A 60,948-nucleotide genomic window follows, 5' to 3' on the forward strand; every position below is an offset into this window, starting at 1 on the left:
GATTTCACTGCCCTATCAGTCTGTAGAGTTGGTTTTCTGCGGCTCGCTATGAGAAGCTACTCACTTTAAATATTAGCCAGTATCCCCACTGGTTTAAAGGGGGGAGAAGATAAATCTACTTTTCATCCTGTTTTTAACCCAGGGGATTTGTAGAATTTGGAAAAGCAAGTTGGGTCATTGAGTCTGTTTTCTGCACCCCTCTGCTCTTTCTTCGAAGCCTTCATGTTTCTGGGCTTTTAATGCCTACAGATGCATTGCTGCTCCTGCTGTTTTCTCCAGCTCAGTGATGGGTGAATGTCACTAGGCTCTAACAAGGAGCCTGATGCGGCACTTTGAAGTTAGAGGAAAATAAGGAAAAATCCTCTTAATGGCATCTATCCCAGGAAGTGGCTTTGCTTAGCTTACAGTAAATATGTGGTACCTCAAACAATTCATTACCTAGAGTCTTGTAACTTTTTGCTTGCCCTACAAGGCTGACCCAGCCATGGCAGTGTAGTACAGTGGCTGAGAGGGCTGGCAGATTTAGTCTTCATTTTGACCTTGAAAAAGTCACTTAATAGAGCTTTTCCTTTCCTGTCCACTGTGCAGGGCAAGGTTTATCTGAGCAAAAAGTGCTTGCTAAGCGTCAGTAAAGCAGTGACTGTGCCAGACCCTGGGCTTTATCTCTCAAGCCTGATCAAATAAAAGCTATTAAGTTGGTCTTCTGAAGAAATAGATCTATGAAAGAATCCTGTAGGGTTGGGTTTTTGACTGGCACGAAGTGCTGGAGTTCTTCTGAGGGATTTGGCAAGCTGTTCGCGTTCAGTTTTCCTTCTGTCATCAAGGATATAGTCTGTTGACTTTGCTGATTCTCCCCCCCGTTCCTGTGTTCAGTTCCGATCTGGCAGCGGGAGCTGGAAGGCTCACATCCTCGTGCATTAAACAGGATGCAGTGCCTAATTATTATCTTGATTAAATTTTGTGATTAAGTGGTCTGTAATTGTCTGTAGGCTCAGACTTCCCAAGATATTACTCAGAGCCACTTTGACTGATCATCTGGTCAGGGTTGAGGTGGCACTGCGCTGATTAAATCTTACTTTAAGGGGAAATGGCACACATCTCTGCATGCACTTAAGCTCTGTGGAATTTCATTGCATTTCTCTAGGCTGAGCATTATATAAAAGTCCGTCAAGTGCAGGCTAGATAGGTGATAAATGTTGAGCATATCTCTCTAGAGAGATGTATGTGTAAAATATATTAATGACTCCTTGTTAAATTTCAGACAACTGGAAATTTGTCAGGAATCTGGCATTTTTCTAAGTCTGTACAAAACCCAGAGAAAATAAATATATGATAGGTTCATAACCTCCCTGTGATGACTAAAGCTGTGGCATTTTTAAAGCTAAGGAGGACGCAATTTTAGGGGTGATTAAATTGGAATCTCAGTCTTTCTCTGTCCTCTCAGAAAAAAGCATCCATGTGTTTTAAATTTTACTCCTTTAATATGCTGTGGCATATTGATAACTAAAAATACTAATAAGGAAGCAATTCTCCCTGTAACAAAGAAAGGGCAGGCAGGTAGTCAGATGATGTTTTTCAAGCTCGGTGCAACTTGGACTTAAAGACCTGAATATCACCCAGCAATAATAGTGTGGAGATGAAATCCACTTGGATAAAAAGTACAGGGCAATGTGACTTGACAGGCTGAGTCCTAAAGGACAGCAGTCTTGGATCCAATAGTCTCTCTCATTTTGAATAATTGCTGTGCAACACAGAATCAAATATTTATTGCTGAGTACAGGCAGATTTGCTTTCCCTGGTGACCCTCTTATAAGCAAATGTGCAATACGATTTTATTACCTGGAGTGCATTTCACACAAGCTGTTTGCTTTACAGAATTAAATAAACCCGGACAATGGACAGTCAATACTATTGTTTTTCCTTCTTGCACTTAAATGCTGTCTCCTAGACAGCTCAATAGCAAGTCAAAAGAGAGAACAGCCCTGTCTAAATGATTCACGCAGAGAAATCTGCCTTTGAGGAAAAGCTTGCTAGGGCACCAAAATCATGGGATTGCTTCTATGTAGACAAAGCATGAAGAGTGCTGCCTTCATGTGAGCAGACCATTGTGATTGACTAGTGGGAATTAGGTTGATTGGAGGAATCTTAGCCAAAAATACTGTTTCCAAACTGGAACGTCTGGGCAGTGGTGAAGCTTTGACTTTGCTGCCAGTGCAGCATCTGAAGGGTGAAACCGTATTTGTAGCTGGAAGAGCTTCTGGGAGACATTTGAACCCACACCATAAATTGATGAGGTAGCAGTGTTTTTCAGAGCACAGGAAAAGGACATCTGGGAGCAGCCCTTGCCTTGGGAAGGGCTGTGATCACTCTTGCCTTTGGGCAAGGCCTTCGATGAGCCCAGTATCTCTTCAGTGAATGAGAAATAAAGGCATGTGGTGCCTGGCTTGTCGTGCTGACAGCATATTGCACCGTTGTGAAGAGATCTTAGGAGCCACTTGAAGTGCCAACTAGTGCCTTATTTGTTGTGCTAATGTATTCATGCAGTGTTGACTCTCCCTTGCTAGGAGAAAACTAGACTAAGCAGAGTCACAAAGGTTAATGTGTTTGGTCTTCTTCTTTCTATCAGCTTTATGACACTAGTGGCTAAGGCATCACAAGGCGAGAAGCAGGGGCTTTGTTGTCTTCATAAAAGCTCGACAACTCCACTCAGAGATACAGATCCAGCACAGCCCCCTAAACTCAGTTGTAGTTGTTCATATTCAGATACACACTGGTGGTGTTCTCAACTATGCTTTGTACAGTGTTAAGGTTAAGTCGAAAGGAAGCACTGTAAAATATATATTGGATGTGATTGATAGTACTGCATGGAAGCAAGGGTAAATTCTGAAATGCTGATTTATCATTCCAACACCAGCAGTTGGGTGTTTTATGAGACTTGAACTAAGGATTATAAACACTGGATGACAAGCACAGTGGGACTGGCTGTTCAGACTATGCCAACAGTCTATCTAGTTATTGACAATCAGCACGGAACAGCAGAGAGAAGCCATCCAAACGCTGCAAGAAGTCCTCAGTGTTACAGATCTGTTGGTGGTGGAGGGATGAAATGGATGCCAAGCCCATTCAGGGTATTCTGGAGGGGTTCTACCTCTTCATGGTCTGGGATCAAGCTTCCAGCTCCATGAAGCAGCACAGGGCACAGAGTCATAGCTGTAGTGGACCATTTTCTGAGAGTCTTAAGCCCAGGTTTGGAGCAACAGGTTTTGTCTTTGACAGGTTGGAGGAGATGTGCCATCTCAGCACTCTGAGTGTGTGATCTGGCAGAGGAATCCTCTCTACTAAAATGTTCTTTGTAATCATTTGTGGGATAAATAAACTGCAAGCATCACACGCAGCCAAATGGAATAGAAGCTACAGTGAAGGGGACTGTAACAAGGGGGCTTTTTCCTTCAAAACGTTGTGTTATTGGGGACGCAGCCTTCTGAGATGAAACTTTTGGCAAAAGAGTTTGATCTGAAGGACTTTCCTTATTCACTCAGAAGCTCCTGCTCTTGCCAACTCAGTAATGTGCTGTTGAGACAGGTAGACAGGGCTGCTTGCCAAAAATAAGCAGGTATTATGCAATAAGCTTAGTTATGTTAATAATTAAAAGGTGGACGTACCATTTATTATCTGCTTTCAAATCCAAGTCAGCAATTATACTGATGATTACAGGTTTGGGTTTTTTTCTCTCATAAAGGGAAATGTGGTGAAGGGCAGAACTCAAAATTTAGTGTTCTGCCTTTGATTCCTCTTTGCAGCTTGGTAATTGATGAAAGATGCTGGCACACGTTGTTAGAAGCTTTTCTGTTGGCTTTGTGCTTTGAACCAGGTCTGACAAGGCACATCAAGAGTCCTTCACAGGGCCCTTGCTCTAGCTAGAGCAAGATCCTTCTTGCAGGACCTGCTTCTGGAGTTCTCATTGAGGGGAATGGAGTAGATCTAGAGAGAAAGTGCCTGTCCCCATTATGCTGCTTTGTATTTATTTGTCCCTGTTCTGTTGTATATAGGAGCTGACCTGCACTTAATGTTCCCTGGTATAAACAGAGGCAATCTTTAAATTAATCCTGAATTTTTCAGACAGGGACTTTAGAGAAAAGCAGCTGGTGGAAATCATTTGGAAGGCTCAGCTGGCTTCATGTGAACTTGCAGCAGGCTCAAAATACACTGACAGGTCCAGCAGTGAAAAAAATCTCTGTGGTTGTTGTCACCTAATGCATTCTTCCCCTGCACTCTGGGTTATTCAGCTTGCCTCTCCTTAGGGGCTTCATTTTCGTGTCCACATTAGGAGCCCAGTAAATGAGAAGGCGAGCATATCGATGCCAGAAGCATCCCCCGTGTCTGATAGTACCAACACCAGCCAGCTCCAGGATGGATCCATTGCTGGCTGAGGCTAAGCCCATCAGTGATGGTGGTAGTCCCTCTGGGATAAAGTATTTAAGTGGGAAGGCTGCACTGGGGCAGGCTCCTGGCAGGACCTGTGGCCCCATGGAGAGTGGAGCCTGTGCTGGAGCAGTCTGTTCCTGAAGTACAGCAGCATGGGGAAGGACTCACATTGGAGCAGTTCATGGAGGACTGTCTCCTAAGGGAGGGACCCATGCTGGAGCAGGGGAAGAGTGTGAGGAGACCTCCCTGAGGAGGAAGGAGAGACAGAAATGCATGGGGTGAACTGACCACAACCCCCATTCCCTGTCCCCCTGTGCTGCTGGAAAGAGGTATAGGAAATGAGGAGTGGAGCTTGGAAGAAGGGAGGGGTGAGGTTAGGGTTTAGTTTTTATTACTCATTGCCCTACTCTGATTTGACTGGCAATAAATTAAAGTGATTTCCCCATGTCAAGTCTGTTTTGCCTGTGACAGTAACTGGTACATGATCTCTCCCTGTCCTTATCTCAACCCATGAACCTTTCACTATATTTTCTTTCCCCTGTTGAGCTGAGGGCAATGACAGAGCAGCTTTGGTGGGCACCTGGTGTCCAGCCAGGGTCAAACCACTGCAGCAAGGCTCCCCACATTGCCAACGGAGGGAGCAGGCCCCATGGTTGCTCAGTGGATGAATTTAACTTTGAAATTACAAGTATGAGTTGAAAGGGTGGGATGGAGGTGTGTGTCCTAGCTCTTGTCCCAGCCATTTGTGGGGAGCAACCCAAGAGCTTACCACCTCCGTTCACCTGCTCCATCATCCCTAGGTAACTTGTATTGCCCTCTGCAGGAACGCCACTATCTGCCTAAGGAACCTATGGGTAATGTCATACATACTAAGCACCTTATTTACATCCCTGCAACCTCAGTGACCATGGCATTGTTCAAATCTGAGGAGTAGATGCATTTACTGTGAGGGAGGTGAGGCATTGGCACAGGTTGCTCAGAGAGGTGTTGAATGCTCCATCCCTGCCAGTGTTCAAGGCTACCAGGTTGGACAGAGCCTTGGGTGACATGGTCTAGTGTGAGGAGTCCCTGCACATGGCAGGAGGGTTGGAACTGGATGATCTTAAGGTCCTTTCCAACCCAAACTATTCTATTTTTCTATGTGGCTTCTCTGCCCTAGAGCAAGGCAGTATGTGAAATCTGGGCTTGTATGCCCACATGGACAGGCATAGCTAGAAAACAAACAAATAAAAACCTTGAATTGATAACATGTACCCCTGTCACACTCAAAAAATGATGCTGAATAGGATAGGTGACAATAACAATATGGGTGACAACAGCACAGTGTCTCCAAGGTGCAGGTAGAAGCAGCAGGTAACTGTGGTGTCTGGTGCCAGGCAAACCAGCACTGCTGCTGCCGGGGGGCCCTGCAGCCCTTTGCAGGCACTGGCACAGCTGGTAGTGCTCGCTGTCTGTGGTTTACTGTATCTCATAAAGAGTTCAACATGCGTTTCCCCCTCCTCTCTCCCTCCTCCCCTTTAAACAGATGGCACTGAAGGACTTTGCCTTTTTTTCCCCCAGTCTGTTTTAGGCTCTCGCTGCCTCTTGTCATGTCACAGGCGATGTCCCTGACAGCTGACCGCTGCGCCAGCAAGCTCTTCCCTTGTCCAGGACCCAATCTGTTACAAGGCTGCCTAATAACCCCCTCCTCCTGCTGCAGGCACAAAGCACCCACCCCAAACGGCTGCTCGAGCATCAGGGAAGGAGCACATGGAGACTTGGCAGAGGTCTATGGGAACAGCAGCCAGCTCCATCTTAAACTAATTCTTACCCCTGCCAGGGACAGCTGCCTAACAACTGCTTGGAGGCTGAAACACAGCCCTGAAAAAGAAGTGTGAAGGGGGCTGCAAAGGGCAAAGTAACATTTCTGTTATTGTCCCAGGTTGAATGATTTACCTTTGAAATGCTGAATGCGGTGGGAAAGGCAAGGAGTGGAGTCAGGAGCAGGGGATGGATGTTGCATCTCTGCCTCAAGCTCTGTAAGGGTGGTAAAGATGGATGGCCGCAGGCTCGGTTACCCCTTCTCCAAGTATAAAGCAGAGCTGGCAGCTGTGTGTCTTGTGCACAGTGGTATTTGGAGGGATTACAGTAAAAAAGGCTTGTGGTAAAGAGTTGTCCTGGAGCTTGAACTGGTTCCTTATGTGCCACCTTCTCCTCTTGGTTTGGTCCCAGGTTAATCATCCCGCAGCAAACCAGCCTCAGTGGGTCAGGAGGTGACAGCAGAGGTGATGATAAGTTCTATTCAATGCGCTTCAAAAGTGATACTGAAGCCCTGTCTTTGGGGGTGTGTGATGTCTCTGTATGAGTGTGACAAAAGATACTGGCAGCCAAAGCTGGATGTTGCTGAAAACAGGGGTAAATTGGGGGTTTCTCACTTTGAGGAACAGCAGTCCTGAGGGATTTTGCTCTGGCTTCATGGGGGTGATGGGTGGCTAAAACTGTGGAAACCAGTAAGGGGTGGATGCTCAGTATCTGTGGGAACTTAGAGTCCAAATGAAAGCACTGTGTGCTTTGTTTGTCACCGTGCAGCCTCAAACGCCACCCTAATTTTGTCACGTCAAGTCTGGCATTGCCAGGGATTTATTGTGTTTTTCTTAATTTTGTTTTAATTCTTGACTGTCTGGGACTGTTGGTGTCTTTCATTTCTTTTGCTTGCTCATAAGGAAGACAGTTCCATCTTCATTTCTTAATTAGCTTGGTATTTCTACAGTCATTTAAAGATGTCTGGCCAATTTGAAGCAAGGTGCAATACCTGTCAAGCCAACTTTACACATCAGGGCTAGATAGCCTGGGGACAGGAGGACGTTGCATGCCATGTGCACTCTCACAAAGCCATGTCTTCTGGGCTTGGGGCAAGTATTGCCTGCAGGAATTTCACCTGTATATGAGGGAATATTGCTGACAGGCAGCTGGGCAGCAAAGGGGTTTTATTCCTCCCCAGGAGCACTGGTGGGGCTGCAGAAACTTCTTCATTCCCTTTGTCTGCTGTGACGATGCTATGGAGCCTGGCCACTAAATGTGGAGCTCACTCCCATTGTTTATGTGAAGCTGGTTTTATCCTGCCTGTGTTGAGAGACTTGAGCTAAAAATCACATTTTGCCCCATCAATGCTATACAGCTCCAGCCCTTCGCAAAGGATGAGTTGAAGAGAGCACCAGTAATACCCTAGGGCCTGTAGTGATAGGTCAAGGAGTAATGGTTTTAAACTCTAAGAGGTTAGATTCACACTAGATATAAGGAAGCAATTCTTCACTGTGAGGGTGGTGAAACACTGGAACAGGTTGGTAGATGCCCTATCCCTGGAAACATTCAAGGCCAGGCTGGACAGGGCTCTGTGCAACCTCATCTACTTGGAGATTGTCCCCGCTCATTGCAAGGGAGTTGGACTAAATGAGCTTTGAAGGTCCCTTCCAACACAAACTATTCTGTGATTCTAATACAAGCCGTGGGGAGGAAGAGGAGCAATATCCCTCTCACGTATTTCAGCTCCTGCTGTAGAAAAGGGTTTTATCACAGTGGGAGGTTGGGTTGGTTCAGACCAGCAGAATTTTGAGCAGTGTATAGGTCCTTGCATGCGCCCTACCTCCTTGCACACAGCAACATGACCTGTATAAGGGTAAGCCCTGTCAGCAGGGCACTAAACCTGTTCCCACACCCTTCCTGCTCCCAGCTAATCCAGGCAAATCCTCTTTCCTAGTACCTTCTCCCCTTTCTTCCTCTACCTTGGGGTGAAAAGGTGAGGGCAAAGGAAAGTTACAGAAATGCTTTAACCATTTCGGTATGTGCAAAAGAGCAAAATCAGTCTCCTTAGGTGTAGTCCCTGCTGTCCCTATGGGCTCCGTGTATGTGGCTGTGTGCAGTCTGCCCAGCCTATGTCCTCCTCCCTACTTGGCCCAATACAGCCCAGGACTTCCCCTATCATTCCCAGCATAGCATCATGGCCTGTTGTCGTGGTTTAAACTCAGTCAGCCACACAGTCTCTCTCTCACTCCTCCCCCTTCCTCCCCCCTGCTCCTGGAGGGATGGAGAGGAGAATTGAAAGAATGTAACTCCCATGGGTTGAGATAAGAACGCTCCAGTAACTAAGGTATAACACAAATCACTGCTGCTACCACCAATGAGGGAAATAACAAGGGAAGAGAATACAACCGCTCACCACCCGCCAACCGATACCCAGCCCGACCGAGCAGTGATCTAGCCCTTCTGGGTAACTGCCCCCAGTTTATATACTGGGCATGACGTGCTGTGGTATGGAATACCTCTTTGGTCAGTTTGGGTCAGGTGTCCTGTCTCTGCTTCCTCCAGGCTTCCCCTCCTCCCTGGCAGAGCATGAGACCCACAAAGTCCTTGGTCAGAGTAAACATTACTGAGCAGCCACTAAAAACATCGGTGTTATCAGCGCTGTTCCCAGGCTGAAAGTCAAAAACACAGCACTGCACCAGCTACTAAGAAGGAGAAAAATGACTGCTACTGCTGAACCCAGGACACCTGTAAATGAGGGATGGGATCACAGGCTGAAGCTGTTTCCCAGGCCATGTGTATCTGGAAGTTGGGGGATATTATTTCTCAGGTTGTTCACTCTGGAGAAGGCTCGGGGAGCTTTATTGCTGTCTACAACTACCTGAAAGGAGGTTGCAGTGAGGTGGGGTTGGTCTCTTCTCCCAGGTAACAAGCAATAAGATGCAGGAAATGGCCTCAAGTTGCCCAGGGTAGCTTTAGATTGGATATTAGGAACAACTTCTTCCTTGAAGGGGTTGTCAAACATTGGAACAGGCTGCCCAGGGAAGTGGTTGAGTCACCTGGAGTTATTTAAAAGATGTATAGATGCGGCACTTAGGGACATGGTTTAGTGGTTGACTTGGCCGTGTTAGGTTAATGGTTGGACTCAATGATCTTAAAGGTCTTTTCCAACCTAAATGATTCCATATTGCATGATTCTGTGATTCTTGTGCCCCTACATGACTGTGCAAGCCAGGGTGCAGCTTCGGCACACGTGGATGCTCACAGACGCTACAAGGCGATGCTCTGAGGTGTTTCCAGAGAGTCTGGTTTTGATTCAGGGATGAAAGGTTCACAGCATAGGGTTATATCTGAATGCTGGTCTTGCTTCAGTTTCTTTCTTTAACGCTGTTAATTATAAGAGAGTTTGGGGAAGGGCTTTTTTTAGCTGTTTTCTAAGCAAGGGATGGTTTTAAATCACTCAGCGAGGCAGAATTTCCTTTACAGGCTGTTTTCAGACAGAGTTAGACAAACATATTAAAACAGTCACATGTAACTGGTTGATGCCTTCTTTGCATGTGAGGAAACCTCTCAGCACCTCAGCTAGCTATGAACGAATGTCCAGAACTAAAGCCAAACCACCTCAGTTTCGGGTGTCAGGCAGGAGCTGCCCCTCACTGGATGGCTGCCTGAGAAGTAAGCACTTCTCTCCTTGGCTGCCTTTCTGGCTGACAGTAGCTCTGTGAACAGAGATGACTGTATGTATTTGTAAATCTCAAAGTCTTTTTCCTTCTCTATGCCATTTGCTGTCACTGTGAGCCCTGTTGCCGTCTCTCTCCCACACTTCCCTCACTGTTTCTTATACAAATCAGTGATGCACCAAATCTGCCATGCACATAAATCAGAGCAGGGTCAATGAAATTCAGAAGTGAGAAATACAGGAGGCTGTAAAATGAGAACCATTTACATCAGCTGCAAGTTTGGAAACATCTCTGCAGCAGCGATGCCAGTCACAGGGAACTTGATCTTCTAAACAAAGACCTAGGAGTGATCCATCAGTCTGTTGAGGCACAGGATGCCCTGGTTTCCACCATCTTTTCCTAAGGATGTGAGCACCCCAGCAGCAACAACTACTGTGTTCTGTTCAACATTCCTCTTTTAGAGCATCTTAAAAACAGCGATCCCCTTCGGCTGACGTGACAGCTCCTCCGTAAGAAGTCATAGGTTAGTTCTCCTCTGGGAATGTTTAAGCTGTATTTGTAATGACTTCCCCTTGGATGCAGTCGTTATTTTTCAGCATTCACTTTATGTGGTTTTTTTTTTAGGAAAGAGGGATGTAATAAAAGCCATTACAAACTCATCTTACCCGGTTTAAAGCCAAGGGCAACAGTGTATTTTAAAGAGTCTCTTGGTGTATGGTTCCTGGCAAATCCTTGAGAGATTTTAATTAAAGGTGAAATGACCTAATAAAGTCAAAACACAAATAAAAACCCTGTAGCTTCCACTTACAAAGCAAACTGTTTGACACAAATTGGTGGCTCATTTCAAAGAAAACCCAAAACCCCAGGGCTCTGCTGCCTGCAGTCAGTGGGGACTGTTAGCCTTTAACACTGTGCCCATTAAAACTTGCCAGGAGCTTTATTGCTAGAGTAAGTGGTGATATTTGTGTAAGCCCTGTTTTAAAAGTTATCATGAAACTTGTCATTGGAGTGGGAACAGGATCCTGCATTCGCTGCAATACTAGTAAGCACAAAAGCTTGCAACAGAAAGAAGAAGCTTCCCTGTCCCACCAAAACTGGAGGGATGTTTCAGATAGAGAAAGGCTATTGCAATGAATGTGGGATTCCATTCTCAGTGTTTGAAAGGGAGAGGTGATCTTGAACCAGAAAACAGAATTTAGCTTTAGATATTGCTGCTCTGTGGGGTTTGTGCTGCCACGATGCTGTTATGGTCACTTAAGGATAGTGACCCCGAGGCTGAAGATGTGGTTTGTGACCAGCACCAAACAGCCCATGTAGGACTGGTGTTAATCTGTCATTGATGCAGGATTAAAAGTTCTTAGTTTCTAATGTACCACCAACTGGGCCAACATTGGGAATTATTGTTGTGAAAAGTAAGCAGCACAGGCTTTCCCGTCCTGGTTTGATAATCAGAGCCTAAGAACAGTGATCTTCGCTGTTCCACTCTTCGTCATATGTAGAAAAGTAAATCCAGACCAGTGTTTCCAGCATCTGGGCTGCAGTGGCCTGGTATCCTAGGTAGGATGTGGTTGGCAGCACTGCAGAGTGCAAGACCAAAGTAATATCGAATTGATCACCGCTTGCTTTTGTTGAAACTCCTGATTTTACAAAATCGGTGGTTGATAGTATTGATGACTTTTTAGAATTGAAAATTTTAGCACTAAATAAATTACACCATTCCTCTGGTATTTATTCCTGTATGGATGAGTGATAGTATGAATTTCTCTTTGAACCAGAAAGCCTTTAAATATTCAAGGATTGCTGGCTACCTTAGCAGTCTCTCTTTTCATGTTTGAACAATCTAAGTAAGACAAGTGGAAAACGTACCATAGTTTTGGGCATGTCTGCATGTGTTTCTCCAGCTTTCAATTATCAGCATCCACATAACTCAGTATTAACATTTTTAATGTACTTCAGGATGCCCAGTCCAGCAGCTGTATGTGCAGCTCTGATGTATGCAAATCCATTTTGCACGCGGCTCTTGACATATTTTCATATTCAGGATTATGGGAAGACTTTTCTGTGCCCTCTGATGTGTGCTAATCTGTTTCTCCAAAACCATTTTGAAAGACCAGGCAAAAAGACATCTTCCTCACTGAAACGCTGTGTTTTTTTTCTGTACCCAGGGTACCACATAGTGTAAAGCAAAACTCCCACTGATAGGGTTCCAAAGGGCCATGCTCGTATTGCCTGCTCTGGGCAGCTGCTTCTGTCCTCTGGGTATTAAAGATCTGATAGTCTTCTGGATAAAAGGCAATCTGAATCATTCATTTCTTTCTCGACTGCCAACATCTTTGTAGATGCAGGACAAAAGCTGGAATGGGAACATCACCATATGCACGGAGGCAGGGTGACACCTGGGCTGGGAGCAAGAGCACGCAGTGCGTTTGGATCCAAATAGGTCAAGTACTCCTATTAGTGATGTATAAGTGATCAATCAAAGTAGGTGCCTTGTGGCATTGTAATTCTGGCTTGTAGCACAGTATATTAATTATCAAATGTGTTACTTGTATCTGTGATATATTATTAATGTGTTATTGATATTATAAACTTACTGTGGCTGCCAAACTCTCACAAGTGTGAACAATAAATGGAAAACACTAAGTATTATTTTTCCTTGCCATAGCTTGCCCCAGCTGCCGGGTCCAGACTATGCACAGATGCTAAAATACCTCTGAATTTAATTGTGGGCAGTTTGACACCTTTGTAGCACCAGAAAGACTAAACATAAATCCCAGGTAAATGAAGGAGAAAATCCCTGTGGTGTCATTAAACCTTCTCCAGAGTGGATTCAATCTGTCTGATGAATAAATGTTTAATGCAGAGCCGTATCAGTCGGTGTCATCGATTGTAAGAGAAACGCTGTTGGTTTAATGAGGAGCCCATCAGTGTGAACTCCAGTTAACAACCTCACATTGCCAACAGCTGCTTGGTATTGCTTCAGGGCAGGAATCCCAGCAAAGAGAGTCGGAGATGCTCACATGGGGACAGAAATATGTTCCCAAGATTTTAGAGATTATTGACATTGCCATCAATATTGTCATTATCATCTAATCTTTCTCTGCATTTAGGATTATAATGCCATGAGGGTCCCTGCAGTGCGCTAATCACTCTCTTAATATCAGAAATCACAGCTCCTTACAACATATTCTTTGAAGTCTGTTCCATGTGAACTACTGTATTTATAGTCATATGTTTCCCTGCAGTTTTAACCAAGAAATCAGTGAATGTTTTTGAGCTGCATACTCACAGACAGTCTAGAAAAGTGCCTGCTGTCAATGTGATTGAGTTCCGTCCTGTTAGGTTTGCGTGGCAACGTTCTGGTAGCAGGTGGAAGGCTTCTGTGAGAAGCTGATAGAAGCTTCCCCTATGTATGATAGGCCCAGTGCCAGTTAACTCCAAGATGGACTCAGCACTAGCCAAGTGTGGTTTAACCCTGCAGGCAGCCAAACACCACACAGCCTTTCACTCACTTTCCCCCCAGGGAAAGGACACAGGGGAGAGAATTAGAATAAAGGTAAAACTTGTGGGTTGAGTTAAAGACAGTTTAATATGACAGAAAAGGAAGGAAAGCTAATAATGATAAAGGGATATACAGAACCAGTGATACTCAATGCATTTGCTTACCACTTGCTGACCAGTGCCCATCAGTCCCCAAGCAGTGGGCCACCCCTGCCCAGCCAACTCCCTCAGTTTCACTGTTCAGCATAGCAGCATATAGTGTGGGATATCCATTTGTCCAGTGTGGATCACTGTACTGGCTGTGTCCCCTCCCAGCTTCTTGTGCCCTTCTGTCCTCCTTGCCGGCAGGGCATGAGAAGCTGAAAAGTCCTTGACTTAGTGTGAGCACTGCTCAGCAACAACTGAAACATCAGTGTGTTACCGACATTAAGCTCCTAAATTCAAAGCACAGCACTGTGCCAGACACTAGGAAGAAAATTAACTCTGTCCCAGCTGAAACCAGCATACCATGGCCAAGCCAGTCAACAACAGTGGGAGTGCGCAGAGAAAGGGACCCACATTGGAGCAGTCTATTCCTGAAGGATGCGCTCCATGGAAGGGACCCACACTGGAGCAGCCTGTTCCTGAAGGGCTGACCCTGTGGAAGGGCCCCACGCTGGAGCAGGGGAAGAGTGTGAGGAGTCCTTCCTATGAGGAGGAAGGAGCAGCAGAGACTATGTGTGATGCACTGACAGCAACCCCCATTCCCCATCTCCCTATGCCACTGGAGGGGAGGATGTAGAGAAAATCATGAGAGAAGTTAAACCCATGAAGAAGGGAAAGGTGTTTTAGGATTAAGTTTTTATTTCCCATTATCCAGTCTGATTTGATTTGTAATAAATTAAACTAATTTCCCCAAGTCACATCTGTTTTGCTCATGATGGTAATTGCTGAATGATCACTCCCTGTCCTTACCTTGATCCATGAGCCTATCAACCTATTTTCTTTCCCTTGCTGAGTTGAGGAGGGCAGTGGCAGGGCAGCTTTGGTGGGTACCCAGTGTTCAGCCAGGGTCAAAACACCTCCCACCTTTCATTCCAAGTGTTCTATAATCTCATATAATCCTGCATCCTTGCCTGTAATCCCATAAAACTGAAACTAATGCACACACAGGAGTTCGCTTCTACAATACTTAGAGCTTGCGTCTATTTCTACTACTGCTGTTGCCATCCTTTGTCTTTCTATATTTGGATTACCTGAAAGTAGCATTCTTATTGTCTCTGGGGAATTGGCAAGACTTTAAAAGAAACATAGCCCAGTATGAAGGCAGAGCCTAAAAGAAGTGATAATTTTTTTCACGTTTCTCCTAGCAGGAGTGAAAATAGAGCTCTTTACAATTGTAGCTTAGTTTGAACTGCTCAGTGTCTTGATTTCTTGTAATTACCATAAATAGCCATTTTCTAGGAGGTTGTTTTTCAAAATGAAAACTAGAATTTTGCATTTAAAATGTCAGAGATGCTTCTTATTTGAAAATTGCTTGAAACAGAAAAAGTAGAAAATAATTGTATCTACTGATTCAATTTGACAATCTGATCACAAAACCCGCATAAAGTAAACTGTGCTTGAAAACCCCCTTGCCAACTCTACAACTGCCTTATCATGAACTGTTTAAAAACTGAGCTAGGTGCAAACACACGTAGGTGTCCTGGAAACCCCTTTGATGGCTCTTTTTTCCCAAGGACAGGGTAGCAGAGCTTTGATCCCAACCTGCAAATAACCTAAGGGCACGGGAAGGTCGAGAGATTACAAGGGCACTCTGTTCACCGTGGACTCTGTGCCATCAAGGGTTGTCAACAGGAATCAAACAGCAGTTTTTATGTGTCCAGTTTCTGCTTCATGTTTTTAAGCAACTCTTCAAAGTAGAGCTATTCACAGAGATAAGAGTGAATGAATCTTAGTGAGTGCATTTTAGCTTCGGATTTTCACCATAGTTATTGTTTCTATTGCCCCAGCTTTAGACTCTCAGTGTTCCAGCCTAGATGTAAAGACAACACAAAAAGTCCTATCCTGACCCATTTATGGATATTGACCTACCACAGAAAAGCTCCCATAGTTGCCCAGCAGGTTAAACCTGCGTGTCTGTCCAGCATTGCAGACTACAGGATGAAGAAGGAAAGGAATATTTTTTTAAGAGCTTGTAGGGATATATTTGCTGTTTAAAACAACAATGTGTTTGTGGGGAAGGGGGGTTGGAATATATGAATGAAATTGAAGTACCACCAGAGAAGTAGAGGTGCCATTTCTTGACAATAGACTGTGTGCAAAGAGGTAGAGCACCTCCAAAATCACTTGGCAAGAGAGAGGCTGTGGAAGATGTTACTACCAGCAGCTTAGTTTCCTGCTGCTGGTTTTCAGCACATCCCTGGTAAAACCTGGCAGCCTCCACCGTCTCAGCTGTAATCACTGCTATTCATGGCTTGGATGGACATCGCTCTCGTTCTGGGGCTCCTATTTTGTCCTGAAAATACTTGGTCTGAGAGTTGAGCCAAAGGAATGGACCACAAACAGGTCAGCAGTGGAGCTGCCCGTTAAGTTTGAATTCACCGTCCTTTTCACTGGCCTCTCCCAGTTTATCCCAGGAAGAAGACACCAACGAACCAGTTTGCAAAGGGTGGTTGCTTCACGGTCTGCAGATGTGCCTGAGCACTCCTTTGGTACCGTAATGACCAGGAGGAGTTCAGACTGGCACGTTTTGGTACATTATCAGCAGGACTTTTCAACGAGTCTGACAGGATACCAGGCCTGGCCACAGTAATGAAGAGTTATTGCATAAACTGTGACTTATTTACATTATAGCCCCCGTTGGAAAGAATTTGACCCTGAGTTTATCTCTATAGCCAGTCATCCGTGTGTTTCCCAGTGATAGGTGAATGTCAGAGTTGCATAGCTGCTGTCACCAAGAGAGGGAGCTGGGCCCCCCTGCAGCCTTGTCTTTCACCCCAAGCCTACTTTTGCTTTTCTTGAAGCTGAAGATCAGGTCCTCTATGACGATATGGTAGTAGAGAGCACAGCGTTTATGAAAGAGGTGGCAGTTTGATTGGGATCCTGGAATGAATTTGCAGCATCGGCATTTTTTATTCATAAAATCATAGACTCACAGAATGGTTTGGATTGGAAAGGACCTTAGAGCTCATCCAGGTCCAATCCCCTGCCATAGCCAAGGACACCTTCCACTAGAGCAGGTTGCTCCCAGCCCCTGTGTCCAACCTGGCCTTGAACAGTGCCAGGGATGGGGCAGGCACAGCTTCTGTGGGAACCCTGTGCCAGGGCCTCAGCAACCCCACAGGGAATTTTTCCCTACTGTCTAATCTCAGTCTCCCCTCTGTCAGTTTAAACCCATTTCCCCTTGCCCTGTCACTACATGCCCTTGTAAAAGGTCCCTCTCCAGATTTCATATAGGTCTCCTTTAGGTATTGGAAGACTGTTATAAGGTCTCCCTTGAGTCTTCTCTTCTCCAGGCTGAGCGACCCCAGCTCTCTCAAACTGTCTTCATAGGAGAGGTGCTCCAGCCCTCTGATCATAGGATCATAAATAGTTTGTGTTGGAAGAGACCTTTACGGGTCATATAGTCCAACCCCACTGCAAGAAACAGGGATATCTTCAACTAGATGAGTTTGCTGAGAGCCCCATCCTACCTGGCCTTGAATATTTCCAGGGGTGGAACATCTTCCACCTGTCTGAGCAACCTGTTCCAGTGTTTTGCCACCCTCACAGTAAAGAATTTCTTCTCTATATCTAGTCTGAATGTAACTTCTTTTAGTTTAAAACCCGTACCCCTTGTCCTCTCACTACAGGCCCTAGGGTATTACTGGTACCCTCCCCAAATCATCCTCTGCAAAGCAGGGCTGGAGCTGCATAAGACTGATGGTTTAAAATGTGATTTAGAGCTCAAGTTGCTCAACACAGGCAGGATAAAAACAATATTTGCTCTAGGCCAAACACCCCTTACAGGAGCTGACTCTTGGAATGTGAGGGAGGAGGAAGCAGTGAAGGACAAAACATCTTCATCTCGGTGGAAGGAGGCAGGGATGGCAGCTCGAGGATACGGGCAGGCTCATGACCCTTTCTGAGCCAGAAAACCCTTTCCTCAAGCCCTGTAAGGGAGTTTTCACTTCCAGACCGCTCAGCAACATGCTTGTTAATGTCTGCCAAGATAAAGATTTATTTTGAGGCAGCAGAATGCAAATTCCCCACCCAACATTCTGTTAATCTTACACACATCTTATATAAAAAGCTGTTTGCTTACCCTGGCTGCACAGACCTGTTACGCATGTGGGCAGGGCAAGCTGTGTTAAGAGTACCAGGGAGAACTCCTGTATACCTGGCCAGCCCGAGCCTGCTCACTGGTAAGACACAAGTAGGTACTGATTTCATTTCAGATGCTGGCACCTAGAACGTCATGCATTTATGCTCCATAAACCACCTCCAGTTTTTCTTTTCTTCACTGTGATGGATGAAACACAGACTAATAGCTGGCTCCAAATCCAAGGAGCATGGAGGAGCTGCTGTCTTCAGATTTGTCTAAAGCTACTTTTCTCATGGCTTAGGTGTCCCTGAATGGTTTTATTTGCTTGATGAGTTGGGTTTGCTTGGGGTGAGTATTTTAATAAATCAAAGACTGGTGCACCAGCTGTCTTGCCTGACTTCAATGCTGTGACCCTGTCTCACAGTGGCAGTCAGATTTAGATGATCGGGGTGGGGTAGAAGAGTTACAGATCATTTTGTCCCTGATTAAATGACTGGTGAGACTTGGGGCAGCTTTTGTGTGGCTGTGGGCACATGGGGCAGCAGTACCTGTGGCATCCCTTTGAGCATTTAATGGTGCTCAGAAGAGAGGAACCAGTTGGCTCCAAGGAACAAAGCACAGTTCCATTTTAATTAAGTTATGGATGGAAAAGGGGAAAGTCACGTGGCAGCTGGTGCTTTTCCAACATTGCATGCTGTGGTGGCTTTTTTGTGTCTGAGGATGGAGCTAACCTTTGCCTGCCAGTTTCATGGTGCCAGGAGCACGTGAGAAGTCACACCATGAACAGATTGAAGTCGCAGGGGTTGTGCTGGGGCACAGGCATCATCCTCTTGTGTGGCCAGCCCTCATGCAGCCTTCTATGCTTGGTAAGACTGATCTCCTGGAGCTGCAGGAGGTGGAACAGAGGTCTTGCAGGGGCTCCCAGCATCATCTGGTTAAGTGTGATTCACGTTTCTGCCCTATGTTTAACTCTGACGGGTTGCCAGGCTGTCTCATAATTGCACAGTCTGTCTCACGTAGCAGAATCCTCATGCTCAGAGGTCTCTGGCAAGGTGTCAGACCAAGGAAGTGTTTCTGTCTAAATGTCAGCCAGCTCCGGGCAGTGGGAGGCAGCCAGTGATGAGCCAGGGCAGGGCAGACAGAGCCTGTGGTTTGGAGTGAAACAGTCCCCTCCATTGTTCCTCCAAGCACAGACCTGGGGCGGAAATTTATGTGTATCTTTCCAGGGACAGGCTTTTTGCTGGCCCGGGGTGACATCTTCTGAGACTACTCTGGGCCTCTGTGGATGTAGTAAAGCAAGATTTAACCTTCCATCCCCTCCAAGGCCAGGGCTTTCAGACCGAGGGTTGCTCAAGTAGTTACTCACGAGGAGTGCGGATGGAAAGAAAGACACAAAACAGAAGGAAGGATGCTTGAGGCTGTCCTGTTTGTGTTGCCAAAAGGCTTTATAATAACATAGCTGTGAGTGGCTTAGCTGGGAAACTAATTCAACTTTGGAGGTTTTGCAAGGGGAGGGGGATCTAAGCTGTGCTTCTGAAAAATGGGCACTCACAGTTCTGCTGCCAAGACCTTTTAGCACAGCCCTTCTTGAAGTTGAATTCCAGCAAATCTCAGTTCCTTGCAGTATACAGTTTCCAGCTGTAAAATACTGTGGGTTGTAGATGGCCACCATCAGTCATGAGAGAGCTACAGCCTTCCCAGCTTCCATAAGGGAAGGTGGGTACGTGGGTTTTGTGTCTAAAGGACTTTGGGACCTCTGGACTATTCAGGCAGTGAATGGAAAGCTGGAAATATCTCTGTATAGGGATGCTGTTCCCTGTTGCCTCTGTGCTGTTCTGCCCAACGCGCTGTGTCTGGATAACGCTGGCAACTTCAAACTAGTGAAGTGTGTTTCACGCTGGGGATTTAATGTGAGTTACTGGCTAGAAGGCAAAAGCTGGATACTGAACTGTCAGCATCCAATGTGAGCTAACAGAGATCTCCTTGAAGTAGTGATGGCAAAGTAGGCATCAAAAAGGAGTCAAACTATACCTTAGTGTAGAGGGATATTTACAGCTTGGGGGGATGAGAGGGAGTGCAGTGATTTCTTTTCTTACTTTTTTTTCATTATTATTTTCTACATCTTTTTCTTCATTTAAAACCTATCTCTTTAAAAAGAAAAATCAAGAAATAAATCATTTTGCTAGTATTGTGTGACTGACCACACAGATCTTGTGCAATCCCCAAATGCTTTTCCCCTGTATCCTATAACACGTCCCTTGTGCCCAGGCAGCAACTACCCTCAGTCCCAAACATGCTCTGGTGTTGAGCATCCGGGTGGGCTTCATGTCTGGACGCAGGGGCTGAGGCTGTCCTGGACCAGCCTTGGGAGGGACCCAGACAGGATGTCCCTTCTTCTGAGCCCTTATTTCAGGTTCCCAACTATGTTTGTGCCATTGTGCTCCTTGGGGCTGGTGCAGACTTTGATGGGCTGATGGCTCCTGGGATGGGCCTGGGAGCCTTTGGGACAGGGTATTATTTAGGCTGCCCCTCCTGCTGTTGTCTTTCTGTGCTCCTTTGTGGGTGTGCAGATCAGCTTTGCTTTTATCACATAACAGAACAAGTGCGGTGAGAATTCACTGCATTTGTAGGTGGATTTGTCAAAAAATATTTCCTGAAGGTGTTAAGGATTGCTTTATGTTAGTCCATTGAACTGATGGGTTTTTATTCTTGCCTGTTAATTGCCAAATTGGCAAGGGACCAGGGACATTCTTCAGATTGGGAGTTTACAACAAAAATAAAGATCTACCCTGGAGAACAAAAAAAGGAAAGAAAAAAAAAAAAGCTCTGTTCCTGCTTTCTAAAATGTGAGAAGCCAGTGGGTCGATCCTGGTATATTTTATAATATAAACCATTAAGCTCTGCTTTCCTTTAAGACCATTTAATCACACTGGGCCCACTCTTATCCTCAGGACAGATACTGGAGGAACGTGCTCCATCTTCTGAACCTGCCCCTCTCTGCTCTTGCCTGGGTCACTGTCATTTCACATTTTCTCTGCACTGCATGCCACTGGCAACATAAATTATGTTTATTATTATTAATTATTATGTTTATTATTGTTAACCCTGACATAACTTAGTTATGCTGTAGTGTACAGGAGTGTCGGACACGGGGACAAGGGTATATATAGGAAGTGGGAGGAGGTGGGAAGGTAGCAGGAGAAATCCAGATCACAAATATCACCTTAAGCACACAATCACTTAAGGTAGCTTAATCTGCTGCTTGCCTAGGCTGGAGCCACTGCACACTGTACTTTAACTCTGTTTAACTCCCGGGGGACCATAGCTGGGATGAGAGCTGAGCACGTAGTTTTAATCTCTATACGTGAGGTCCCCAGAAATACTTTCTGGGTGCGAGGCCAAAATAGCCTGTTCAGAGAGGTACCAATGCCAAGGTCACGCAGAGGTGTGTTGATAAGGACCGTGGCTCGTATCACCCTGCTCACGTGTAATGACTTAAATTAACTATTGCAAATAGTATCAGGAGGTAAAACATTGCCGGCAGCTAGAGTTGGCAGCCCTGCCTGGTTTCCCACACCAGCTGCTGCTTTGGCATCATCCCTGCCCTTCCCACTTCCCACTGGCAAATCCTATGGAATCCCTTTTGTGAAGATTTATGTATATATGTGAGCAGAGGGGGACTCAGGGATGGTCTGAGATGCGGTGCGAGATACTGGGGAGAGTGAAAGTACTGATGTCTGGGTTGGATCCAGTGTGTGTTTTACGAAGGGAAAAGAATGGTCCCGATCCAAGTTACAGTGAACTTGATGAAAGCATTTTCCATTCATTTCAGCCTTCCTTTTCCTCAGTCCCTAAACCACATTTATAGTTCCCAGAACCTTTCTGTCAGGTTATAGATATATATTCTTTTCTTTTCTATCATGAGTATCCATAGGAAACATGGGCATTCATAGGAAACTGTAAGCAACAAGCACTAAAATAGAGTATCTGGTGTTTATTTCCACACTGGAGAAGGGCCTTGGGAGTTCTGGTTTCTCACCTTCCCATCACGTGCTATAAAAGGCGGGATGATTAGGGGTTTGGAGGCACTGCAGTCTGTTGCATAAACACAGGTTTGTTTGGGGTTTGCTTTGGTTGGTTGGGTTTCTTCCCAATTCTAAATAAGTTTAACCTAAGTTCACTTAAAAAAAGATAACTAATAAAAACAAATGGTGAAATAAGTGTTTGTTTCGGAAGCCAGAACTGTTTCTTTAATGAACAATAACCCATTTTATAGGCTTTTGCAAGAAAGGCTGGACAATCCCCCCTCTCTCCTCTACTTAATAATAGAAGAGCAGGAGCTGTGTTTATAAATACTGACTTAGCCTGGCAGTAGGGGTTCCACCCGCCAGCATCGCAGCTCTTGAAGTATCTGCTCCATAAAGGGAGAATCAGTCTGTGCCTCTTATTTGGCATTGTTTTGGGAGGGTTGGAGGCTGTGGGTTTGTTTAGAGTAACAACAACAACATCTAGGTTAGTAAAACAAATGTGTTTGGGGCTGATCTCCAGCTGGAGCAGACAGGGCCGTGCATGGGGACTGTGCTCTTAAGCTCCCTTTCTACTTCTCCAAGGCACAGTAACAGCATCCCCACCACCTTTTGGGTTGTGATTCCCAAATTAAGCGGTTTGGAAGCTTTCTGGTTAGCCCCAAAACTTCCTTCTAAAAAGCTAAAATGAGTACAGGATTGTTCCCTGGTGCTGTTTGATTCACTGGTGCAGGCGATCCCAAGCAGCCGGGGTTAATAAAGCCTTTTGTTGTCCAGCCAGACCCACTTGTCAGCCCTTGAGCTCCTGTAAATGCATTTGTAGGGGCCAGACTTAAAAGAAATCTCAAGGCATTTGGCAAACAGCCGCTGATTGAACAGCACACACTACCCATCACGTGCTGCGGATGAGAAACATGAGGTAGAGCAAAGGCTTAAGACCACTGTCTGAGGCTCCTGCCTTTGGATTTGGTTTTATGGGGCTCAGTAAATATTTACATGCCGCCTCTACAAACCAGGCCTGTGCTGTCTCCAGGACACCCTGACAAACCCCATTTGGCCTTGCAGATCCTCAGGAGAAAAGCCAGCAGCAAAGCTGGGGATGTTGTACCCAGCCCAGAGCTGTGACCACCAGATGCACTTCTCCACGCCCTCATAAGCATTGGATTTGGGTCCTGCATCAACGTGACGCACAGAATGGGTTGGAATGATGGGTTTTAACAGTCACAGTTGTAGTTTTGCTGTTTGTTTGCTGGTCTGAAGCCTGCAGCTGAGCAGTGAAGGAGACTGTTGCTGGGCTTGTTCATAATCTACATGTGTTCTGACACAGATGCTTCTGTGATGCTTTCCTTCTTTTTATTTTTAATCACAAGAGTGTTATTTAACCAATGGCACTTTGGGGGCTTTTTGCAAACATCCGAACTTTGAAAAACCACAACATGTTTTTCTTCCCACAAAACAATGGCATCGTGGGAGGAAGTGATCCACTTTTTGACTTTAAAAACTCGTTTAAATCACTGCTTCCAGCCAGGGGGGAACAGAGAGCAGCTCCGGGTCGCTCTGTGTCCCCCGACTCATTGAGGCAAAGCAGCTTCCTGCCTCTCTGCCTGGCTCAGGATCCCATGGGAACTCTCTGAGATCACCGGCTGCCCTCACCTACCCTTCCTTGGCAGGAAAAATAGCAATAATCCATGTGAAACAAAAGCCATTTATGCTTTTTCCCCTGTCCGTCCCAGCACATATAAGGTTTCTTTGAATCACGAGTCCAGCCCCATTGCTTAAGAAATTAAGCTGGTTGTGGGGAGGAAGAGAGAGGAGCAAATTCCTCTTCTTCCCAGTCCTGCTCCTCCTTCTTTGACGAATGCTTTTTGTTCAGCTGCTTTGAGTTATGAATACTTTGCTGCGTATCTTGTGGCTCTTAAGGTCAGCATAAGGGGAGGAGGTGAGTCATTGCTCAAACTGTAATTCAGATACAGCCAGAGCAAGGAGGCTCTTTCAATAAAAAGGGACTCAGTGTCCACAGGTCTATTCTCTGCCCTTTCGGAAAGTTCACCCTGAAACTTCTCAGTATGCAAATACCAAGGCAGAAATCACAGCCGGTGCTGCTGTGTCAAAGGCTGTCTGAGCTGATGGCAAGTTTTGTGATGGGCAGAGAAAAACAGAGGAATTAAGTTGGGAGGAATGCAAAATAAATATTCTGACAATAGTTTTTCTGTCTTTTTTTTTTTCTGTGTGTCTCCAGGCTGCAAACTGCTCTCCGTGGATTAAATGGACATCAAAGCGCGTCTCCCTGCTGGAATGTACGTCCCTGGATGATCTGATCCGATCCTTCGTGAGCTGACTTCCGAGATACAAACTAAATAACCTCCCTTTTGTTTCTACAATCTGCTTGCTTTAATTTATGGCTTGCTGCCACACAGAAAACCTAAATTCTAATGCTGATATTGCTCTCCTCTAAATCTTCTGGAACGTGGAAGGACAAGGGTCCATCTTGAACGTTTATTGGGAGAAGCTATCAGCAGTGGAAGCACTGTGAGGACGTGAAAGGAGATACACAGCTTTGCCTTTTTGAAGCCTATTTTGGGAGAAATGTAGCTTCTTCCCATATGGATGGAGTTTGTATGTTCAGCCTAAGCCTGGGGTGGTAACTGGCAGGTGCCTGCAGCATCCTTTCCTTTTTTGCCTTACATTGTGCTTGACGGCAGAACCCGAGTGGCAAAGATGGTCACCGTAAGGAGGAGGAACGTGAAAGTGTTTACCTTCGCCTTTCTGCTCATCACGGTAACGTCGTTTCTGCTGAACTACACGCACCAGGTGACCACCAACACGTGGGACCCGAGGCACCTCATCATGCAGTTTTCAGAGCAAGTCCAGAAGCTCTTCAAGTACCCCAAGAGACCCTGCAGCTGTCGCACGTGCATCTCGGAGCTGGGACGTTCCCTCTGGTTCGATCAGAGATTTAATTCAACTATGCAACCTTTTCTGACCTCACAAAATGCCTTGATCCCAGAAGACAGCTACAGGTGGTGGCTGGTAAGTGGGAGGTGTGGATGCAGCCTGGTGTTTGTGCGATGGTTCTGGTGTCAGGCTTTGAGCAATGCTGAGCAGATCCTGAGAGCTGGTTCCTGCCAAAAGCTTTTCCCATCTCAAGCTGACAAGGAAGCAGAGGTGGAAGAATGTGGGTGTTCGTGCTGCTGTTTAGCTTGTAGGCTAAACACGTTCACTTGCTCCAAGGTAGAAGAGTCCCTGGCAGAGTTAGGGGGTGAACCCAGAATTTGCAAATGTTAATATTGCCTTTTTCTCCCTTCCCTTGGAAAGACTGGACTTTGTAAGCCACGTTGTGTGTCTTCAGATGGTAAAAAGGGCTTTTGCCATCTGAGGTAGCAAAGCAAGCTCGTGAAAGTGTGTAATTCCCTTGGGGCTCTCCCTATCATAAGACATGGATTACCACATCCAGCTCTGGAGTCCTCAGGATAGTAAAGACATGGATCTGTTGGAGAGGGTCTGGAAGAGAGCCACAGAAATGATCAGAGGAATGGATCACCTCTTCTATGAGTAAAGGCTGAGAGTTGGGGTTGTTCAGCCTGGAGAAGAGAAGACTCTGGGGTCACCTTATTGCAGCCTTTCAGTACTTCAAAGGGGCCTATAAGAAAGATTGGGAGAGACTTTTTAGCAGGATCTGTTGTGATAGGATGAGGGGTTATGGTTTTAAACTAAAAGAGGGTTCTTTTAGTTTCTAAACTGAAAGAACTAAGATTCAGGCTGGATGTGAGGAAGAAATTCTTTACAGTGAGGTTGGTAAAACACTGGCATAGGTTGCCCAGAGAGGTGATGGATGCGCCATCCCTGCAGCCATTCAAGGCCAGGCTGGATGGATGTGGTTCTGGGCAACCTGATCTAGTTGAAGATGTCCCTGCTTATCGCAGGGCAATCACGGGTCACTGGGAAGGAGCAGCTCTAGCTTATCCTTGAGCAGGGTGGTTCAATGAGCCTGACCCAAGCATCATGAAAGCTAGCAGATGCCTTCCTCAAAAAGCACACAAGGGAAGAGGGTGTATCCCGACGTTTTACCTAATTAAAGCCTCTTTTATGTCCTCTTGAAACAAGACATCGATTAAATTAATTGCTTATGGTCTGCGCTGCTGAGCTGCTAACACATAGGTTCTGGCTGCAGTGACCCCAGTTAAGTTGCAGTTTCATTGTGACTTGCTTTCTCCTTCTGGAAAAACAGTGTCCCTCTGCCTTTCTTTGAACACATAACAGCCTGCAATGAGCACAGCAACCCTTGATACCGAATTTGGGGCTTTCAGCCCTTTCCTGGCACCCTGGGGAACCCCCTCCGCAGTCACCCACTTTCACAGTGAGGGCATTTAGGTTTGGAGGAGGTGTTAAGTGCTGTGGGAATGAGGCTGTATCTGATCACTTCTCACTCTGCTGGCTGTTGCATTTACAGAAGAGAAAAAGAGATGCCACTAAACAACAGCTTTAACTGTTGCATAAATGATACCCTCATTTTAAAATTAAACCCTCCTTTTTTTTTGCTGTGAGTCTCACATACTCCAGGCGTTATCCTTTCACCATCTCCTTGACCATGACTCAGATTTCCCATCATTTGTGTTTTTTCTTGCAGCCCCCAGATGCTTTTCCTTCTGGTCCCCACATTTCCTGTGTTCAGAAACCATGTAGATGAAGCCCTTAGTGACATGGTTTAGTGATGCTCTTGGCAGTCCTGAGCTAATGGTTGGCCTTGATGATATTAAAGGTCTTTCCCAAACTAGCTGATTCTATGATTCCATAACTTTTAGCTGAGCTTTGCTGGAGCCATGAGAAGGGAAGATGACAAGCTCAAGTCCTAGTTCCACTTGCCCTGGGGTGAGGTTTTACCAGGGACCTGAGCTGACCTAACAGTTGGCAGGTTTTGGGGATGAGGTGATACCCCAGTTCCAGAGGATGAGGATGTTCATGAACACCATGAGTGTTCAGGCTGGCTGTGAAATGTGTCCTGATACTGCCTCTGCAGAAATGGGGAGCACTCAGCACCTTGAGGATATGCTGGGGACAGGATGGGATAGTCAAGGCTAAATCCTGTCATTGGTGCAGAGGCTGTGCTGGTGGGCACAGTGCCTCTGCTAGTCCCCAAGGGCTAGCACATCGCCGCTGGGCAAAACCACACTGCATTCTGCACTCAGACCTCACTCGATTTTAAACATGAGGTTTGAATGGATCCTCTCTTAAAAGAAATGGGAAAGGAAGAAAAAGCTTAGGACTCCTAGTACAGAACTTTGAATTTCTAATTCTCCTTGTAGTGGGGCTGAAACAAACAGAAAGGCACAAATACCTCACTTCAACTCAACCTGAAACAGATTTTTTTGGGGGAGGGTTGTTTCTTTTTCGGCTGAACTAAAAAACAGTGACTTTCAGGACTGCCAGAAGTGTTTTCTTTTCTCTACCCACCCCCAAGTAAAAGCTTTTGGTTTAATTTTCAGGGCTGTCCGACCCTATTTTTATTGTTTTCATTTATTTTTTTGAATTCAGGTCAAGTTCAAAGGAAATGCACCACTTCAGAACACAAACTCAAAGCACTTTTTTCTTAGATGGTAAAAATAAAACTTCTAAGATTTCTATGCTTTTCCCACCGTATTTTTTTTTCAGCCAGAACTTATCTTCAACCAGATTGTGTGAAATATTTTGGTGTCCCCCAAAACTTTGTTGTCTATTGGAAATCAGTTCCTTACTGAAAATACATGCCCTAATCTATAGTAGATGGAGAAGGTGCCCTGACTCCTCTGAAAGATGCCTCTGGGTAAACCCAGCTCCTCATTGCAGCCTGTTTCCTATGTACATGTTGCTTTTGGGTAAGCCTTTCAAAGGCAGTGTCATTTCTACAGTAATTCCCAGGTGCATCCCATTTGCATTCCCTTTTTCACTGTTCGTTTTTAGGCTCATCTTCAAAGCGATACTGAGATTTCAGCCGGTCTTAAATGAAACGTTGCTCACGGCCGTGTATTACTCTTGCTTGCTTTGCCAACTCAGAAATCTGTGACTTTTTACTGTATTTGTACTTAAAAGATGAGGCGTGAGGAGACCTGAGAGTTCTTAAACTTCATTTCATGCGAGAAATGACTGTGTTTGCTGTCAGGAACTGACTTCAGACAGCGTGCTGGTTTCGTTATGCTGTAACTGAGGTGAGGGTGATTTCACTGGATCTGTTTGCAATGAGGCTGTGACTTTCCTGTCACAGGGAGACCCATGTGATATGCTTGGACTAAACACAGGCAGAGTCCTTGCCAGAGAGCTGTCTATCACCAGGCTCAGTATGACCTCCCTTCCCATTAACCCTGTTGTTGTATATGTGAATAAGAAACATTAGTATTAGTAAGGAGCATTAGTATCCCTCCACTTGTAGGAAAGCAAGGACTGATTTCAGAGCCAGTATTTGAGGTGAAGTGACATTTGGGGCTAAAGGATGGGGTGGTTTCACTTGCTTACAGCTCTTCACATGGCTGTCAGGATGCCTCCTTTCCTTCTTTTCCTTCCTTCCTTCCTCCTCTCTCTCTTTCTTTTCTCTTCTACTTGCATATCTCTTACCTATCCATGCGTCTGCCTTATCTTAGCATAAGATAGATGCTCAGGGACTGGGAGAGTCTCAGTGCTTTGGAAGTTGCACCTTGTGTTATGTGACACATTTCTTGCTGTTTATATTATCATCCCCACCTCCCTGAGCCGGCTCACCTGCAAGCTTTTCATTGTTGTTCCATGACACAAGTGCTGTGGATGTAAGGAATGAGGGCAAACAAAGAAACTGTGCCATAACACAGCATAGCACTTAGTTATAGCTTTCTAGTTTCATTCTCAGGGGTTTTGGCATTGTTTTTGATGGTCAGAAGGTATTAAAAACATGAGATCAGAACCCGATGTTCTAAATCCACAATAAGCCTGTTGAGGTTGATGGATTAAAGTTGTCATAAGTAAAATCAGGCTCAGAGTTCCCTGGCAATCTTATCTGTAGCACATTGTTCATAAACGCGACAACAATTTTTATCTCGAGTCTTATGATATTTGAGGGTTTTGCTTTGGGTTTTTTTTAGGAAGAAAGCTCTGCTTGTGGGGCCATGTGATCAGCCTATTGAAAACAAAATGTTAGTTTTTACTCATTGTGTTTGTAGGAAAAAGTGCAGTATACAGCTTAAAGACTTGTTAACCGTACGGCAGACAAAGAGGGCATTCCCAATACATGTGCTGAGCTGATTTTTAGGACAGCAGCAGAGCTACCTGGCACCTGAGTCATGCATTTTGAATGCTCTTTGTAGGAAATCTGCCCAACTTCTTGGATCACCAGAAGTCTTTAAAACTGGGATGCTCTCTGTGACACTTTGAAAGGAATACACAGGGCTCAGAGCACCGAAGGTAGCAGAAATCCAACCCAGATCCCAGGCACTAGTCCCAGTGCCTGCTACATGCCCACTCCTACCTGGTGTTGTACTGCTAGGGCACAAGCAGGCCATTTAGACCAGCCTTGGACATATGAGGACAGATGGATCTGGAGGTGATCCACGTTCATGGGTCTCTCTAAGCACTGCAGTGTGCTCTGCAGAGCTGCAGACATCCTGCAACTAGAAACAAAGGCACACAGAGCTGGTGGAGGAAGGGTCTTTGCTCCTTAGAGTGGCATGGAGGTGACCTATGAGCCATGGAAGTCAGAACTCATATGCACATGGCATATGCATATCATTGTAGGATATTTACATAAAGTATGCACATTACATTCATATTTGAGAATACATATTTTTTGACAGACACAAATGATTAAACAGACCCCAAACTCTTGAAAGCCTCTATATTCTTCCCTTAATCTCTTTGATGCATGGTAATTGCAGGACATTAAATATGACAATAATAATGCCATATTTTCCAGACCAAGGAGGCATATTTAAAATTGATGGTTTCCTTTTAACCTCTCCTTCCATCTGCAAAATGGAGATTACCTGGATTTGCCCCACCAGGCTGTTGCTAGGATTAATCTTTGTTCAATACCTTATAGCTGGGAAGCGCTGCGTCAGTATTAATGCCTCCGAACTGCTGCAGCGAGGCAATCAGTAGCTGTGTAAAAGAGACTCTAATGGGGCTTTATTCCCTCTTTATCATTTAAAAACAGTTAAAAAATTACAAAAGGCATCAAATTCCCCAGGCTGCCTGGCTGCATGCTCACAGGGCTGCAAAATGCACAGGTATACCTGCCTGTCCACTATAAACGTTGTGTCTTGGTCCATGCTCCATCTGCCTTCACATCACACCAATAATTAGAGGTTAAGCAGGATATTTTCTAGCTGTTCATAAATTGGGATTTTGAAAGTGTATTTAGTACACTGCCAAACTTGTCCATAGATGCAGGATGCACAGGTACCAGGAGAGATTTCCTTTGAGGTTCCCCTGCCTATAGCTGTGTCCTCACCACTCCAAGCTGTTAGCTCTGAGCAGCCTTGGCTGAATTCACACCATTTGCATCCTCTTAGCTGAGTTTTGGGTATTGCTTCTTGGCAATCTCTGGCAGTGTGATGGTACCAGCGGGCTCAGGGAAGTTTCTTAAAGCAGCGGAGTCCCCTTAGTGGACGTGTGCACGCAGGGATGGGAGAATGAGCAACAGGCTGTTCCTTGGAAAGCCATTCATGGGTAAAGAAAGGAAGCGCATACACTTACAGGGTACTTTTACTTGCCCTTTTTCTTGCGTTTTTTAAATGAAAATGCAAAATCATCTGGTAACTTCTGTATTTGAAGTGGGGAGATTGTGAGGCTGGGAAGACAGGGTAGTTTGAAGATGATTAGGACACTTGCCATTTAATAGTAACTTCTAATTCAAGGGTTCGGGATTCAGTTTACCAGTACCTAAAAGGACCTAGAAGGTGGCTGGAGAGGGACTTTTGACAAGGGCATATAGGGATAGGACAAAGAGCAATGGATTTAAGCTGAAAGAGGGAAGATTTAGATTAAATATTAGGATAAAATTCTTAACTATGAGGGTGCTGAGGCAGTGGCACAGGTTGCCCAGAGAAGCTGTGGATGCGCCATCACTGGCAGTGTTCAAGGCCAGGATGGATGGGGCTTGGAACAACCTCGTCTAGTGGAGGGTGTCCCTGCCCATGGCAGGGGCTGGAACTGGATGAGATTTAAGGTCTCTTCCACTCCAAACCATTCTGTGATTATGTGGGTCTATGAAATTTCTCAATCTGGACTCTGAATTACAGTTTTTAACAACTTAAGGTGAAGAGTTGACTCCCAAGAGGCAGACAAATATTTTATGGAGGGCAGCGGGGTGGTTAAGTGGTCTAATGGTATTTCATATGTGGACACAAGGTGGGTTAAGATACCTTTTGTATTCAAGCAAGAGGTTAAACCTCATCTTTAGACACAGCTGTTGCTTGCACAGATTTCTGAGAAGAGCAGCCATTTCACTGAGGACACAGGGTTCAGGTATTTCAGTGTATTTAAGCTCTCTCGTAGCAGCTGTATCCGTACACATATCTCTGGTACACATCTAAAGCACTTGGTGGGAGGATGCTGTTCCAGAAGAGCCACATGGCACTGCTATGGCTCTGCCTTGCTCAGCATGGACAGACGTTCACCCAGCACTTTAGTTGATTTATGGCAAAGGCCAGACTGGTGGGAGCTTGTTAAAAGGTAAAGAAATAAACAACATTACTCCAAAAAAGGACAAAAATTTGGTGTGGGAAAGTGAACTATAATTGGCTTGTAATTGTGATGCTGTTAAGACGATCTTTTTCAGGCAGTCAAGTAAACATTGTGCAATAAGGAGCTGGCACACAGTAAGTCTGTACTTGTAAAAGCTGTATTTGCCTTGGAGTTAACCAGCTTCATTGTCTTCTCGGCTCTGTTTTGCTGAGATGTCAAAGACTGAAGATAAGAACCAGTGCTGACTGGAGATCAGGCCTGAAAAGTGTGGTCCAATGTGATAATCATTGAGGAAATTAAAACAGAGAGCTTCTGTTCTGTTCCTGAGTTAAGGACAGATGTCTTATTGTGCAGTAAGGGTACAGTGCAATAAGGTCATCGCAGTGCACAGGTCATCATCCTGTTTGAAATCGTTGAAGGAATCTCTGTAATAATAATCTTTGCTATGGAAGTTGCGTACAACCAACAGGATGATGGTGCCCTGCTTTCAGGCTGGTGTTGGTGCCCATGTTTTAACTTGGTTGCTATACAGTTACTATAGACTGACAGCAGCATAACAGAAAGAAAAGGCAGATCCCTGTTCTGTGTAAATAGTTTCTTATAATTTTAATGCATTAAACATGTCAATACACCACATCCTTTTCTTTCCTCATGCTATCATCCTGGCTGAAAAGGCAATTTAACTTAAAAAGGGGGCTCAAGTACTCAGAATTTTCTGAAAATTACCTTCTTCATCTGAATTTTCTCAGAGAAAATCAGTTCAAAAATAAGATTTTGGGTTGGTTTGGTTTGTCTCTTTTGTTTGTGTTTGGGTCTGTCTCCCACTTTTTCCCCCTGCAGAATAACTCTGCTCTTAATATTTTGGTACATGTTTGGTTGTTTTCCCTTTTCTTTCTTAAAGGCACTAGAAAGTCAGATCACCTTTACAGAGGCAGAGTTTGGGTGTATGCACACGTGTTCAAATAACTCAAAATAAGTTCCTATTTAAAAAAAAAGTCAGGTTTTTCTACATTATCCACCTGATACTATGCTCCATGACATCTATGAAGTCTCCATTTATTTTGAAGGCTGCAGACTCTCTAATATTAAGTGTTTTTTATATATTCAGAGTAAAATAAGGTTGGATTGGATTCATAATGAATGCACAAGAATTTAGGTAAATCAATAACCCCATGCGTAGTAATGTGGTGATAATCACAGAATGGTTTAGATTAGAAGGGACCTTAAAGCTCATCCAGTTCCAACCTCCTGCCATGGGCAGGGACACCTTCCACTAGAGCAGGTTGCTCCAAGCCCCTTCCAACCTGGCCTTGAACACTGCCAGGGATGGGGCAGCCACAGCTTCTCTGGGCACCCTGTGCCAGTGCCTTAGCACCCTCACAGGGAAGAATTTCTTCCTAATACCTAATCTAAATCCCCTCTGTCAGCTTGAAGTCATTCCCCCTTGTCCTATCCCTGTATGCCCTTGTAAAAAGTCCCTGTCCAGATTTCTTGCAGGCCTCCTTTAGGTGTTGGAATACTGTTAGAAGGTCTCTCCAGAGAAATTCTAAGGACTCCATAGCATGGCTGTAACAATGGGTAGGGCATCCTGATTACTTTGCATCCCAATCACCTTGTGCAGTCCATACATGAATATATCGGCTAGCAAGGATTAGCAGGAAGATTAAGTCTATGTATGCAACATTTCTTTGTCTTCTTTTTTTCAAGTTCTTAGCCCCAGTGCTGCCTTGTAGCTCAGAGCTCTGCAGACCTGTTGTTGAATTCAGTGCAAATAAGGTTGCTTTATATAGTTCTGCAAAGAGACAGCAGGGAATTTAAACAAAAATTACAGCAATACATCTGTTTGTGTTTGCTTGTGAGAGAGAGAGCAAGAAGAATTAACAGTTCCTGGTGCCCTTGAGGGAAGCGCATTGGAAACTAAAGCCAAATTACCCCAGGCCCTTGCTGGGAGTCGTGGGAAAAGGTGTTTCTCCTCTCTCCCTCCCTGCCTCTCCTTGCCCTGGGCTGGCAGAGCAAGGGCAGAGCCTTTTGGCAGGTTTTGTGTTAGGAGCTCTTCTCCCTTTGTGAGAACCACAAGGGTGGGCAGTGCTCTCTGCCAGCGCTCACAACCTCTGTAGTGACCCTCAGAGAGCAGAGCCCCAGACAGGGAGTGTGTGACCATCACCTGCCCTGCACCTTGCCTATACCTTCCTGACCTAGCCATTGTTTCCACCATGCACCACAGAGCTGCTTACAAAAGAGTTTCCCTCCATGGCAACAGGCACAATGACCAAGGTCCGGGTGGTTTTCTTCATCCTGGATGCATTTTTGGGATGATTTTACATCTCCAACCCTCAGGACTAACTCTACCATAGTTTCCTATTCACTAGCAGCTGCTTTCTCCACAGTTCAGAGCAGCAGCAATATAATATCCCAATTCCACTTCTGGCATATGCTAGAATTTGAGGAAGGGGTGTCTGTGCTCCATCAGGTTCATTGAGACTCTTCAGTCCTTCCTAGGAGGGTTAAAAGAAACCTTATACCTGTCCTAATAGAAGATATCTGTCCCAAAGTGGGATTAGGCTTCTAGACACCAGGCTAACATTTATTCTGCTGAGGTCAGCCCTGGGGAGAACTCATTATCTGTTCCACCATGGCTAGAAGGAGACTGAGGAGGTGTAGGAATCAAAGGAGAAAGGGGGAAAAGGAGGAACCAAGTTAAAAAAGTTAATGAAAAGGGATTTTCCACTTTTCTGTTGGGTTTTGGGGTTAACACTTCAGCTCCCAGCTGAACATGGGACACAGTGTCTGCAGGTAGATGTGAGAATGGTCTTTGAGCAGGCATTTGAAGCTACATCTTGCTTACAGAAAAGCTGCATTAGTAACCTGGAGTGATTTTTCTTCCCAACAGAAGCTGCAAGGAGAGAAAACTCCAAAGAATATTAATGCTACCCTCAAGGAATTGTTTGGGATCATTCCTGGGGATGGGGACCCCCTGCAGGAGCGAGGCACTTTCACATGCAGACGATGCGCTGTCGTGGGCAACTCTGGGAACCTGCGGCAGTCACAGTATGGCCAAGAAATTGACTCCCATGACTTTGTGCTCAGGTGAGTAGGCACCACCCCAGCTCCACATGGCTCTTGTTTAAGAGTCACTGGTGATTTGGGGGACAAGGGAGCAAATGAGATTTCAGGGGCTATCTAGTGAAATCTGGTACTTAGGTTAAATCTAAGTTCCAGGGATGTAAACTATGTGCGTTAGAGATACAACATCATGTTTTAGCTTGGAAAAGAACAATGAATAGATGTTGTAGCTTGTTCTGCCCTATCCATAATTGCCTATGTTAAAAAAAAAAATCATAAAATTTATAGCAAAAGTTACTACAGATGGTACTTACAAGTGCTCTTTTACATATTTATTGATTGTACCAGATTTGACCTCTTGCACTGGTTCATTCTCAGACGATGGCAAAGAAAGACAAAGTCACTTTGCAATGGACAGGAGAAAACTGGTTGGCTGCAGTTACTTTGTCAATGGTTGTGTCACCTCTTCTTTTCCAAGCAGTGAAGGTTGGCTATTTTGTCCCACTTAAGTACAAGCAGGAACTAGGTGAGCAGACCTAATCACCCAGAGGGCAGCCAAGGTGTGTGGGCTAAGTTCATCTCCAATGCACTGTCCAGCTTTTATACCATAGCTATGAGCAGAGCACAATTTGGGGAGTGATGCAGTGCAGTTCAGGCCTGGAAGGGAGCAATTGCTATTGAAAATACTCTGGGAAATAACATAATCTGTAGTAGGATGCTGTGCATTGATGTCAAGAGCAAAGCAGCAGCAGATCAACACTATTTGAACTGTTAGGCCACCTTACGCCACTTGGCTTCCAGTGTGGCTTGGATGCTTTGTAGAGCCTTCTGATGACATCTAAATGTTCACAGTAATCATTTTGGGATCTGCTTCAATCAGGTGCATGCCTTGTCCTCTACCAAAGAACCTCCTGAAGGCAGAGGCAGCCAACCTGGTCTTCAGATCCGTGAAGTGAAGAGCTCTAGACATTAGTCCTGCAAGTTGCAAATGTGAGGCAGTTGAGGTGCATCTATGCTTAACTCTGTGTCCTTTGCTATGGAGACAGCCCCGTTTCTGTGTGAACTTTCTTATCTTACCTGACCTATATTTCCAGATTCATGCAGAAAAAGCTTTGCTAGACTCAAAAAGCTATATTTTTAAGTAGTAACTAAGGAGTAACACACTCAGTGTCTGCTCTAAGGCTTTGTTCTTTCCGTAGCTGTACATCCCTGGGAAGGGAGAAACTCCCTGTGACTTGGAATTGAACCTGCCAGTTCTGGATTTATCAAACCAGATCTGAAAGGATGGCACAAAGCTTTAGGATTCATTGTGGAAATTTGTGACTAGAGAAGGTGACCCTTCTGTGTGAATCCAACAGACAAAATCTCTGGTGACCTGATATCCACTTCCACGTGTTGTGGCAATAAAGCCAAGCACTGAGAAGAGCCAGCGAGTCTGAGGGGACTCCTTTCCTTCCACACACTGTGTTCCAGCCCACTCCTTTTTGTTTAACTATCTACTTTCATGAGAGAAGGAAGTTCTGGCTCGTTCCTTCCTGCTGAGACTGGGTGTGAGCAGTGCCTTAGACCATGTCACGCAGGCAGATCTACCAAAGTTGGTGGGGAAGGTACATAGACCTGAGGGCAGGTTGTGAGTAAGATAACCTAGATGCCACCCTTGGCTTTGTCCTGATGGAAAGCAAACCCCGTATTGTAAACCTTAGACTGACTAATCTCAAGATAAAACATAGTACGTCTCCTGCTTTGCTAGTATTTCTACACAATACAATGTGGGTGGCTGGCAGGGAAGAGGCTAACTAACTCAGTAACAAGTCCATGCAGTCTGGTAGGCTATTCTGCCTATGCTAGTAATTCTTCTTGTGGAAGTTAGAAGAAACTTAACTAATTCATGTGAGGGAACACTGCAATAGCACAGCCTGGCATAGATTTGGTAATCATATCTTACCTCTCCTGTTCTCGGTGACCAGATCTGCATGTTATCTGGCAATGTATGAAGCTCCTCATCACCTTTTCACCTACATCTTCTTGTCCTCCCTGCACTTCTGCCAGGGTTTGTGCTAATGTCTCTGCAGAAGACTCCACTGGGCTTGTAGGGAAACCTATTCTGGTCTGAGCCAGGTTGGGGGTTACTCCATGGTGTTAAACAGCACCATGAATTCGTGCAAGGTTAGTCAGAGATCTCTGATTTGCATAACACTGCACCAGAGAAACATGCAAATCTCTACCTGTCTGGAGCTAATACATCAGGAAAGGAGCTGCTGATGTGTCCCCAGATTTGCTTTCAGAAGTGTACACAAGCATAGAGACATTTCTGCAGCCCAGAGTTCAGAAACACACCCTCTTCCCTGAGACACCCAATATAAGGTAGCCCTGTTTGGCCAATTCATTTTGACTGAGCCCTGGTGGGACCTGGGCAGATCTCCATGCAGTGACCCTAGGGTTACCTAAAGCACACCACATGTATGTAGAATCACCCTAAGTAGATGAATTGAAGTTGGAGGACTTACTGTAAAGTCAGCTTTGAGTAGATGAAGTGTCAGCAAGCAGGTCCTGGATTTGTCACTGAACCATAATGAATATTTGCTGCTCTTCATCTCACATTACATGGTTTGTTACCTTGACCCAAGACTTCTAAATACACCCATCCAGATTGGGAAGGGGATGAAGCTGCAAAAAGTCAAGCTGATAGACTTCAGGACAATGATTTTCTCTCTACTGGAGGCTGCAGCTTTAGGATGGAAGGAGATGAGTTCTCATGGTCACCACTTTTTTGATCAGCTCTCTGCTGACTGTCAAGGGAAGGCAGGGAAGTGCTCAGAGATACACCTGCTTGGTAGACACTCCCATTCAGTCCAAGGAAAACCACACTACAGCTGAGCTTTCATTTACTGTTAGTTTGTCCACATGGGTGATGGTCACTGAAGACCCCTGCACCCTGTCAAGCCTGTCTGAAGAACCTGTGTACAGCACTTTGCTTAGCCATGGGAGCATTTTCCTGCCTTTCTCAGACAAATTATTTGGGGAAGATTTGCACGTGTTTGTACCTAATTCTTGTCCCACTTCTTCCCTGTCTTCCCTTCTTACTTTTGGGCTGCAGAATGAACCATGCCCCCACGGCTGGCTATGAATCGGATGTTGGGAGCAAGACCACGCACCACTTCGTTTACCCTGAGAGCTACAAAGAGCTGGCAGAAAACGTGAGCATGATCCTGATCCCCTTCAAAACGCTGGACCTGCACTGGGTTGTCACCGCGCTCACCACAGGCACCATCAACTTGTGAGTAAGGGCAGGGCTGAAGGGGTGGGAGCACCTCATGTTGCTTTAGGAGATAACACTGGGCAAATCCCTGCTTCTAATAAGGCCTAGGGTAGCTTTACAGACCCTCTAAGGTCAGAGTTTAGTCCTGAACACTTGCTTTCTAGGAACAGCTCAATGTTATGGTGCAGTCTTTGAGTTTGGTTTGTCTTTCCTGATGGAATGTGATTGAGAGACGTGCAGAGGGGAATATTGCTTTGTGTGTCACCTGCGTGTCTTAGCTTTAAATTCACATGTTCTACCTGCCAATAATGGGCCACATTGGTATTTATTTTCCATTTCTTTATGAGTGCTTTCAGAAGTAAATGTTCACCTGTTCACCATTTAATACATTTATGGCAGCACATAATGTGAACAAAGTGCATGTTTCTTGAGGACACCTGTTAGCAGATTTCCTCCCTTGCTGTAAGCTGGCTTTTCCTAATCCAGAGAATGAAATAACATGACATTCGTACTGTGTACAGGGTTATCTGTTGGATGTAAAGCCACAGTCTTGTGGGATTGCTCGGTGCACCCTGCTACACATCAGATCACATTACTTTATTCCAGAGAGAATTATTTCAAGACATTTCAACTTTTTTCCCAATTTCAGTGTCTCAGAAGATTAAAAACTTGGGACAGTAAGTCCTTGTTGACTGAGAACAAGACCTGCTTCACATTTTTAAGGAAAATTTTTGATGGGACAACTGGAATTTTACTTCTTTTATTCTTTTCTCTCTTTGCGTTTGTGTTTTAGGTTCTTTTCACATCTTATTCTCTTAACTTGTAACAAATCTGATTTATTGTCTTTCTACCTTTTTTTTTTTGCCACTTAGCATATACAGTCATAAGCTGTCTTGAAAAGCATCCATCTTCAGGATCCACTCGTAACTTGGAAGGAAACTAAGCCCACTCAGAAAACTGGCTAAAACAATACCCAGTGTCGCTCTTGATGTGACAGGTCTTTCCTCTTCAGTCTGCAAAGCAGTGAAGTGGTTCTGCAAGAGCACTCCAGGCTCTGGAGGAAGGCTCTTCCCCCTGCAGGTCCTTGCCGTTGCAAGCATCCTTTCTTCTGCATTATCGCCCCTCAAACACACTTCTTTGTGTGCTGGTGGGGGAGTTCTTATCTGTTTGCCCATGGGTCCACTGCAGACTGCACCTGGAACCAGCTATCGAGCTCCTTCTCAGCCTCCCTGATGCTCCGCATCCTCCTCACTGTCTCCTACAGCTCAGCTACCTGCTGCTACCTATACATATATCAGGAGATATATGTAGGAGGTCCTACACCTGGGCACACATCTTCCAAGCAGGTCTGCTGCCTGTCCCTGTACTAGGAGAAAAGCCTGGGCTCTTCCTGCAACCTGAGGTCTACACTGCAAGTTGCGTGAGCCCTTAGCCTCTCAGGAAGACATAGCTGGTTGACCGCAAGGCAGTCACAGGAAAGGAAAAGCATCTTTGCTTAATAAACTACAGGATGCATTATATATTCATAGTTTGATTGTATACATGGGCTTGGTAAGCAGCTGGTATCCATTAGTGTGTGAGTATTTAACCATATGAAAGAAATACCATATTCAAAGCAAGGAAATTGCATAATGAATAAGCTGGTGTACACTGGAATAATAAAACCAGAAAATCATAAACACACGAATCATAACAGTAAATGTAACATGATTTGAAGCTAGCAGAAGAAACCTATGGACACACATTAAGTACACAATGTCAGATACAGTATATAAGGAAATTGTTGATTGCCCATTTTCAAAGGGGAGAAGGCATGAAATAAAAATAAAAAACATCTTAAATACAGTATTTTAGAAAGGAAGAAATACCTCCTTACCCCTCCCTGTGGGACATTATGCCCTGTGCAGAGGCTGCATAGGATCAACTGAGTGAGGTTAGGTTAAGAAGAACCTAAGTTATCCCAAGACAAGCAAGATAAGCATCCTGTATTGGTTAGACTTTTACACAGTGTTTAATTTTCTGTATCCCATTCAAATGAAGTAATAATTTCCTAAGACTCAAAACCTGTGAATTAATCATATTCTCCTCCCAGTAGTATTACAATTCAAGCAATTTTTACGGTTCAAAATGAAAGCCAGACTGCAGGTAGCCTTAATAGTAGATTGAATTGGTAGCTGAATGATTCTCTCAGACATGTCCCATTTGAGTGATGGATGTCCCATTTCAAAGTGGCTCTCTAAGACTGAGCATTATCTTAGAAAAGACCAAGAAAAGCCTCTTGGGACAGAAAAACTTCAGGCCCTCATCGGTCATATTTAGTGCAGCTGCTTCAACTTGCCTTCTGCAAGGAATCTCCTCAGTGAGAAACGTTCCACATATCTCTGCTTGATTTGGCAAAGAGCAATTTGGGTATTCCTTAGAATGTTCTATATCTTCTACTTGGGTAAAACAGTAAATCTCCTGTACAAGGCAGCCAGTAATAATGGCACATTTTACTAGAGCCCTCCAGAGTGGCTCATAGACGTTTTCCATGTTTCCCACCTGTAGCCACCTTCATCACAGGCTTCACTCTTTGCCCTGCTCCTGTGGCATTTGCTGCATCACTCACTCCCTGGCTGCTATGTAGCCCAGGTTTTACACAGGTCTCCATTTGGTCTTGCCCAGCGTGCCAGTACTTTCCATGCAGATTTATGGAATTCTGCAGCCAAGTGACAGCAGGACTTGGATATTACTTCTGAAAAAAATGAAATATTCCATGATTAAAGTAACTAACATCATCTGGCAAGAGCTGGAGCAGTCTTCTGGCTGGATCAGAGCTGTGTCAAATACTACCTTGAGTACTGCATACCATTCTCTGGTCATCTATTGTACCTAGCCAGATGTCCATGAAATATGAACCCAATGTTTGCTTCACATCACCTTCATAGAAAAGATAGGCTGCTTATTTATATAGTAATGAGAAGATTTTACCAGCAAAGAAGCATTTGGGATCACCAAGCCTACTGACTTTGCTAATCAAGGTCAGGTGTGGGAAGCAAATGCAAGGGAGATTTGCTTAGAGCAGATCAAGAAGTCTGCATGGGTGTCTCTTCTCCATTAGCATCTTGTGTCACATCTCTGGAGAGCTGGAGCCCACCTGTCACCTCTAACATTGCATCCAGCCCAGAGCAGCGATTGCAGGGCAAGGATGCTCAGAAGTACCTAAGCAGATGAGGACATTGCCAGGTCACCACTGGTTTGGGAAGACTTAGGCTAATGTTTCAAAATGCTGATGATCCATGGTTGAAAGAGAAATAAAACCTTAATGACAGGAACATTGATGTTAAAAAAATCAAGTGAAAACATTTAGACTGAACTAATGGAAGGCTTTGGCAATTTACTAGAGCCCATCTACAGAGTATGTAGAGTATATTTTGGGATATACCCCAATGACAAGGCCAGTTCCCCAGAACATTTTCCCCTGAAACAGACTCAGGGAGATTCTCTTTTTCCAGCCCTCGTGATGAGCTGTGCAATGCCAGCATGCACGGGGCATGATATGGGGAAGAAAAGACTTCTTTTGTTTCCAAGACATGACTTGTGATTTCAACCCAGTCATAAGGTATGACTTGGAAGTTTTATGCTGGGAACTGCACAAAGCCTTCGATGTCCTCATGGGGAAGAAGAGAATAGCTTGCTGGTGAGGGGCTGTGTACTGGCAATGCCGGAGTTGCACATAACCACAGAAATTAGGAACTTTACTACCACCTACTCTGAAAATCATGTAAGAGCTACAGGTATTAGGAGGGGAAAAGTCTCCCCCTGGTGGGAAAAGCCTTTTCTGACATGAAATTAAATGCAAAACCCTTCTGTTCATCAAAGTGCAAATACTGCAACAGTCATGATCCAAGAGGTAGAAGTCATGGTTCCAAGTAGTATTGATTTTACAGTATATTGCAACTAAATCTTTGATGCCTTCCTGTCAATAATTAACTTGAATATTTAAAAATGGAATGGCTTCCTATAAATGTGCTTCAGCAACAGCTCAGTTCTCATGCTGCATTTATGAATTGCAGCTTCATTTTCCAACAACTTCTTGTATTTATTACTTTCAAATAAGTTTAATTTATTGCTGTGCATGAAGAATATTCTTTCTTTCTTTGGAAATACATGAAGATATTAATACGTTGGGCTCTTACTAATCTTGGTGGTTTGTGTTTGTTTTTAACAGTACATATGTTCCAGTTCCACGGAAAATCAAAGTCAAAAAAGAAAAGGTGAGCAATGCTGCTTTATGGTTTCGTTCTGCTAATCCACTTGTAGGTCTTTTGCCTCTTTGGGACATTGCAAGAATCCATAAAAACTCATAAAAACTGCAACCAAAATCCACACACATTACAAGGCTCAGCTAAACTAAAGCTTTAGCTCCTATGTGCCATTCAGTCCATAGATCAACCACTAAATAACTGAGGTTGGAAAGAAACTGATGCTCTGACTATGCTGTTGCATTACCGCTGTTCTGAAGGTGGCATTGCTTCCTCTAGGACTGCTCAAAGACATTTAAGGTGCACTGCTGGCCAACAGTGCTCACCTTCCTCAGTATTTGCTCTGTTCCCACTTCATGTAATGACACTTTGAGCTCATATACTAATGAGTAGACAGCCTTGGGGGGGGGGGGGGGGGGGGGTGTGTTAAGTAATTTGACTAAACTAAGGGTGTTTCACAGTCGTTGTCCAGTTCTTTATAACAAAGATCAAAGTGAACTCTGAACAAAGTTCTGTGTTTTCGAGTCAGTGGAGAGAGAATTCATGATGTTGTCAATGGCTCTTGAGGAAGGCTCATAGCCCACAGCTGTAATAACTACCTGTACCCAATTAAACAGCTTGGAGACTGGGCTTAGGCCAAGTCCCTGCTAGTTTTGTCCCGGGTGAATTAATACTCTCCCAGGCAATGTTCAAGTAGCATAGATAGGGGAATATTCCCTGTTTTGCGCAGGGACAGAATTGAGTGATGTGGACATGATCTGTGCCGTGCCACTTCCCTCAAGGCTAACAAAACACTTCTGACTCATTTAATTTCATCGTGTGGATGTGTAGAAGGCAATCAGTCAGGGGATTTCACTTCTCTGCAAAGGCTGAGGAAAGATGTACAAAGCTGGTCCCCACCCTACAGCACTCAGAAGAGAGTCCACGTCATGTATATTGACTATCACCCAACTATGCTGTGGTTTAATATACATGTCCTACTGTTGGAGTTAGGATTTCCCATGGGGCAGAATGGTCATGTTGGATGATTAGTCCCCAAGCAAAGACTTTTGTTGTAGCTACATGGTTTGAGGACATAACCAAGGCAGACTATGTAGGGAGAAGAAGAACACTTCTTCCGTAGACCTTCCAGCAAAATACAAATCTCATTCTCACAGCCTTTGAAGAGGCTGGTTTTCTAAGGAGCTCAGGCGCCTAATATCTCAAGGGCTGATAAAGTATGTCATTAGCCCCAGAGCATTGAAATTACAAATTAAAGCACATGTTCTCCATTCAGGAGGCCAGGTTTTGCCGAAGGCTTCAAATGAGACTTTTAACCAGTATCAGTTCATATTGCTGTGCTTCAAACAGTGGACCTATAGAAGGCATTAAATAATCACTTAGCACATCCCTAGCTGTTGTGAGAAACACAGTAACCTCTGCAAAACCTATGTGAGATGCACTGTGGCAGGTTGTTAAACTCAAGTCACAGTCAAGTAGCACCAGGCCAGCCTATGGCTGATGATATGCAGCGGCTTCCTGAGCAGGGAGATGAGAACCTTGTATTTCTTCCCACACTGTGCAATGCAGAACACCCTGTGAGAAGCGATTACACGCAGATACAGTATCAGCAATTAACCTCTGACTCTGTAAAAGGGAAAGCCCTGCAGCTAACGAGATAGCACTGAAAGCCATCACTTTAATTACAAACACAGCATGGAGAGAACCTCCTCTCTTTGCCTCATTCAGGGAAAGGGGTTGAAACCAAGGGCTCCCACCAGTCCTTGGATTTATTGTACACTCAGGTCTGATCTTAAGTGCTCTCTGTTCATTAGCTGATCTCATCATTTCCCTAGGGGATAACCAAGTGCAATTTATGTGTGGAAAAACAGCATGTTTGGAAAACAGGAGAAATACTGCTATTCAACCTGAAAGTTTACACCTGACCCCTGGTTTCCTTAGATCTGTATCTACAGAGGTACCAAGACATGTTTGACATATTGTGCAGAAGATGCAGTTGCTCCTACGTTCCCACCCAAGTTATAGTTGGACTCAATGATCTTAAGGGTCTTTACCAACCTAGGTGATTCTATGATTCTATGAAATCTGGTATGGCATCTTAAACTTCCCTTGCTCAGGATTCCAACTCCCCAGAGCTCACCTGCATTACAACAGGATGCTGCAGGGAGAGTTAAGTGCCCAGTTTTCCTCTTATCTGTGCCATTTCATACCCTTTGGTTTCGTTAGGAACCACCCAGGATTTACACTAGTGTAAGCAGGTAGGGTATCAAGACCAAGGAAGGAATATTCACATGTAATTCAATATTCACGCTCATTCATATTTTCCATGTGTAACTGCACATGGAAAGTGTTCTTGAATGCATTTTAACTATGGGATTTTATTTTTCCGTTTCACCTGCCCTCAAGGAATAACTATTACTCCTTTCTGCTGGGCTCCCCTACCCCAATGTCCTTTAGGGATGACATGCTACCATTATTATTTTCCCAGGGTATTTATTTATGGGTCTTTCTCTCCAATTTTGCCTAGATCCTGGTTTATAATCCAGCTTTTATGAAATATGTCTATGAAAACTGGCTCGAGCATCATGGAAGATACCCATCCACGGGCCTTCTGTCTTTGATGTTTGCACTTCATGTATGCGATGAGGTAAAGTCTGGCTGTGTTTGGATATATAGACAAAAACTCAGGACATTTCACACTGAAGTGTCAGGAACATGCCCTTGCCCTTCACTCAGCCTTTATTTCTCTCCCTCCCATCTTCTCCACCATTCGCTTCTTTGAACAGATGCAGAGTCCTCAGTAACATGCACGTATGCTCAAATGGTGGTGATGGATTATGGTGTTTTGATCACCTGAGGTCAAATATCATACTCCGGGTACAGGAGTGTGTTTTTTATACTGCTAAGCAAATACTCACAGAGAGAAATATCCTTTTCTGTCCGAGTTCAGGTATGGTGGTGGTCTCAACATAGCTTAGGATGTAATGTCCCTTGAGCCATTATTCTGTGGTTGCATCATCTCATGCAGCAGAATTGCGTGGCACACCACCTTGGTCCTATAGATAAACTGAGAATCAAGAATGTTTCTTTGACATTCCAGATGAAAACCAATTGCTTCCCAGGCTAACACTAGTTCCCTCTTACTTCCTAGGTGAATGTGTATGGTTTTGGAGCAGACAGCAAAGGACACTGGCATCACTACTGGGAAAACAACGCCTCAGCCGGGGCTTTCCGGAAGACGGGTGTCCATGATGGGGATTTTGAGTTCAATTTAACTTTGACTCTCGCATCCATTGAAAAAATAAGCTTTTTCAAGGGCAGATGACCCTGGCCATGGAGAGAAGTGGGGGCTGCAATTTCCAACATGCAGCAGAACAAGGCTCGGTGAAGATGATGTGGGCTCCAGCCAGGTTTGAACACGTGAATCTGCGGTGGATTCGGAGCATCTCACTGCTGCAATGCTCACCGCAGGGAGCCCGGCCGAGGACCGGCTTTCACGCTGCACGTGATCTCCTATCCACAGATAGCTGGGAACTACCAATCAGTTGTGGGAATAAATGAATCTCTGCTTAGGCTCTACAGCTTGATTCCTGACTGACTGATGAAAGATCTGCCTGTTGCAAATAGGGGAAACCTGGGGACAGCAGCTGCTGGTTGTGTGTCCGTTCTTTCCTCCAGTAAGGCAAGAGATCTTTGAAGAAGAGTGAAAACTTCTGGGACTTGAGACCTGCTTGGGCAGCTGTTAACATCATAGTAAGGATTACCTCAAAGAAATGAATTCACTTCTGCTGTTGATCTTTTTGAACTGTTTCTGCTGTTTGCTGTTACTACTTTTGGTTTCATGCTGTGTTAAGGAAAAAACATGATGAAGTTGCCTGGAGTAGTAAATATTTCAACCATTGCCTCATTCTGCATTGATAGCATTTATAAACACGGAGCAAATCAGGCCCGATCATATATTATTTAATATTGCTTCCTATACAGCCATAATGAGACAGGAAACTCCAGCAAAAAATTGGCCTTTTTAGCCACTTGTTTGTCTTGTTTAGTTACATATAATCTTTATTTCTTTTTTGTTTGGTGGAAAACACTCTGGAATGCTCATTTTTATTTAATCGATTGAAGGTTGGAATGTGGACTGTTTTCTTTCAGTCATTTATATGTGCCTTTTCAATTGTGCAACAGATGTGATTTTCTTTTTTTAAGATGAGAAACCCTAAATTAAACTTTTTTATAAGGGGGGGGGGGAATTAACCAAAGTGTAGCCTCCATGTGGTATACTTTTGTAGTCAAAACCAATAGCGACAGCTCCTATATTGTGTTTGAGCAAACACAAACAAGACTCATTTTTAAAGGTAGCTTTTACCTTTTTTATGGGAAAATATCCCAAAAGTTCCAAGGAAACTTTTTCCTCTTATTTTTTTACAATTCTAGAAAGTGATATCTCCTTACAAGGTCTCTAAAAGTGGAAGAAATATCATGGGTTGGAATATCAGCTACTAATACACCAAGAATCTTTTGCCCTGTAGCAGTGTCTGCAAGAACACAATCTACACAAGCTGATCCTACAGTGTAAGCCAGACTTCAAAATCATGTCCATCTCTGGAGGAAGGAGTGTATTAATGTCAGTACCTGTAGGCAGTGAGAGGAGGGAACCGACAGCAGAGATTTTGTATCTTCTGATTTTCATTGGAATCAATGCTTTTAATCCTCAAGGACAGATAAAGTGTGAATCCAAGAACAGAGTTCAGGTAATGAAGAAGGGAGAACAGGTTTTTATCCTTCTTGATATCATGAAAAACAGGATTCATGGATTATTGACCCATTTTCACCTCTGGTGAAGACAGGGGAGTTCTTGCCACAGACTTCAAGGGACTTCCAATCAGGCTTGGGAAAAAAAAATGGCATATTTCATTTTTAATGTATTACATATTTCATTTTTTTAATGTATGGCATATTTCATTTTTAATGTAGTACAGCGGTTGGGGTGTGTGGCAATTTAGAAATCATTATCTAAATGACTCCTCTCTCATGCACCAGTTGTGGCAGCATGACCAAGCAGATAAGTATTTGAGCTCAGTGAAAGCACAGCCCTTCAACCAGTGATGTGCTTCAGGCCAATATTTATCCCCTTGTTTTTCCGTGCCAATTGGTAACAGTGAGCTCCCCTCAAAGGCAGGAATTCATGGCACAATGACATGGTCAGTCAGAATATCCCTAGTTTGGGCACCACTTGCTGACATGACCTGCCCACATGAGTATTACTGGACTCGCAACATATAAAGAGCCGAGGATGCCAAACGTCTGCACAGAGAACTGGGTTTCCGTTGCTGTACACACACAGCCCTTCAGGTTTGCAATATGGAAAAGGCAGGATTTTCACATCTTCATGCTGAGACCTGTTCATCAACCTCATGTCAAGAAGCCCTTTCCCAGTATGGTGGCCAGCAGAACTCACCTGCATGTCACAGGTGCAGCAAATTCAATGGGCTTACTGTCTTCTACATGTCCTTTGTGAAAGGGTGAAACATTTCTACCTGAACCATGTTTGTTTGATTGATTTAAGCATTCCCACTGGTTTAGTTGTTGTTAATCAATGTGCTTCTGGTGAGATGTCACAGTAATACAAGCAAAGCAACTATAAGAGGAAAAAGACTCCATGGAAGATTCTAATGGTATCTCTCATGGGGGTTTGGTACCCAAATCCCATTGATTTGGGTTTCTTTTTAAACACAGGTGACAGTTTGGGATCAAAGACAGTGGTAAATTAATCAGCTGTCTTCTAGCCCATGCTGTTCTGAACATTTCCTTTTGCTGTCCAAATTAAATTTCCAGTTTTCCCTGAATATTCTCCCTCTGACAGCACATATAAAACATCATGGCGTCTACGATCGTGGGTAGATTTAGTGTCTTCACCATGGAACAAGCTGCAATTCCTATCTAATTCTCTTCCCAAGAGCAAGCAGTAGCTGTGTACCACTGATGCCCGTTTTTCAGAGCGTGTGGAGAGCAGAGTGGACCTCTCCAGCTGCAGGATGAGGGATAGTCTGTGCCATCACATTTCTATTCCAGAGGAACATTTTCTAGAGTCCTTTAGGCAACTGACTGTTCTGTCGGATATTTGTCTCAGTTCCGCCACAATTTTGCTGCTTTTTCAAATGCCTTCAGAATAAGGAGATTCCAACAGATGATGCTGAGGGAAGACTTAATTCCCACTGCCAATGTGGAAGACTCTGTTCCTGCTGGAAACTTCCTGGGTTTATTTTGTCAAAGAGAACTGCAATGGAAGACATTTAGCAATGTGTCAAGGTTTCAAACTCTTGTACTGTATTTGCCACCACTGCAAAGTTTCTGAAGCACTCCTGGAATGTCTCTTATGTTTTTTACCAAAGCCAAATCTCTTGAGCACTTTTTTTCTCCCATGACCAGATTTTCTTCCTATTTTTCTTTGACTACACAATCAATTATGATAATAAATTCTTTTTCTCTGATGATGGGGAGTCTCATTCAGTCATTCTTTGACTTTTTATTTATTTAATATTTCAGTATGATACGAATCAAAATAAATTTTTTATTGTAACCAAAACAAAGGTGTTTGTGCACACTTCTTCCCACAATACTCACATTAGCTCCTGGGACCTCCTCTATCACATAAGGGTGTAATGAACTCTTCAGTCACATCAGCATGCTTCAGCCTGCTGGAAAGCTTGTGGTGATGGGCATTACACTGCTCAGTTTTATGTCAGCTCTAGGACTCTCTGGAGAAAACACTTAAGCTTTATACATGTATGGTCTCCTGATGGATCATGCTCTATTTAGGTGATAGGTATAAGGGAAATCAGGGCAGACTCAAAAAGCCATAACTTGAGATTCAACTCACTGTTCTCTTGACAGACCTGGCTCCCTTTGTAGGAGAGATGCTGAGGATCCACCCAGGGTCCCTATTTCAAGGGCACTTCAGTCATGAATGGCCTAGGCTGTCCATTAGAAGAATCCATCTAGAGGATGGACATCTTTGATCAGGTATCATTTTAACATGACACACCACCTCATCTGCATGACCATGGCTTTACATGGGGAGATGCTACCTTAGCTATTTCTCATGGGTGTCATAAGCTGTTCAGTTGTCTTGTGTTCTGTTTCCATTCATTAAGGGCATGAGTCAGATAGATGGCCTAGCACTGATGCGAGTTGCCCATTGAAATGTGACAAACCTGCTTGATAAGCAGTAGAAACTCCAGAAGTCATAGCAGGGGAGCTTCTATTCAGATACAGACAACAGTGTAATGGTCACAGTAAGGAGCTCAGGACGCTCCTGTTCAGGTAAGGCAATGGTCTGATGGTCACAGTAGGAGCTGCTTTCCAGTGGGACCTTCAGAGGACCATGTTCTCAGGAGCTGCTTCATGCATTAAACTCAGGGTCTAAACATGTTGCATCAGTGAGATATTAACCACCATTAATGGATACAGCCCCACCAGCATCACACTTGTTGGAAATCATAGAATCATAGAATCACAGAATAGTTAGGGTTGGAAAGGACCTTAAGATCATCCAGTTCCAACCCCCCCGCCATGGGCAGGGACACCTCACACTAAACCATGTCACCCAAGGCTCTGTCCAACCTGGCCTTGAACACTGCCAGGGATGGAGCATTCACAACTTCCTTGGGCAACCCATTCCAATGCCTCACCATCCTTACAGTAAAGAACTTCTTCCTTATATCCAGTCTAAATGAATGGCAAGTAGAAGCACAGAAGTCTGAGAAGCTATCCCAGTCATTCCAGGTCCCAAAGCCTAGTTTCTGCCCAGAGCTTTTATAACCAGGCTGGTCACAGGGTTGTTCCAAACAGAGAAAGCAGGAGCATTAACCTGGGGTAGATACTGAACTGGACTATCCTTCACAGTGCTCTGTACCTTCGTACTTGCCACTGTGGAGAGGAGGTGAAAAGAATTTCATAGAATCATAGAGTGGTTTGGGTTGGAAAGGACCTTAACATCATTCAGCTCCCACCCCCCCCCGCCATGGGCAGGGACACCTCACACTAAACTATGTCACCCAAGGCTCTGTCCAACCTGGCCTTGAACACTGCCAGCGATAAGAGATTTTACCACTTCTTTAGGCAACCCATTCCAGTGCCTCACCACCCTCACAGTAAAGAACTTCTTCCATATGTCTAACCTGAAATTCTGTTTAAGTTTGAGCCCATCACCCCTTGTCCTATCACTACAGTCCCTAATGAAGAGTCCCTCTCCAGCATCCTTGTAGGCCCCCTTCAGATACTGGAAGGCTGCTGAGGTCTCCACGCAGCTTCTGTTCTCTGTCACCCTTAGCAAAGGAAAAGGAAGTGTTGTATATAAAGGGAACAGCTTGCTGTTGAAAAATCACTTGGTTTCAGGTCCATGCACAAGGAGTGCACTGAAATGCAGCTTCCAGGTCTGCAATGCTTTCATCAGGAAAGTAATTTGCATAAAATTACCATCTGAAGACCCCCTGAGACCACTAAGACATGCAGCGACAACAGCAACATTCAGACAGATGGACCGACCACAGGAGCTGGACAAAGGACTTTGCTTATACCATCAAATGAAGAAATAAAGTACCCACAGGGGAACAATATGGCTTCAGTTCATGGCATAGGTTCCTTTGCTGGCTCACATTCAGGATAGCAATTAAACCCAACGAATGAAAAGGCAAGGGAGTCCCATGCCACCTTTAAAAATCTCTGTTTTCACTTGTCTTTCCTGCAGACTTTCAGGGAGCAGATCTCATTACCTCTTCTTATCTCCAGGCAATGTGAAATAAAATGTGAAAAGTTCTCCAAGGTTAGATACTTCTATGCAGAAGCAAATCTCAGTGCTTTCAGTTTAATTTTCTCATATAGGAAAATTCACTGTGTTGCTTTACTCCTTAGTTTCTAAAGTAACCTTTGGCTGGCAGAATATAAATATATCCATATGGGAATATGTCTGTGTCTGTGACATTAACACTCCTACTAAGACAGGACATCTCCCAGAATAGTTACTCTTTCCACATAATCAGACTCCAGAGTTACACAGCAACTACCAGCCATCTCCCTGTCCACAGAGACACTAAATCAGTAACAAAAGCATCCCATCCTATGCCACTAATGCTGCAGGTCCATCACGTTCCTCCAAGGATGTCCAAACCAAGGCTCCAAAGGCATCCTCCAAAGACACCCCAACCAAACCACCAAAATGCCTTAGAGCGTTTTCTCCCATGTGGAATTTTGTGTTTCCCTCCTTACCTTCCTGAGATTGTTCCCCAAAAGCTGCCACCATCCAGGGGAGCTGCACATTGCTGCCTCAGCCCAAACCTGCAGTCTGGGGCTGGGTGTTTGAATGGACTGGCCACATTTGAGCTGTGCTTTGAAGCACATCCAGTTTGGAGCCACAGCGTATGTTCAGCCTGCGCACATGCCTGAGTGGTAGAAAACAGTGGAAAAAGTGTTTTCCACTCCTATTTCTTCTTTGCGCGTTGGAGGACTTCGCATAACTCATCCTTATGTTCAGATGTCAGAGGGTGGGTATGTGTGAGCAAGCTCTCCAAGACACTGATGGGGCACCAAGCTTCTGCCTGCAGCAGTGGAGGCACAAGCAGACGATGGTTCATCACTGGGAACATCAAAGAGTTGGTTGTGGAGAGAAGTTCTGCAAGCTGACAGGCTCTGTTGTTTGAGGATTTGATTTGAATAGGTAGGTTAAGGAAATAGAAATAAATAGAGGTAAATATCAAGACAGGCTAAATAGAAATAAAGGCAATAGAGCTTCTAGAAAAAATTGGGGGAAAAAATAGCATTTTAACCATGTGTTTAGTCCATCAAAGTAGGTGAGCCAGGAGTGAGTTAGGCTGATGATGCTTTGGGGAACACATATGGTTGTGATTTGACCCTGGCCTGCAGCCAAGCACCCACACAGCCACTTGCTCGCTTCCCCCTCTCCCTTCTGTGGGATGGGGGAGAGAACAGGAAGAACAAAAGCAAGAAAACTGATGGGTCAAGATAGAGTTTAATCAGTGAAAGAAGAAGGAAAAACAAGTTATGTAAAGCCAATCAATTGCTCACTACCCCCCCACCAGCAGACCAATGCCTGGTCAGCGTCTGAGCAACATTCACCTTGGAAAGACTCCTTCTCCCTCCATCCCATCTTATTGCCAAGGCTGATGTTATATGGGATGGAATAACCCTCTGGGCAATTTGGGTCTGTTTTTCTGGCTGTGTCCCCTCCCAGCCTCTTGTTTACCAAAGGTGAGTTTCTGGGATGGGCAGAGTGAGGCACAGAGGTCTTCACACTGCAAATGCTGTTCGGCAGCAGCCAAAACTCTGGTGTGGGATAATACAGTGTTTTACCACCAATCCCAAACACAGCACTGTATGAGCTGCTATGAAGAAAGTTAACTCCACTCCACCTAGACTAAAATAGAGACTTAAGACTGTGGATTCAAGGAGTGCTAAGACCTTTCCAGAAGTTTGAGAGCAGGTGATACCAACAGCACCTGCAATAAACCTTTAGCTCAAATTTACACCAAACTGTCTCAGTTACTATTACTCTCAGTTATTCATCCATCCCACAGATAACCTGCTGGAACCAGATGAGATTACTGCTCACCGCTAGTAGGAATGACACGATCCAAAGTGAAAAGCCTGCTTCAGGAGGAGTGAGGTGCACTGATGGCACTTCAATTCTTGCTGTTGTAGGAACTGGAATAATACTTTAAACCAGCAGCCAGGGGCAATAAGAAATCACTGTTTTATGTGTTTGTGTGCATGGCGTTTGCTTCCCATGGTGTTTGTGCCAGTCTACCTGTGATAGTCCTCTCTATGGGGCTTCTTGGGGGCCAAAGGAACTTTGCTGCTTGTCACCAGCTGCAAGTCTGGCCCACAGCTACATGGCTTCACATCTTAGCAGGGAGATCCAGCAGATGCAAGTAAATGAAGCTGGAACAATGTTTTTATTTCCTATAATAAGCAAAGGAATGGGAAACATCAGCATGCACGCAGATTAATGGGTCTCTTAGCAGCGAGATGTGATTAACTCATTTCACTCAGTGCTGGGGATCTCAGCACCTCATTAGTTTTTTCATTAATGGTTGCAACTAATGGCTGATTAGTGTCTCTGTTTCACCAATAATGAGCTCTCATTCTTAATGGAGATGGGAGTTTTCCACTGGGTGGCAAAGAAAGGGATAGAGGAAAGGATCCCTCCAGTTCCTGTTCTAATGTGGTACCTCGTCAGTGCTGTCACTGACCCAAGTGTCCTCCCTGCAGCCTGCCACACTGGCATGGGTGAACATACAATATGCCAAATGCACTCAGCAAGCCAGAGGGAGAGGTTCCTGAAAGAGATACTGGACCAAGCTGTTTAACAGTAGATGGGACAGCCTTGGAGGTACTAGCTCACTCCCTAGGTTAATGGGCACGTGGGACAGCAAGTGCCTGGAGATGCGTAAGGATGGGAGGATAAACATGGATAGAGATACAAAGCAGCAGCTGCTTTCACATGGAGTACTCAGTGCAGTGATTTGTTTTCTAATAGATATTAATAATTTCCCCACTAGAGCGTGCTGTTTTCCTGTTCCCATGAGTTATCCAGTCGCTTCGGGAACATACAGATCTCTTACAGCATTGTGTGTACATCACGGGTTACAGCTTCTTCCTTCCTGACATTGCTATCTTCACAGCTATAAGGCTTGGAATGTATTTGCTAAATCTATCTATTGCAGCCTCTGGATGAGATCTAAATGCAGAAGCCCACTGACTGTGAAAGTGATGAGGAGCACAAGATGGGAGAAGTCCTGCAAGGCTTCACACCCTGAGGATTTACATCGGTGCTGCTACAGCAGTTTTCCTTTCCTGCTTTATAAGGGACAAGGGTCCCAGCTATGTGGGTGTTTTCTCTTGTACTGACTCTTTCAAAATGCTTGTATTTTTTTTTTTGAAAAAAAAAAAAAAGAGATAAAGAAAACAAAAACAATTATTTTGAAACTTAATTTCCGAATCAGGGACAAACATTTGGGACTTCTGGCTATGTGGTAATGCTGGAATCCTTTTAGTTGTGATGTAAAAAGCTTCAGTTATAGCAGATCAAAATGTCCTTTGTGGACCATAAAGGCAACTCAGTTGTTTCTAACAGGACTTACATGTTATGCTACCAATACAATCAACTTGTATAGCTTTGGATTTATTTGCTCTCAGTTGTGGCACCCAAATGTTAAATGAGGGGCAGATATGTTGTAGAAAGCAATCAATGGTGCAAATTAATTAGTTGGGTTTAATGAGATCAGAAAGCATATCTGACTGCTGACTGCCAGCAGTGCATATGCTCATGCCTCCGCCATGCCCCAGAGCCAAGGCAGAGGCAATCATCCCATGGGTTCAGTGGGTACCACTTGGTAAAGTGCTGAGCAGGGATGCTGGGGTCCTGGTGCCTGATTCAGGCTTTGCTGGGTGGCCACACAAAGCCCATTGCCTGTTCACTGCAGGGGGAACTGCATCCATCTCAGGCACTCCTGGAGCTCCGGTTGGGGCGTGATGGCATCCCTCATCACTCCCCCATATGGATGCAGAGCTGCTTCCCACACAGCTCATGGGAGGAGATGCTTGTGCCAAGCCCAAAAGACCAATAACAGAGACCGACAGAGTGCAGCACACTCATCCCGCATAGGAAAGATGTACCTCCATGGTGATGCTGGGCCCTCCCCAGGGCCTGTGGCTCCACTGTTTAAAGTTGTGCTATTTGACCAGCTACTGCCTTCAGTTTTAAATTTCCTATCCAAATACTTCATTAGGTGCCCAAGTTTCAAATATTGAGGTATCACTGCAGTTAACAATTGGTACACTTCACCTCTTCTGCTGAATGAATCATAGAATCACAGAATCAACTAGGTTGGAAAAGACCTTTAAAACCATCAATTACCCCAGGACTGCCACCACTAATACATATAACTGAGGGAAATGCTTCCATTTCCACTCATTTCAAGCTGAAGAGTTTTTATTTGCTCTTCATTTCCCCTTTCTGAGACGGGTGTGATGTCCTTCACTGAGCCCAGTGACTGCTATCTCCTCACTACAGACGATGCAGGATTGCAGCCCAGAGGAAAATTCACCAGCCTGGCTGGCAGATGCTCTAGGTGCTATTGCTTTGCTCAGCTTTCAGTTGTTTTCAGCAGTGTGGTAGCTTGTCCTTACTCATAGCCCATGAGTGGGAAAATCCTACAGCAGGTAGGGAAAAGATGCCCTAAGGTTTGTAAATGGACTTTTCCTTCTTGAGTGTATACCTCATTAAGAATAAACCTGCCCTGGGTCACCTGTGTTCAGGGGCAGCTAGGATGATTACAGTGACCATGCCGGCCTGCATTTAAAACAGGCTGAGCTGTTTGCCCAATTCTTCCTTCATGGTAACAGAAAGCACACTGAGGCTCAGCTCATCAATTCTGGACATCCTGCCATGAATAACCCGCTATTCATTCCTGTAGCTACATCACCACTGCTCATACACCTCATACTGGAGGTGGTCTCACCCACACTGCTGTGGACTAGTTCTTCCCAGCAGACTGACCGTATTTGTGCTGCTTGTCACCTAACCTGACATCTCTTGTATGCTCCAAGTACTGTACCTGTGACCTAAAAAAGAATTATTATTAAACCTTACATATATATGTGAAATAATGTGGGAGTACTGCACCATCACCATCAGAGTGGGATTCCTATGACACAAACCTGGATGTTTATGTGGTGATCCCCAGAGGTGGCATGAAGGGTATGCTGAAGAGTGCAAAGGATGAGGCGGCAGCTGGCACTGAAGAGTAGGCATGTTTGGGGAGATGTTTATATATGTACATATATAAGCATCAAAAGAGGATGTGATAAAATAGGTCAAGTCCCACTCCTGTGATCAAGGGCACGGGTGTGCCATGGAGTATGCTTGTACAGCTAAACCTCTGTGGCTTAAAGATACTGGATGGCTTCATCTATACTGTCTTTTGGGAACAGTCCTTGGCTCATGCTGAGCATGGGCATTCTCTGGGAGGAGATCAGAAACCATGAGTTAAAACAATGCCAGGGAACAGACTATGGACTGAACACAGGACATGGCTTGGTCCTAGTTAGTCCCTTGTCTGAATGTATACCCTGTGCCTTCTATTCTACAATGAGAGCAAGCAATGTACACAAATGCTGAGAAGTACTGTCTGGCTTTTATATCCTTGCCCATGTGTTAAGGAGAGGTGGAGATGGCTGAGACAAGCTCATTTCAGTAGTAGCGAATGCAGCAGAAGAAACAATGGCCATGCATTGCGGCTTGGGAGGTTCAGACAGGACATAGGGAAAATGACTGTCTCACTAGGAGGGTGGGAAGGTCAGCCAAGGAAAGAAATGGGACCTCTGGCCTTGGATGACGTCAAGACTTGGCTAGACAAAGCCATGGCTGGTCCGATACAGCACTGGGAATTCCTTCTTGGATTAGACACCTTCAGAGAGCTCTTTCAGCCAAAGCTTATTTAGCAATCTCTGGTGAACTGCAGCTCTGCAGCGTTTTCCTGTTAATTTGCAATGCTGGGGTTATGTCTGGGCAGCCTGTGGGAAGGAGATGGCCCTGCTGAACTGAAGCACCAAGCAGAGTTCTGGACAGAAGGCAGAGATTTCTTAGGACCCATCAGCACACAGCCTCTGGCATCCAGCTGTTTTGGGAGAAGCTGCATTTTGCAGGAAGGACAGAAACATCACTGTGTTTGCAACAGCAAAGGTTGGCCTCACAGCTGGTACCAAACAGCTTCAGTTCTTTGTGTTTCAGGTATTTGCTTCCTTTGATAGCAGTGCCTTTCAGACCCTCATCTCCTGTGCAATCATACAGCACACCTAAACCAATCCCCTAAACAAACCAAACTCGCCAGCTCTGCAAACCTGCTCAGTGCAGAGATAAAGGCAGCACGTATTACTTGGTCGTGTTCTCAGTGGATGGTCAGCTCCTCCTCCCAGAGGCTGAAGCTACAGCAGTTTTGCGCTGGTCAGTAGGATTTTCCGTTATATCCAAGAAGAAAAAGAACGGGGGGGGAAAAGGGCATCACCTGAACTCTCTCTCTGTGAATTTCACTTTCTGGATGTGGATTTATAGAAATGCCATACGGCATTTATAGATATGCCATAGCCTGGCATATTTTCCATTCAACTCTTTTGTCAAACCTCTGTCTAGTGCTTAGCACAGGAGGATCTGGTCTTTGATCAGAGAGTTTTGGTCTGCCCTGTAGCCAAGACAAAAGATGCTCACTGTGCTGCCAAGAATAATCAGGAAGTGGCACTTATTGCAAGATAATTTTCCAAATTATTTTATACCTAACGTTTGTGTATACAAAAAGTGAGACATACAGACATATCCATGCTTTTACACATCCAATGACCACCTAACTTTTGGGCTTGATTTCTTTTCCATGTGTTATCCCAATCTCTGGTTCCCTCCTTTCAAATATTTGAGAGTTGTGGAAGAATTTTGGCAGTGGGAAAAAAAGGAGAAAGTACCTGCTTTTAAAGTATAACAAAAAGCACTAGAGCAAAGTGTAAATTTTCCTTGGGAAAGATTAACGATTTATGAAGTCTCATTCCCTTTTGAAAGATTCTTATCTGTGGAGGAATTCTACAACCAGGATGCTTTAAGCATGGGGTTAACAGATTTCACACTACAGTAGTTTATTCTTCCTCTGTAGGTCAGTCATTAACCATTGTCTGGGCCCCGTTTCTAAACCTTTACCTTGACTGCACTGTGTCATGTTCACGGTTACAAGTTCATCGACCTGATATAAGACATGCAGACCTGGCTTTCAAGCAGCCCTCACCCTGTGATGCTATTGAAATTGGTGTCAACAACTCCACTGACATCAATCCAAAGCTGCTTATGTGAAGTTGGTCTGATTCCATGTTGGCCTGGATTCAGTTTAGGACATGACACAGAGACTTCTGAAGCCACCGGGAGACCTTTCCATTTCCTTTAGTGGGGTTGGATTAGGGCTGAAGGTGATGTCCACACCAGTGAACAGCACTCATGGCCAGGTTAGACAGAGCCTTGGGTGACATGGTCTAGTGTGAGGCATCCCTGACCATGGCAGGGGTGTTGGAAGCAGATGCTCTTAAGGCCCTTTCCAATCCAAACCATTCTATGATCCGATGGACCTTCCCTGGTGTTGGTGCCATGAGGCAGCATAGCTCACATCCACCCACCTGGCTGCACTTTGACCATGGTGCCTCATGAGAATGGCCTCCAAAACCAGGCCAATACATGTGTAAGCAACTAAGCAGAAGACACAGCTGTGGGACAAGGTTTCAGCCTGTGCTTTGTTCTGTTTATCAGTATGGGCCCAACCTGAGGCAGCTTAAACCCAAATCTCACCAAGGTACTCCTGGGCAATGGGAAAGGGCACTCCGCCAGGGCAGGTAGAGCCTGCCCATGTTCTTTCCCTTCACCATCACTGTTCTTCCCCAATGTGGAGCAGGTGTTGATCATCTACTGTTAGCTTTGGCTCAGAAACCAGGTCTTGTATTTCTCCTTTACTAGCAAGAGTGATGGAAATCAAGGTTCGTGCATGTTTGCTTTTCCACTAGGTGGTTGGACTGGAACAATGGAAAGCAATTTATGCTAGAAAAGAATTGTAGAGAGATAAAGTACTATGAACGCAGTCCCTACCAAAATGGGAATAGGTAAGGGAAGGGAGTTGACACTATACAGATAAGTAGCTTGTCTGGGTTAAAAGATTAGTTGAAGTGTAGGTCTCGATGCTGTATTAAAGAACAGAAATTATGTTTCATGGCTTCATTCACTCTTACCTATGGAAAGGATTACTTCTCTTGGAAAATTGTCTGCTCATTTTACAGCACATTTAGCTGTTGTAAGACACCCCTGAACTGGGCTGGGGAAGGGAGAGAAAGGTCAATTCCCCATCCTACCCACGACCCCATCCCCAGTTAAGGCTGATATCAGCCTGATGTCAGGAGGCTGTGACAAGTCAACCATCCCCATATCTTCCTTTCCCCATCATCTCCAGAGTGGTCTGCTCAGCCTGGCAGACCTATAGGGCTCAGTGGGGAGCAGGCAGAAGCCCCAGTTGGAGGTCCTGGCTGAATCAGCCCTTTGCATCACTTAATTTTGGGTTGTTACTGACCTTGGCTAGACAAGAGGTGGTGAACTGAAAGCTGGAAAGCCCCCTGTTCCATTCCTCATCCCCTGCTCCGTGCAGTAGCCTCAGGAAAGGCTCTGGCTCATCAGTTCATTATTGATCCACGTCACTTACAGCAGTTGTAATTGCAGAGATGGGAGTTGCAACTAGGGCAGTGGGAACAGCATAACCCGCAGTGGTTACCAGTAGGGGCACATCACGCGTGCAGCAGTGGGCAGAGGTGGTCCAGAGACTCCATGGTGAGGAGCAGCATACTTGGCCTCTAATTTCCACTCATGCCTGGACAGAGGCCACCTCATTTTCAGTACTTCAGCTATGGGTAGGGAAGGAGGAGAGGTGAAAAGAGACGGAGTAAGACCTGTCCCTTTCAGAAACCAAGCAATGCCAACCTGGCTCTCCCATTTTCTTTAACTTAACCCTAGGAAGAGCAAGAGAGAGGCTGTGCCGCTGCACAACCACATCATTTGACACAAGAGTAAACATCAGCAGCCACCATTCATGAGGAGCCCAAATCCCTTTTTATTCCCCTGGCAAATCCATGCTGGTGCTAGTGCTGCTCTGGAGAGGCTGTCACACGCAGCAATAACTAAACTGAAGTATGGTCACAAACATATTTAACAGATCACGTTGTCCTGCTTCTGGAACAGAAACCTCTCCAGCACTTTATGGTCTTCTCCCAGAAGGGTAAACAAGGACACATGACATATGTACAGCTTCATTTATCCTGTCCCTGACCTGCATTTTGGTGCTGATTCTAGGTTCTTCTCTGCTAACAACTAATGAAATCCAAACTTGTGCTTGTTCTGATCTTCCCACCCCTCCCCTTGCTCCCATTTCTGAGATGTCCTGAAAATAATTCTGTTAGCAGGAAAATAAACAGGACATTACTTTTGATGGCATTCAATTGTATTTTCTCTTTCCCTGATGTCAGCCCCTGGCAGAGGGGGGTAAAGAGGAACTCAGGGCCATCAGAGAAGCTTTTCTGGCACAGAGGAGCAACCTGTGTGCTGCCAAAGTCTCCTATTGTTCAGCATGCGCCCTGCTGTTTGTTTGGGGCCTGGAAAATAAAGCCTTACTGTGGAATTGTTAAGGAAAAACACTAAAGCTGAGCATAACAAAGGCAGACCAAGCAGCAGAACAAGCTGGTCCCAGCAAATGGACATTTTCTGACTTCTGTGACAGCTGATGGTGATGAACAAGAGTTGGTATTTTTATGGCTATTGTTGTTTTTGGCTTAGCAACTAGGGGTATTATTAGAGGCTGAGCAGAAGGAAGACAGAACATAAAACAGACTTGCATCCTTTCAGGCTCTATTCACAGGGCAGCCTTTATCCCCAGAGGCAGAGCTAGGTTTTCCTTGGCTTAGCTTATTGTCGTTTATCATCAACTCCCTGTCTGCTGGGCCCTCACCAGTACTGGACACCCTGTTCCTCCTATGAGCCTGTGTCCATCCATCCTGATGGTGCTGAGTGCTTCTGCTCATTTCTTTATATTTACCTCCTCTGAATAAAGCAAAGATTGGGGTGTTGAAGGCTGAGTTCCTTGCCAGAGCAACTTTCCTTACACATAAGATATATTAGTTAAAAACACAGGTATTAAACTTAGGAAGAACTTCCTGTGTACCACAGGGCAGAGCTGTCCCTTTTCAGACAGCTCTGTCCCTCTCCAAAGACACATTATCTTCAGGAGTTTTCTCACATCCCTCAGGATGCTCCAGTCAGCCGTCATAAAGAAGAACCAGCTTCTAGGGTGGCTCTGCTGAACCCCAATTGCAGTGATTGGGATGCACCTTACTTCTCAGTCTTTCCTGAAGAAGGCAACCA

At 44.8% G+C, this 60,948-nt stretch overlaps 1 protein-coding gene across 1 annotated transcript; it reads left to right on the forward strand.

Annotated features, from left to right (window-relative positions):
- The first annotated feature begins 24,380 nt into the window (after nt 1-24,380).
- Nucleotides 24,381-45,890, forward strand: ST3GAL1 (ST3 beta-galactoside alpha-2,3-sialyltransferase 1). Its single transcript, XM_057429769.1, has 6 exons — nt 24,381-24,725; nt 34,270-34,466; nt 37,540-37,719; nt 41,912-41,957; nt 44,473-44,592; nt 45,097-45,890. Exons 1-6 carry the CDS (start codon nt 24,414-24,416, stop codon nt 45,268-45,270), a joined length of 1,029 nt encoding a protein of 342 aa, XP_057285752.1. The 5' UTR covers nt 24,381-24,413; the 3' UTR covers nt 45,271-45,890.
- The last annotated feature ends 15,058 nt before the right edge of the window (nt 45,891-60,948 follow it).

The sequence above is a fragment of the Pezoporus wallicus genome, unplaced genomic scaffold (genome assembly GCF_028554395.1).
Source record: "Pezoporus wallicus isolate ANWC-B61680 ecotype Strahan unplaced genomic scaffold, APGP_CSIRO_Pwel_v1 contig_7545, whole genome shotgun sequence".
Classification (NCBI taxonomy): Eukaryota; Metazoa; Chordata; class Aves; order Psittaciformes; family Psittacidae; genus Pezoporus; species Pezoporus wallicus.

What these genes read in the sequence shown, in the direction of transcription:
- ST3GAL1 (XM_057429769.1), top strand. Translation starts at nt 24,414, where the DNA reads ATGGTCACCGTAAGGAGGAGGAACGTGAAAGTGTTTACCTTCGCCTTT. An exon ending in ACCACAGGCACCATCAACTT is followed by an intron (nt 37,720 to 41,911) that starts GTGAGTAAGGGC and finishes TGTTTTTAACAG; the next exon opens with TACATATGTTCCAGTTCCAC. An exon ending in CACTTCATGTATGCGATGAG is followed by an intron (nt 44,593 to 45,096) that starts GTAAAGTCTGGC and finishes CTTACTTCCTAG; the next exon opens with GTGAATGTGTATGGTTTTGG.